Source organism: Pinus tabuliformis, chromosome 4_2 (genome assembly GCF_031772625.1).
Source record: "Pinus tabuliformis cultivar Carrire ecotype Pingquan chromosome 4_2, CPIR1, whole genome shotgun sequence".
NCBI classification, from domain to species: domain Eukaryota; kingdom Viridiplantae; phylum Streptophyta; class Pinopsida; order Pinales; family Pinaceae; genus Pinus; species Pinus tabuliformis.
In genome coordinates, this window is record NC_142304.1 from 950,868,254 (window position 1) to 950,940,342 (window position 72,089).

The following is a 72,089-nucleotide window of genomic DNA, read 5'->3' on the forward strand; positions in this document are numbered from 1 at the left end:
GAAAAAGCCCTGAATGAATGTCATTCAGGCACCTGTGGCGGGCATCAATATGGATATGCTACAGCACAAAGAATCTTACGAGCAGGATACTTCTGTCCAACCATGTTCAAAGATTGCATAATCGCAGTTAGAAGTTGCCATGCATGTCAGATTTTTGATAGCAAAACCAGAAGACCCCCTGCTCCTTTACAGCCAATAATAGCTGTGGGGCCTTTCGCCAAGTGGGGCATCGATTTCATGCAATTTAACCTCACCTTGACCGGGGGGCATGGGTATATTATAGTCGCAGTTGACTATTTTACCAAATGGGCCGAGGCGATGCCTACATTGGATAACACTGGTGAAACAACAGCCCTATTCTTTTTTAATCATGTGGTCGCTAGATTCGGCGTGCCACAGGCCATAGTAACAGATCATGGATCGCATTTTTGCAATCACATGATGATTGAATTAACTGCCAAACTAGGACTGTCTCACGACAGCTCTACTCCGTACTATCCGCAAGCTAACGGACAAGTTGAAGCGATCAACAAAGTCCTGAAGCGCATGCTGCAAAGGATGGTGGGGGTTCACAAAAGAAGATGGAATTTGATCATGTACTCGGCCTTGTGGGCCTACCGAACATCGGTAAGGAATGCCACTGGGTTCACACCGTTTCAACTGGTGTATGGCCTGGAGGCGATCCTACCAATCCAGTGTGAAATTTCGTCCCTTAAACTTGCAATTGATCTCCTCCCCGGAACCTCAGAAGAAGAAGCTCGTTTCTTGGAGTTAATCTAGTTGGATGAAACCCATCGTGATTCCGCCTTGGCCAATGAAGCCCATAAGAAACGAGTCAAAGCGCAGTTCGACAAAAATGTCAAACCCCGCGTCTTCTCGGAAGGTGATTTGGTCTTGCTTTATGACCAAGAATCCGATAAATTGGGAGCTGGGAAATTCAAGTCCTTATGGATGGGCCCTTATATTGTTAAAAGTGTGTTAGCAAAAGGTGCCTACGAGTTGGTAGATTATGATGGAATTCCACTGGCGCAACCCCGCAACGGGTTGTACCTTAAGCGTTACTATGCCTAATAGTAACCTGTATGCTTTTGTTACATTTTTGTTTTCGCTAAAGCGTTTGTTCCGGTTTAAGTAATCTGCTTTTTACACTTATTGCAGATGTCAAATCCATTGGAACCATGGGTTGGATATGCTGACGGAGCGAGTCGTAGTTCGAGGAACCTATCCTCAGCAGCATGGGCCATTTTTAACCCAAGCGGCGAGTTAATGAGTTTCAGGGGGGTATGTATTGGTCAATCAACAAATAATATCGCTGAGTATAGCGCATTGATAGAGCTCCTCTCTGATGCCATCACCCATGGCATACGCCGGCTAGTTGTCAGGCTAGACTCACAGCTCGTGGTACTACAGCTCAAAGGTACCTACTCTGTCCGAAATCCAGCTATTTATCGCAAGTTCCTAAGAGTTAAAATCTTGGAAAGACAGTTTGATTTTATCCAATATCAACACATTTCCAGAAACTTAAACACATTAACCGACTCATTAGCAAACTATGTGTTAGATAGACATTTGCAAATTTGATAAAAAGAGAAGCATCATCGATGTTTCATACATGGATCACATAAAAACTGGAATAAACCCCGAAAATCAAAAATATATATAACTGTTTACGGTTTACATATAATGTTCTGTAACCAAGACAAAATCGGTCATACGACCCCAAAACTCAAAAATGGCTGGGGGGCACCCTAGCCTAGTGATGCTCATGGTAACATGCCACGGCCTGTGCGATCATGCGCAGAAGACGAGACCATCGTCTAGGAACACCAGCAGTATGTCACTGCAATCGCAGAGGCAACTCGTCAATCCGTACATCCGGAATCCCGAAGGTAAGACCCTCGACCTGTTCCTCCACAACAGCAAGAGTCTCGGCCAAGTCAAGGTCACGGAGAATAGCTCTCCCTGGAGCCTCCCCTGCTGGGGAAGCGGCCGGATCTCTCGGACGAACTGCTGGACAGACGGGGCCCACATCTGCATGCACACATGAGTTTGATTAGAGTCTTGATAGAGTAAAGCACAAGGACATTATAAATAAAAAACAGTAAACAGTGATAAGGTCAAAATATTTACCAAGATCACCCCACTGCTCGCCATCCGGTAGTACCAGATCTGGATCACCTCGGAAATCCATGCCAATATATGGATACTCGGAAAAAGCCATATCTTGCCGCTCGAACCACCTAAAGAAGGCATCAGTAAAAGTAATCTTAGATTGACCTGCATGTCTAGCCATGTGGTCAACCCACCTCTGCATGCGTGGCTCAGTGGGAGATGGCAAGTCAAGGACAATGTACTGAGGTTGCATCAGGGGTATCTTCTCCAAAGCGAAGGCAGTCAAAACTGAACCAAAGCCAAAATTCTTCAGTCTCCTGTCCTTTACTTTGGTCAACTGGTTTTTCATCTGAACCAGTACTGCATCACACCAGTTAAAAACTTTAGGCTGAAGACATTCCAGGGCGTGCTGCACATATGACCTGTTGGCAACATGAGGGGATGCACTACCGGCCATCCTACAAATCATGTACAGAATAGACCTGAGAGACCTGTCAGTGACATCACAGATAGAAATCTTGCCGTCTCTGCTCGGCTGAGATCCCTCCCTACAATACTGACGGATATAATCTTTTACGGAATCACTCCCTCGGGCCGAACCGGACAAGGAAATGGGGGCACCACGCCTTGACAACCCAGTCAAGAAGTAAATGTCCACTATGGTCAAAGGGATGGACTTGCCCCTAATCTGGAACACTTGGTTAACAGGATCCCAAGCATCAATCAGATACTGCAGTAAACGTATCTGTGCCCTCATGCTAGATATGCGGAAGAATTTTAGCAAGCCACAGTTCCGCAACGCGCTCACGGTAACAGGATCATGGAGGGCAATCATGTCCTCCTCTTCATGCTCTCGTTCTCGCCACGTAAGAGTCATTCTGCTCCAATAAACTCTGCAAAACAAACAAGAGGAGGAGTAAGATCCCTGACTCAGTAAAGAAAATGGCAAAAATCTCATAAAAAATTGTGCAACCAAGATGTTTTCTTCGCCCAACGCAGGTAGGGAAGGGTCTCACCTGCGTTGGGAGACAAACTTCCTTTGAAAATGACAACCCCAACGCAGGTTTCGATATAGGGCACCTGCGCTGATGGCAGGGCGCCCTAGAGAAACCCCAGGGGCTCATGGGGGTAGGAAAACAAGCATAAAACTGAGAAATAAGACCATGAAAAGATAGAGCTAAGGTTTAGCTCCTACCTGGTGGAAACGGCGCTGAAAATCGTCCACAGAATCTCCTGAAATTAGCTGGTGAAAAATCAAGAGGAAGAGGCACCTCCAAAGCTCCAACGAACCAAATGCACATGAAATGGTAAAATGAGAGGTAAAACATCTTTTAATTGCTTTTTACGTAGTTCAAAGTGAAATATTAGTATTTTTACTTCATGTTATCCATTTCTAACAAGTTTGTTGCAGCAATTGATGAAACAATACTATCTCTGGAAAAGAAAAACTAGTCATGGTAAAATATGAATTTGACCTTATCAAACGAGCAGTTTTGGCAAAGTTCATGCTCGTTAAAAAATAAACGCAAGATCCGAGCAGTTTTAATGCGGAAATTCATGCTCGTTAAAAAATAAACATAAGCTTGTGAGCAGGCTTTCCCCCAGGGTTCAAGCTCATTCAGAAAAAATGAACCGGTAAATAACCATTTGAGACCGTAAATTCATCAGCCATAAAAGCCTTGGTCGTGTTTGTGCACCGTCACCTCCACTTTTCATTTGGCCGATCATTCACATCCACTTGATTGTTTACCTATTTTGAGGAACAGCTGCGAAGAGTGATCCCACCTAGCCATCCTTGTAATACTGCCGTGATTGGAAAATTCCAACCTGTACCTGGAATCTGTTGCTATCCCTGTTTATCACTCGTTCCTCAAAAGACGAGTCTTCTTTGAGCTCTTTTCACTGACTCGTAAAAAATGAAAAGTTTGCCGAGTTTTGGCCTTCCAGCTTGTTAAAAGGACTGGAAGAGCTATCCCTCCTCTTGATTTTAATCTTTTTGGACCTGAGGGATTATTGCACAAAAAGACCGAGCGCTTGTCTAGTTTGGCTCGATAAAGATATCGAACATTCATCCCTTTTGTATTGTTTTATACTTTTTCGGACTTAAGGGATTAGATGACGAAAAAGGACCCCTGGAGTCTACTTTATGTACACTTTTCAGACTCTCTAAAAATGAAAAGGACCGAGTTGTCTTTGTCGCTGGGCTCGTTAAAAATATTAGATAGCGACAAACTTGTCTTTAGACAAGAACGAGTTTCCCTATCGCTAGGCTCGTTAAAACATAGCGATGGGCTTGCCCGAAGGGTAGGTTATAGAACAAGCATATGTTATCCTCCTCAAGCTTGACAAAAATAAAGAGGTACTGGTCAGAAACGAGTGGGGAAAAATTGGGAAGAACCTCAAAGCTTAATGGTAGCAAGTCGCTCTTGAACATGACACTTTTGCCTCCGTAAATATCGGGTTGGGTTATTATCATTCACCGGTCCCTTCACCATGGTCTCGCCATACCATCCATACATGGGGTAATGCTACCGATCCATCACATCAGTGTCGTTATATGTTCAAGAGATGTCATTCAGAAAGTGTCAACCGGGTCCCATCCACTACCGTACATCATCTTTCATCCTTCCATGACCGCCACCCTGAATCATATTTCACAGATCGTTTTCACCATCATCACTAGTTCCGTTCCGTGTCACTGATGTGGGATTCATTAAGGCCCTCCTTTGATGGATCACTTCTTGTCGACATCAACTCATTATCCAAGAAGTTGATCTAGGAACACCCCCCCAGTACTTTGAAGCTTGCATGCCTCAATGGCAAGTTTCTCACTCCCGGCGATAGGTATACATTAATGACCTTCGACCAGGAGACTTTGCGTGGTGTTCGACGTCAGATCCCATATTCACACCACGTGAATTGTGCTGCAGTACCTTGAGGGTCATCATCATTATCGGTGATTCCTCTCGCGCTTGTTAACAGTTTACATTATTGACTGGTAATCAAGCAATGTCTTTCCATGTTCGACTTCAGGAAATTCTCACATGGATCGACTTGTACTAGAGTGAAGATTGGACAAGTTTGAAGACCCCGGATCTAGTTTCATCCATCCGGGCTGCAATATATATTCAGGAGATAAAAACATAGACATGTGCAGCAGATGATCATCCTACTAAAAAGATGATAATTAAAAGCAGAGAATTATCAGTCTATTATCAGACGATCGTCTGTTTATGTACAGCAAATGTATTTATAAAGCTGAGCATGGGAAATGCCCGCATCAGCTAGATCATGAAAAGAAAGTATGAAAAGATAATGTATTGTATTGTATTTTGTTACAGGTCACCTCCCGGCGATTGAATGAACTTCGGATCCTCCTAATAAAGCATTTCACCCGATAAACGACCTCATACTTTAGGGGGCAACTGTTATAGACATTTTTGTGCCTTACAGCATAGCGCATGAAATGTTAATAATCTAAGGGATCCAAAGTCCCTAAACATGTTGTTCTTACCCTTAGAGGAACAAGGTCAGCAAACCACAGCACTGCAGATCAGTTCTCCACTGAAAAACACTCAAAAACAGGTCAGTTTTGGATCAAAGCAGCTACTCCACTAAGCATCTGCGCTGCATAGCAAGTGCAACAAAGGCTACCTGCGTTGCATAGCAGGTACAACAAAGGCTACCTGCACTGGGCGTACTTTGACATGTGGAGGAATCTTTTTCTCAATGTGCCAGTGCCCAGGAAGCTTCCAGAAAGACGCTTGATCATAAGATTTGCCTAATGATGAGTTAAGAGCTTTTAAAACTCCAAGTGGAAGACAGAAACTCCAAGTGAAGAACTGAAGAACAATTGGAGTTGAAGAGGACAACAAGCCACACATCAAGCTGACTTATCTTCACTCCAAAACTCTATATAAGGATCTCATCCCATGGGATCTGGAGGCCGGAATTAGGGCAAAGGATTGCTGTTGGTTTTCAGTTGAGAGCATTGGGTGATTGCTTGAGGGAGGTGAAGAAGAGATTTCTCTCCGTCGGGAAGGTGATGCTGGATTGGACCTCTCATGGTTGTATCACCGCCTGAACCTTACTTCCATATATTAATAAAGCATTTGAGGTTCTTCTATTCGCATGTGTTTCAATGATGTATTGTCTTACTTGCGTTTTTTATTTATGCTAATCCTTGAATCATTTATGAATGCATGCTTCTTGTAGTTTCATTTTCTTGTCTTATTTGCAGGATCTCGTGTAGCTGGGCCCGTGAAAAGACTTGGAGCTGGGAGCAAGCGGCAAACAAAGGAGATTGGATCGACCATTTGCGCAAGACATCGGTAAGTGGATCTCTTCCTTTCATTCCTTGCATGTCATAAAGAAGAAACTTTAGATAGCTTTGCTTTCAGCTGTTGCTAAGGAACTGTCACCCTTAGAGTGGGTTAGGGTCATTCCGAGTTGGATACTTTCCCCCACAACAACCACTTGGTATGCCTATTCTAACTATTTACATCACATTGACTATTTACATCTAAAGGCTACCACTCGATATGCCTATTCTGACTATTTACATCGCATTAAAGATCAAGGCCTTGTTGTGGATTGGGCACCTCAGTTGAAAGTGTTGTCTCATCCCTCTGTGGGGGGGTCTTAAACCAAAGAAAGTCGTGAGAAGGCTAATGCAAGGGCATAAGGGAAATAAAATTGAGTCTGGAAAGTGGGACCCACAAATTTCACAGGAAAAATGCTCTGTGACTTCTGAGTAAATCCATAAATACTTCCATGCCTAGTATGAAAACAACAAAAACCTTCCCATAACTACTAATTACAAACATAAATGTCAACCTTTAGAGCTTGTAAAAACCATTAAAAGAAATATTCATGGGTGTCCTTAGAAGCAAGAGTGGCATATAGATGTAAAATCATAAGGATTCTAAGTGAAACTACAAGTTGAGTGGCATATAGATGTAAAATCATAAGGATTCTAAGTGAAACTACGAGTTGTGTAAATAAGATAAATAAGTACATTTTTACTTGGCCAATAATTATAAGAGATTAGTATTTGATAATTCTGACACAATGATTCCATACTGAATTATAGCTGACACAATGATTCCATACTGAATTCTAGCTACAGGCTTCCTCTCCCATTGCTTCTGCAAGTGATAAGGCAAGGCTTTCTACAGGGTTGGACCAGGCTGGAAAGTGTGTGTGATTTGTGAAGGTTTAATCTTCTTCGAACTACTAGACCCAGACTGTTGTGATTGTGGGGTACGAGCATCAGATCGATTTTGCAGACCACAATATTGCTGGTTTCCTTGGTAGCCTTTCTAAATGCTTCTCAACTCAAGGAAGTTTAGAAATCAAGGCAATTATGCTTGGTGGGTCATGACAAACTAATAATTACACATTTGTTGAGCATGTCAAGAATATTTCCAAGCAAAACAACAGGACTTTTACTGGGTGAATAGGTATAGAATAAAGTTGAATTTTATTTTAATGGGGAGAATAAAAAGGCAAGACTAAAAGACTAAAAAGCATGAAATACCCTACAATTCCCAATTCTAAATTTAGAATGAATGATGTTTGTATGAAGGAGAAATTTCCAGATAGGGTCTATGGAACAAAATGGAGGTTGGTTTCAAGTAGAGAGGCTAAAACAACCACTGGATAAAAAAGGAAAAGGACCGAAGCCCTTGCACCCATGCCTTTGCCCTTGTTTGTGGTGTTTCTTTTCCCATGCCTTTTCCCTCGTTTATGGTGGTCCTGACCTGAAATGTCGATAGGAGATCAAATTTCATACCTCCAAAACAATCTCCCCTTCATTATCCTGTCGACCTTAGGATACACTAGTAGACTCCACTTACAATTGATTATCTTTTAGACATTAGGGTATAACTAGTAGACTCGACTTGCAATCAACACAACAGGACTTTAGCCAGAGAAAAGATGTGAATTCAAATAGTCTCCCCTTGAACCAGATTTCTTCTCCTCACCCTACAAGCATTTGGATTATTTTCCATTCCAGCTAAGATGATTGTGAAATAAAATTAAAAATTAAAATCGACTTCATGGACCATGTGTTCCCTCGCATGAGTGCCACGTGCTTGAACACTTCATTTCCATAATATAACATAACATAAAGCATAGTTACCAAATTCGGTCGATGTATACATTCCAATATATATGTGTGTGTGTGTGTTTAAGACGTATACATTCCAATTTTTTCCGAATTGAAAATTTTCTATTTGAATTTTTATTGTATCAAATTGAATTTGAATTCAAATTTGGTAATTATGGCATAAAGCATATACCATGCTCTTAACATTGCATGATGCTTATAGGGGGCACAAATGTCTACGTCGCACTTAGTAACTATGTCAAATCGGACTGGTAAAAGCCACAACCTAGTGAGCTCAGCCCATACCACTGCGACCATAACCTTCTAGACATCTTGAACCCATGACCTGCGATGGTTGTATTGTGCCAAAAATTACAGGGATTTTTGATAATGCAGATGGTTCATACAACCAAAGCCTATACCTGCAATGAAGTAAATATTACAATAGAATACCCAGTTCCAAGCCCAAGTGCCTATCTAGACCCGGGGCCAAGTGCCAATCCAGACCTAAGCCCAAGTGCATATCCAAGGCCAAGTAGGAGTCCAATAAAGGGACTTTAAGTTGAATTTCTACTACTACACACACGACTTAGAGGCTTATCCCTTCTACCTCTGAGGCCCGAGCTCTAGAGGTGAACTCTCCCACCTTAAGGAGGGGGCTCGAGAGCACTAGCTAGGATTTCAGTAATAAGGTGTATTCTCTATCTACTCTTGATCTAAAGGCTCTAGAGTCAGTGTATAAGGTGCCTTCCTGGATGCCTTACAATGATTTCTCTACATTTCTATGTGTTGGGTCTATAGTTTCATCTTGAATTCTATTTGTTGGGTTTATGGTTTTTTCTTGAATACAAGCCTTTAGGTGTATTTTGTCTTTTGGGTTTATTTTTTCTTCAAACTGTGGCTTCTCTAGGCAACCATACCCCTAAAAAAGGCATAGCAAGCCAGAAGAGCCAGTCAAGGTTAGTCCAAAGCAATCCAAGAGTGCCAATCGAGGTTATCGAGGGTTGTAGTTGTAGTGTTGTTATGACTCATCTCTAGGAAGGTGTCCAGTAATTCATCCTTCTCACTCAAGACGTTAACGGATACCCCTCAAAAGGCTAAAGTGAGTTAGGAGAGCTAGCTGAGATTAGGCCAAAGCAAGCCAGGAGAGACAACCGAGGTTATGGAGGGTTGTAGTTGTAGTCTTGTTATGACTCCTCTCCAGGAAAGTCGTCAATAAGTCATCCCTCTCAGTTAGTAAGTCATCCTTCTCAGTCAGGACCTTAACTGATAGATTCTGGAATAGTTCTCTTTTATTCGAGTCACACCTGCACATAATCCTGAATCTCCCATTACTTAGAGAAATACAATAGCCAATGAGTTAGTGTTGTAGTATCTATCACTACACATGTTGCTGAGGACCTTAACTGATAGATACTGATAGAATTTAGAACATGTCATGCTATCTCTGTGGATGTTGCTAAGGACCTTAACTAATAGATTCTAGAACAGGTCCCTTTTATTCAGGTCACACCTGCACATAATCTTGAATCTCCCATTATATTAAGAAAGACAACAGCCAATGAGTCAGTATTGTAGTAGCTATCACTGTGGATGCAGTAATTATCACCAACAACACTATGGATGTTGCAGGCGAACTATGCAACACCAATATCCCTCCAAGCATCCATTGTGTCCCTCTGCCAAGGAGTTTCATAATAACAAATATAAGTTAAAGATTTACAAGATAGGTATTTGTGGAAGGTCCTCGAGTTACACTATGTAGAACATCCAGGTAAATATGATAGACCTTGATGTCAATGTGGGAAAGCTTATAATAGATATCAGAACAGAAAAAAGTTCACAGTAAACATTAAATTTTTAAGAAGTAATGTCATCATTACTTCAATGGAGAGAAAAATGAGAAAAATGTAATTGAACACATTCTCTTATCCTAATGTTAATGTGCACCTTTGACCTTGGGAAGAGGCCAAATGCTAATGTGCACCATTGACCTCGGGAAGAGGCCAAATAAGATGGTGATCACCTTTGACTTTGGGAAGAGGCCAAATAAGATGGTGATAAAAAACATTGGTTACCAATAAAATATGGTAAATATAAACATTGGTTAAAAATAAAATATTAATATAACTTTTTCAAAAATATTTTAAATATAAACATTAGTAAAAAATATATATTAATATAAATTTTTGAAACTTTAACTTAAAACAAAGTTTTGGTCATCGATTTTTGTGCAGGACTAATAGAAAAAACCAAACTAATTACTATAGTCCCTTCCAGCCCTAAGGGTAGGGACTAATAGTAGTGTATGAGTCTTTTTTGTCCATAAATGAAACAGTCACATTTACTATGTTGAAGCTTAAACATAAACAAGAACATCACCCTGCAAATTTGACGAGACATGTCAAACTTTAATATTTATTTCAATCCATGAGTATTGAACAATATTATTCATCACTATCACCCTTCAATAGCTATCGGCTCCTTAGTAAATTTTTCTCTCAAAAAATTCAAAATTTAAAAATTAGAAACTTGAATATACGACCATAAATATATTTCATACCTTGATCTATATAAATAGAATTCTTCCCAAACGGTTAAGCCCCTCTATCTTTCTCATTTCTCTTGATCCTACTTCCAAGAAAACAAGATAACACTGGGGCCCTACCTTTACAATTAATAATGTGGTGTTTTCTTGGTTCACGTTAGAAATTGGAGTGAATGAAGAGTTATGGAAGCTTCAAATAATCTCATGAACACTCTTATTCTGCACTATCTTGGAAGTCGATCACTAAAGTCATTTCTACTAATCATGATGCCATGTCAATAAAATTAAGTAAACATAGTGATTTGTAAGTAAATGGATGATCTTCGAGGAACTAAAACTAATTTCAAAGATTAATCTATTTATTTCATTTTTATGGAAATAAGAAAGGAGAAACACAAATTAACCCACATAAACAATATGAGTTGCTTCTCTTCTTCTATTTATCACAGAAACTTGATAATTAGAAAGAACCTAATCAAGAGTATTTAACCTTTTCCGACTAGTGACTCACTCAAAATAACTTAACATGCACATAGACACTAAATTTGGACTTCTTCAAATATCAACTGAACTCAACCTAGCTGACACTTAACTCAACTAACTCACACTCTAAATTTGGACTGCACTTAACTCAACTTATCTCTTCATGCATCACTTGACTTGGATCTTGTTAGATCTTCATGCGAGAGTAATTACTATTTCCAACACTCCCCCTTAATTATGATCGTATGACTCAACATAACTCAAAAATGACTCAACTATGTTTGCCAGGCTTACAATAGAAATTGACTCAATGATCATTCAAACACTTCTATTGTTCTATGCTTCATCTAGGCTTACAATGACTCTAAACTTTGACAATTTTTCATTTCCTTTGTTGTTTCTTCCAAATTCTATTCCTTGAAATTTTTTATTTCTTAGTCGCTCTTTCTTGCTGTAGGCTTTCATCACTTGATGTTGCTGCAATTTTTCTTTCATTTGTCTTCAATATGTTCTAAAAAATGATATGATATTGTCTTCTACAACTTCCTCTTCAAATATTCATTCAACCATGGACTGCGGCCACAAGGTTGCATCTTCAAACTATCTTATTTTCTCTACTTCTTGTGCTTCATATTCTTGACTTTCTTTCTGCCATATTTATTGATAGTAGAATCTTATCTCTTCTTGACTCCATTGCTTAAAAATGATTTTAATACATTCTTCAATGTTTTCGGAAACTTCCATATCCTTCTCTTCACTTTCATCATTAGGTACTGCTGTCTTTTTCCTGTAATCTGCACACTCAAGATCATCATTCACCATTTCATTAAATTCTTTTATTCTATCCACTGCTTCAAGACTCTCATTAATTTGTTCAATTGGATTTTGAATCCATTCTTCAATGAGCTTCAAATTTACATCAAACTTATTAGCAACTTTGTTTTCAACTTCTGCTCCCATGCTATTTTGAACACTTGCATATTAAAAAGCAATGTTGAAAACATCTTTGTTATGCTCTTCAGTGAGAGCTTCTTGCTCAAACTCTTTCTTCTCTCCCTTCTTTTCCACTCTTTTATAGACCTATGCTGTTGTAAATAGGTTGTCTTCCACTTGACTTCCATACACAAGTGGGTTTCGCTCACCAAATAACAACGTATCAATATGTTATTTTTGTTGAATCATGTGCAACCACTCATCACTAGTTAATAGTTCATCATCAAATTTAACATCAACATAATTTTCATCCACTCTCTTGTGGGATATCTAAGCATCCATGTGCTCATCAACAATTTCAACTTCACTGATTTCATCAATTGCAACTAGATTCACCAATTCACATCTCACTTTGCAGTCATCATCCACATGTGTTTCGTCAAAGTGAGATTCGCCATCATCTACTTCATCGATGTTACAATGGAGTCCTTACTCATTTATATGTTCTTTCTCTGCTTCATATATGGAGGTTGTAGCTTCTCTCTTGGCAATATTTACTGCAACTTCTTCATCCATATCCATCTATGCATAATGCGTTTCACTTTTATAGTCTTCATGACCATCATCCACTTTTGAGTGGGATTCTCCAAGATTTGTTTTCCTCTTAGAGCCTTTCTAATCTCTTCTCATATTTGTCGCTGACTTCTCTGCTTATGACATAATGTACCACCCTCCTCCACAATTTACCCAAGTTAACTAGTCTATCAGGGTAAAAATGTGATGAGAGGATCCTATGATGCGATCCAACTCCCCATGTACATTTAAGGAAGTGGAACTGACAAAATAAAACCAATATGACCTTCCACACATGCCACAGAACCTTGAGGAGCCAACCAACATTACCAGGTGACTAACCCCTAAGACAACTTGACATTCCACTGAGCTAGACCCAGAACCGCTCCCATGACAAGACATGCATGTGATTGAGGCCTTCAAGTCACTCCTAGAACAATGCATTCCAGTGACTGTAGACTTTTTCAGCTAGTTCTGAGCCAGTGACCCCAGATTCTATGCCACTTTTCCAGGGCTAGGGCTCAGGCCACTGCCTAGAACTTCATGAAACTTTCAAAATGATAGATAAAAATAGAGTAAGGCTACTAATGCATTCATTGGTACACGTACTTGATCTGAACCCTACTAGCCATGACAGGAATTTCATTAAACATGTCACAAATATTAAATCTACAAGTCATTATAACAACATATCTAAGCATAAGGGTCTCATACTTATCTAAGATTCGTAAGGAAGCATTGATGCCTTATCACAATAGTTACATTTTCATCTATTAGGTCATATATTCATTGTTCATTCTTTTGTTAATCAAAACATGATGAGATACATACATCAAGTTTGTCATAAAACATCCTCTTAACCAACATATATTCAATAGAAATAACAAAGATATAAAAACCATAAAAAACCACAAATGAAAATGTATATTTACCCATCAAATACAAGAGGAAAGGATCTCTTATTAACATATGCAAAATTCTCTCAGGTTTGGAACTTCCACGTGCCACCTGATCATAGATTGGCTGAACCAAATATTTCTCTCATCCAATCAAACTCATGCCATATTCCAAGCATGAATGTGGGTTCTCGTGGAACAAAACAAAAAAAACCAAACTAGCGCTTCCAAAGGTCAAGCCACCTGAACCCTCAACCAAAAATTATCCAATTGTTTGACATCCCTAACCATTACCAGATTGGTCTCTACCCAAGTTTTCCATGTATCTAGAGTGTTTGTTCCAACTATATCTTTCAGGACTAGTAACTCAACCCACAATTGTTGCCAAGATTTTAGAACGTTTTTCCAACCAAGGCTTACAAGACTTGTAACTCAACCCACCAAGGGCTTCTAGTGCATTTTTCCAACCAAGGCTTCCAGCACTAGTAACTCAACCCAAGCTATTATAAGGCTTCCAGAGCGTTTGTCCAACCAAGGCTTCCAGGAGCTAATAACTCAACCCACATCCATAAGGAACATGAGAACCAACCAGAAAACAAAAGGAAGAAGACCCATGACCCCATGGTTATCTGAAAAATGAAAAGCTAGGAAAATCCTCTGTCAATCCAGGAAATCCTCCATGCGAATAATAAATCATAACGAAGAAACCACATGAATGTGTCATGCATTCCAAAACTAGCAAGAAAATCATACATGCAACTTGGTACTTGCAAGAAAAACCCGTTGTAGTTGTTTATCCTGATGTCATCTTGCAATTTCCTTCTATTCATTTTCCTTCTTTCTCCAAATCCCAAGTATGCCACACTCCTCTAAGAGTGCTCCAAGAAAACTCTAAGCATCAAAGAGTATGAGAGAGAGAGAGCTCCAAAAATGAATTGAAAAAAAAATACAAATTGATCCTCATAAGGCTTTTTATTAATGAGGCCTCTATTTTCTTCATTTTCCATTATTTACCTTCATTTTCCTCCTCACATGCAACTTGTGACCTTTCACCTCCATTTTCTCTTAATCTCCTTTATTTTCATAAATAAAATGGCAATTAATGCCACTTTTCCTTTCCAAATATTTTGCCATTTCCTTTGTCAATTTCCATAGCCATTAATCAATCACAAGTGATCCCCATCACTATGTTTTTTCTCAACATTTGGCTTGGAATGCATTTCCCATGACCTTGTTTATTATTTTTTCTTTGTTACCTTTATTACATGATTTTTTTTTTACCAGGGTTGTTACAAAACCCTCCCCCTTGGGGGAACACCGTCCTCGATGTTCAATAACACCTACAACCAATAATACAGCTTAAAAGCAAAACATACTGCCCATGGAGCTTTATAACTTAGCTTGTTTTAGTATTTACAATGATCATCCTACTGAGAAGAAAACCAACATGAGAAGCATAAGCACATGAAAACCATAATGACATGAAACCCATACAGCTTATTGGAACTTTATAACACAACTCATGGCAATATTTACATCCATATACATATATACATATACAAAAACATCACACCAAAACATATGCCAAAAACATTTTCTCAAATAGCGAATAGAAAAGGATACATAGCTTGCATCTGAACCGTCATCTCCCATGTAACTTCAATGGGCCCAAAGTGCTTCCATTACACTTTAACCTGCTTGATTGCTTGGTTATGGAGCATGAGAATATTTCTTTGCAAAATTCACTGAGGTTCCGGCTGGAATTATCCTTCTAGTTCCACCTGCAATACAGACCAGTCAATCACATGATCAACATATTTAACATACTTCTTAAGAAATGACACATGGAAAATATCATCGACCTTCACTATTGGAGGCAGTGTGATTCGATAAGCTATTGGTCCAATCCTCTCAAGAATACTGAAAGGTTTGCAAAACCGAGGTGCCAACTTGTCACGTGATCCACTCTTCAAAGACCTCATCTTGGGCTTGATGTGTAAGTACACCTATTCCCCAATCTGAAACTCCTTAAAAAACTTGTTCTGATCTGCATAACTCTTTTGTCTGTCTTGTGTTTCCTTCAAATTCTTCTTGATTCCCTACATTTCCTAGTCCATCTCCCAACATGTCTTGTCCAATCAACGCCTTGTTCATAGGATCACTCCAATTGATGGGAGTATTACAACTCCACTTATAAAATGCCTTAAATCGACTCATTCTCAAAGATTCATGGTACCCATTGTTGTAAGCAAACTCAACTAGTGGAAGATAGTCTTCCCAATTTCACTACTGATGCATCACATACATCCTCAAAATATCATCCAATATCTTGTTGATAAGTTGCGTTGAAGGCCAACTCTATCTTTCCATATGTCTATGGATGATAAGTTGCGTTGAAGGCCAACTCTATACCCAAAACTGCAAGAAAACTCTTTCTAGAATATAGAAGTGAACACGACATCCCTATCTGGCACCATTTTCTTTGGTACACCATGCAACATCACTACACCTCTGATGAAGACCTATGCTACATCATTAGTTGAATATGTAGACTTTACTAGAATGAAGTGCGCTACCTTTCTCAGCTTGTGCACCACAACCATGATGGAATGATGTTGTCTATATGTCCTTGACAAACCTATAATGAAGTCCATGGAAATGACCTCCCATTTCCACTATGGAATCATAATCGGTTGTAGTATACCACCTAGATGCTTACACTCTAGTTTTACCTATTGTTGACAATCCAAGCACCTAGCCACAAACTTTGGCACTTCTTTCTTCAAGTTCAACCAATAGTAGAACTTCTTCACCATTGTCAATGTCTTTTGATATCCTAGGTGACCTGAATATGGCTTAGCATGAAATTCCCTCAAGATAAGCTTCTTGAGCTCACTCTCATTTGCCACATATATCATGTCCCTAAATCTGACCAAGTCATCTATTGTGAGATGATAGTCCACATCCTGATCATTTTTTCCTTCCTGCAAGATCTGATCTTATAAATCTTCCCCATAAGAACTCATAACTGCTATAGATTTACCTGTATCCTCTTGCTAAGAGCATCTACAACCTTGTTTGCTTTCCCCTTGATGTACTTGATCTCAAAGTCGAACTCACTGATCGTGGCCAACCGTCTAGCTTGTCTGGCATTCAAATTCGGTTGGTCAAATAGATACCACAATCCACTATGATCACTCATCAATCTGAATCTCCTTCTAAGAAGATAGTGTCTCCACATCTTCAATACATGGATGATCATTGCCAACTCAATATCATGTGTTAGATAATTCTGCTCATGCTCATTCAATTTCCTTGATTCATAGCCTACTACCTGTCCTTCTTGCATAAGGACTCCACCAATTCCTCTCTTGCAAGCATATGTACATACCAAAAACTCCTTGTATGCATCTACAATCTTTAAAGCTGTAGCATTTGTCAACAAATGCTTCAACAACTCAAACCTGGATGCACATTCCTATGTCCGTTAAAATTTCTTAACTCTCCTTTGTAACAACGTAATAGGATAAGAAATTTATAAGAACTTCTTGATGTACCTCATATAATAACTTTCTAAACCCATGAATGATCTTACCTCATCCATATTTTTAGGAGCTTCACACTCCATGATAGCCCTTATCTTTTGTGGATCCACTTCTATGCCTTCCATGGAAACCAAATGTCCCAAGTAATGTAGTTTTTTCTAAAATAAATTGCATTCACTGAGCTTAGCATACAATTGATGCTCTCTCAGAAATATCAATACTACTACTAAATGTTCGGCATGTTCTTCCTCATTCTTAGAATATAGAAATATATCATCAATGAATACAATAACAAATCTGTCAAGATAAGGGTGCAACACATTATTCATCAAGCTCATAAAAGTAGTTGGAGCATTAGTCAAACCAAATGGAACTACAACAAACTCATAATTCTCATACCTGGTCTAGAAAGCAGTCTTGTAGATGTCCTCTTCCTTAATGTGTGCCTGATGATATCTGGATCTCAAGTCAACCTTCAAGAAAATTGTTTCTCCCTTCAACTCATTAAATAAGTCATCAATCCTCAACAATGGACACATGTTCTTGATGATCACTTTGGCCAACCTTCTATAATTAATGCATAACCTGAGAGTACCAGCCTTCTTCTTCACGAACAACACTGGTGCACCCCAAGGTGATACACTTGGCCTAATTTATCCCTTGTCAATCATCTCTTTCAACTACAACTTCAACTCCACCAACTTTGGTGTACTCGTCCTATAAGGTGCCTTTGATGCTGGTGTTGCCCCTGGTACCAGCTCAATAGAAAAGTCCACTTCCCTATGAGGTAGCAGCTCTGAAATCTCTACCAAAAACACATCCTGAAACTGCTGTAGAACTGGGTATCTTCTTAAGACATCTGCATCCTTAACTTCCTTGCCTTTTTCACTAGAAATATGTACTGAGAATAACACACACCCTTTCCTACAACTGTGCTTCACCTGTGTAGTTGTCACCATTCTAATTGATCTTTCCTTCTTACCCTACAAGATTCTCTATTCACCATTATCATCCAAGCACTCAATGGATTTGTCATAACAATCCATTTTGGTCTTATGGAGATACAACCAGTCCATCCCCAACAACATATTATATGATCCCAATGACAATACATTTAAATGTTTTGATGTAGGCAAACCATTCAACTCAAATGCACAAGCTCTTACCCAGTGATGAACTCTCTTCTTTGTAATTGTAGCCAACTTCACTAACCAAGGTTCTCCATGCACTTATTTATTCAAACCATACTTATCCACCACGTCAAGATCAACATAACCATAAATAGACCAAGGTTCAATCAAAATAGAAACAACTTGATCACAAAGTTTATCTTTCATCTCAATAGTATACGTCTGGTGATCTTCCTACCTATTCCCTAATGCTACATAGATTCTAGGAATACTTTGTCCAACATCTCCCATTGTTTGTGCCTCCTGAGCACTATAGATCTGTGGTCTACAACCCTAATGTTTTGGACAATCTCTCCTTCAATACTCTGCTCCACAAGTCCAATACTGCAAAGGATTCCAACTTGCACCCTCGTTCTGCTCGTCAGATCGAAATCCTTCTCCTCTATTAGATGCATCGAACTTCTTATGTAGTGTCACATTCTCTTTGTTACTTGTATCTTCAGGTTGTTTTCACTTCTTGTCCCATTTTATTTTATTCTTTGCATTACCTTGCCATTCTAATTTAGTATCAGAGCTGCTCTTTGATTGCTCAAAAAAATACTTTATCTTTTGGATGGCCTCCTCCAATGATCTAGGCTCATCAAACTCAATCTTGTCCTCGAACGCGACCAAAATCCCACTGATGAATCATTGGGTCTTGGCCTTCTCCTCCTTGAGGTAAGGCACATAACTTAATAACTCCAAGAATATGCTAGTGTACTCCTCAACAGTCAAAGATAACATCTTCAGCTTATATAACTCTTTGTCCCTCTCGTCATAGTATCTCTCTGATAGATACTTCTTCTTGAATAAACTCTCAAACTCACTCCAAGTCAAATCCTCTTCATGAATACCTCTAACATTCTTTACATCTTCTCACTAAATATCTTCTTTAGCTTTAAGACTAAATGTCGCTATCTTAGCCTTCATGTTCACTGAGTAATCATGCAACCTGAAGAAATTATTTATCCCAAAGCAACCATGTTTAGGCATCCAATGACTTCTTAATTTCCCCATCAAATGTAGATGGATTTTATTTATTTAACTCATTTGAAAAATATCCCTTGTTACTCTTCCTATAATGATGATAACGATGATGACCATGATACCTATCAGAACTAGAACTAGAGTAAAGCCCATGTCCACTGCCTCCTCTATTAGGTGTATCCAAAAAGCTTCCATCTCTGACCGTATCATCTCTATCCAACTTATGCCCACCATGTGACCTACTATCATATGACCCATTAGTCCTATCCTCTTGTCCACGATTGGTCCTAAGTGGTCCTTGTCTCCGCAAGTCTCACAAGCTCTAAAGAATTACTGCATTGGTCTCTACTTGTTTCTCATGTGCCTTAGCAAGTCTCTCTTATGATTGAATGATTTGATCATTACCTTATTCACATCTCCTTATTTCTACCTTCAAACTTATCAGAGTGTCTGCCATGTCAGGAGAATATCCCTCACCATATTTCTCATCTGATCTATAGGGATAATCTCGTGAGTTGTAGTCTACCATCTTGTTAGTAATCTTTGATCTTATCTTCCTACAAGGTACACCATGTCAGCTAAACCAAATCATAATCAACCTGACATACCTCATTTTAGTTCAAGGGGGATATCTCGTCTGCAAGACCAACCAAATTAATGTAATACATATATAAACATAATCATACTAACATTTAAGTATCATTTCAATCATTATCCAATCATCAATGCATGACGATACAAACCACATACCATGACCTCACGCATGAAAACTATCACCATGACAATGTATTTGTAACAACATATAAAAATTGACATGCATGACCAATGCACAACCAACATGCACTCATGACAACCACATACAACAACAACATCATCAACTTTTCACATGGTGATGCCACTAAAACTATGACCAATTCCATGCATATGCAACAAGCACATATACCACAAGCATAAGGAACACATACGCAATTGACATGTATGCATGACCAACACACACCGCCCATCCAGTCCAACATGCCACAAAACCTTTACGATCCAACCAACCCTACCAGGTGACCAACCCTCGAAACAAATTGACATTTCATTGATCTGGACTGCTAGTTTCTCCCATTACAATCCATGCATATGAACGAGGCCTTCGAGTCACTTCCACAACAAGGCATGCCGACGACTATGGACTTTTTTAGTTATTTCTGAGCCAATGACCCCAGATTATGCACCAATTTTCTATGGCCATGGCTCAGGCCATGGACCAAAACTTCATGAAAATTTCAGAAATGATAAATAACAATGGGATAAGGCTACTAATGAAAACATTGGTACATGTACTTGATTTGACCCTTACTAACCATGATAGACATTTCTTCAAACATGTCACAAATATGAAATCTACAGGTCTTAGCAACATATCTGAGCATAGGGCTCTCATACTTATATGAGATTCATAAGGAAGCATTGATGCATTATGATCTATTATGTCATATATTCATTGTTCATTCTTTTTCTAAGAAAAACATGATGAGAGACATACATCATGTCCGTTATAGAACATCCTCTTAACTGACATATATTCAACAGAAATAACAAAGATATAACAACCATAAAAACAACATATGAACAAGTATATTTACCGATAAAATACAAGAGAAAAGTAGCTTTTATTAACATATGAAAAATGTAACCAGGTCTAGGACTTCCACATACCAACTGACCATAGATTGGCAGAACCAAACCTTTCTTTCAACCAATCAACCCTGTGCCATATTCAAAGCATGAATGTGGGATCTCATGGAAGAAATCAAACAAAACCAAATTAGGGCTTCATGAGGCCAAACCACCTCAATCATAAACCAGTGATTCCACCTCACTATCAGACATCACTAACCATCACCAGATTAGTCTCTACCTAAGTTGTCCAGGGTTCCAAAGCATTTGTTCCAACCAGGGCTTTTAGGACTAGTATTTCAACCCACAACTGTCGTTGGGCTTCCAAAGCATTTTTCCAACCAAGGCTTCAATAAATCAACCCGTCAAGGGTTTTGATAGTTTTTTCCCAACCAAGACTTGAATGACTAATAACTCAACCCAAGTTGTTACAGGGCTTCCAAAGTGTTTGTCCATCTAAGCATCCCAGGAACTAGTAACTCAACCCACAGCCATAAGGAACATGAGAACCAACTAGAAAACAAAAGGAGAGGTACCCACAACCCCATGGATATTCAATAAATTCCAAGGCTAGGAAAATCCACTGTCAATCCAGGAAATCCTCCATCTTAATGACATATCCTAACCAAGAAACCACATGCATGTCCCATGCATGCCAAAACTAGCAAGGAAATCATAATGGAAACTTTGTACCTATAAGAAAAACTCATTGTAGTTATTGATCTCAATGTTCTCTTGCGCTTTCCTGCTCCTCCTTTTCCTTCTTGCTTCAAATCCCAAGTGTGCCACACTCATCCAAGAGTGCTCCAAGAAAACTCTATGTCCAAGAGTATGAGAGAGAGTTCCAAAACTTAATTGACAAAAAGCTACAAACTGATCCTAATAAGTATTTTATTAATAAGGCATCTATTTTCTTCATTTTCCATTATTTTCCTTCATTTTCCTCCTCACATGCAACCAGTGACCTTTCATCTCCCCTTTCTCTTAATTTCCATTATTTTCGAAAATAAAATGTCAATTAATTCCACTTTCCCTTTCCAAAGCTTTTACCATTTCCTTTGCCAATTTCCATAGCCAATAATCAATCATAAGTAATCCCCATCACTATTTTTGCCCAACTTTCAGCTTGGAATATGTGTGCCATGACCTTGGTTATTATTTTCCCTTTATTAACTTTATTACATAGATTTTTTTGACCAAGGTTGTTACATATAACATGTTGTTGCATGTCACTCCCCCTTGCACTAAATTCTTCTTCCAAGATCTTCCATTCTTATTTGGAAGTTGTAGCTTTTTCTACCTTGCACAAAATCTTCTCATCTAATGCTTATTTTATAAAATCCAATGTTAAAGGACCGCATACTTCATCATATGGGTTATTAGACAAGTGATAAATTAAGTCTTTAGCTCCAAGAAAAGTTAGCATTTTGATAACCCAATGATCAAAATATTTACCAATAAACATAAGAAGTGGTAGCAGCTCAAATCTACAACAATCAACCTCGATTTCAACTTTATCTACTGCTAGACTTCTTAGTTCCTTTGCTACAACCTAAACTTCTCTAAATATGGCAATGATCTCTGTCTTTTCTTTTCAATTCATTTTCTTGATCTTCTTTTTTGCGACCCATGTTAGTTGACTTTCCTTTATCTTCTAGTTGCTTTCATGATTGCATGAGGATATCTTCTATATTACAGCTGGAAAACAAATGATTTTTAATATGTGTCCGATAAGAAACAATCTTTACCCAAAACACAGTCATGCTTAACAACACACCAAAACCTTTGCAGATAAAAACCCTAATCTCACTTTAAAAAAACACTTTTTTCTTTTAATTCTCCTTTAAAAAAATCTTCATGCCTACCATGCACCTTTGTTTTTGTTAAAAATAAATCCTTTAAAACAACCTTTTTCTTTTACTTCCCTTCCGGTTACAAAATCCTCCTTTATAAAATCTTTGTTTTACCATCCTTGTACTTCAATGCACCTTTGCTTTTTTTAAAAGCCGAAAAAATAAAAAATAAAAATCTATCTCCAAACATACTCACACACTTTAATATCTCTTATCATTTAACCAAAAAAACCTTTGGAAATAAACCTTTTTTGATGTTGCTTTCGAGCTAACAAAAGACGCTTGAAATTCTCTTTTTTCAAAAACCTTTAACATCTATGCTACGTCCTTTAAACTTTCCTGTGTTGACTATACGTGCACGGAAATTTTCAGTTGCTTGTCACCATATGACTCTCTCTGGCCAATCAAATTTGTTCTTCCATGTGTGATTAACGTGGCGGCTTCCTTGTGGATTTGTGAGGCGACTCACAGACTGCAAATCTAGTGGTTGCTCACGACATTGACTACGACACGTAAAAGCTTTAGCCTCTCTTCACACGGCGACTCTGGAGGCTGCGGTTGCAGACTAGTTGGTCCTTTAAATCCTCTAGCTTGACCCCAACTCTCATACAAATTTGTTGGAAAGCAGAGAGGAAAAACAAAATTTTCCACACATAAATAAATATGAGTTATTGTTATTTTTCGATTGATCACACAAATTCAATAATTAAAATGAACTTATTAAGAGGTATTTAAGTTATTTAAGCTTTTCCAACTAGTGACTGACTAACTTAGCGCCTCACACATTAAATTTGGACTTCTCCAAAATATAAATTAACTCAATCTCGAAATCTATCCATAACGGTTACATTACACCTTTACGGATTAAAATATATTTCTTTTATTATCATTTTTCAAATTTATCAAAATAGGTTTTTTTATATGGATGTCTTATATTGTAAACAGTGCAAGGTAACAACTTACTGTTAATGGATGTGGAACAATGTCGATCTCTCATTAATGGATGTGTAACAATAATCTCTCATTAATGGATGTGGAACAATGTCGATTTCTCATTAATGAGTAAAATCAAATTAATCAAAGGTACATAGGTATATAGTGTTTTTATGACTAAGAGATACTATTATTAGTATTCACTCTTGAATTAGATAGAATTAATATTAGATGAAGGCAGGTTTATTCAGTAAAATTGTATACATTATTAAATAAGACCGCATAGTTAGATGTCCTGCCGTTTAGTTTAATTATTGAACTTTGAAATGTATAAACAAAAACACTTATTATATATATCTAACGTTCAATTTATTTAGTTGACTATTAGTTATGTTTGACCAAAAAAAATTTTATTGTTCTTTTATATTTTAACATTAGTAAATAAATTTTATTATTTTTTATTATATATAAATATATTTATTTAAAATCTAATTGGTTCAATTCAACCAACTATATTAGCGAGTATAACAAATCTTTTTTATTAAACTTGAATTTGAGAAAAAAACACAAAAATTCACCATATCTTTTATTCGATTTGAATTTCAGAAAAAAATACACACTGTCATTGCTTGGTAAAAATTGCATTAGACATGGGACAAGTCCCCATGAAAATATGAAGAGATATCAAAGCCCAATTTGTTAGGAAAAGAGAGAGTTTTAAATATGAACACTTATTGTGTAATTTGATTAGGCATAATTTAATCTAATCTCTGTTCAATTAACAATTTCTGATAAAAGTTTACCTTGCCATTAATGAAATAAAAGACGCAGGTGTCAGTTAACGCCACTTATTATTACTTAATTTGGTTAAAGAGACAATGGGAGTTTTTTTAACGAAGAACGGAAAGTACTACTGAAAAGATTTGTTTGGAAAATCTACATTTGTATTACCAAGGTGGATCCACTTTATTTTTTAATTGAATGATATGGCTTCAGTTTATTCACTGTCTTAGAGGTAGTTAGCTATTTGTATTTTATTAAATTAAATAAATTAAAACATCTATGAAATTAAAAAAAATAATAATAAACCAATTTGCTTAATTCATCGCACCTTTTAACATAGAATGAGAAATTGGTACTTGTCATAAATCTCGTGGACAAAAATGGGATATTGTATTCCGTGCAGTTGTAACCACGTGAAGGGATTAACTTACCAGAAAGTTGCAGCACACAAAATTGAAATCCTTAATTTGAATTCCGCTACAATTGCCAATTCGTTCGCAGCCAAAGTCCCAAAAATTGTATTTTTAATCACAGCCCGAGCTACGACGGATATCCACGCTCCGAAATAGAATTAGAAACCAACCAGGAGGTCAGACTCATGCAGGTCGGATTCAAATGCAGGGTCTATTCATTCCTAATATTCAATTAATATTAAAAATATATGCATATTTAATAATCTGCCAAAGATCAAAGATTTGGTGTCCATTGGATTCAATAGTCTTTTTTTTTTTTTTCAAAAGAAAAAAGCAAGATGTAATTATATTAAGATGATATAATTGATCGAAATACAGTTGTCTCCGTGGAGACATGTTACTGATTGTGTGCTGTTCCCTCACCATTGGATTCAATAGTCTGCCAAAGATCAAATTGAAATTTATGTTGCACCGATCTGATTCGCTGTAGAGAATAGTTTTTTACCATAATTAGATCAGTGGGTCTAACGGCTTGATTATTTAGGAATTTACTTTATCTCCACGTGGAAGCCAGCATGAAAAACAATTTATTTTACAAATTTCAAGGCACATCGGGTTTCATTTCAGCTCACCTCCAGAGATCCGGCCTGACAGAAATTCTTGAAGCTGAGACTACAATGATTCAATTTGTTTTACCGTTATTATTGTTTCTGGTGTTTCTAATCGAACTTTAAATTTAGAGTATCTACATCATCTAAAATTCTGCAGTCACTCTTTTACTTTAATTTGATTCCTTTTACATGTACGTTTGTTTGGATTCTACTAATAATTTTAGATAGTTTTCAAACTAAAAACTTTACACCCCATAAATTTTTTCGGGCTTCCCCTTCCCAACGTTTGTTCTTCGGTACATTCGCGTAGTAAAACGAGGTGGAGGATTTGTTAGGAAAGTTATGGAAATTCCGGTCATATTTAGAGAAAATCCGGGAAAGATTTTGTAAATCCAAATTATAGTTGTTAAACTTCAAAATTTTAGGTGTCTTAGACGTTTTTAATGGTGCTGAATGAATTTCCACCATCAAAAACACGATTCAAAGAGTTCCTCTACAAGATTTTTTGAAATTGTTTTGCCCAGATTCCGGCCACAGCCGTTCGGGCAATTCCTCCGCCTCATTAGACAACTCTCGGTACATTTACTTCTCTGGACATCCTCATGAGTATTTGCGCCCTTCCTTTCCTTTTTGGTCGTAGATTCCTTTCATTGTAGACACATTCCTAACTGGCCACTTTTCCATGTTCATAAGCAAATATCCCCCTTTAGTGTCCGGGCAATTCCTCCGCCTCGTTAGACGACTCCCAGTACATTTACTTCTCCGGACACCCTCGCGGGTATTTGCGCCCTTCCTTTCTTCTTTGGTCGTAGATTCCTTTCGTTGTAGACACATTCCTAACTTTTCTGGCCACTTTTCCATATTCATACGCAAATATCCCTTTAGTTGTCGTTCTTGCCTTATGAGCTAATCCTGCATTTCACTGCACAAATGTTGGGAATTTTTTGGTAAATTCCAAAACAAAATCACTGAACAGAGAGTAATACTCTGTTTTTGCCACAGGATCTTTAACACAGGGAAGCTTAAAATAGATTCCCTTTAGTTGTCGTTCTTGCCTTATGAGCTAATCCTACATTTCACTGCACAAATGTTGGGAATTTTCTGGTAAATTCCAAAACAAAATCACTGAACAGAGAGTAATACTCTGTTTTTGCCACAGGATCTTTAACACAGGGAAGCTTAAAATAGATTGCTAGAGAAGCTCAGAGTTTTTGACACATATAAAAACTTTATATTCATTAATAAACTGCCTGATACAAACTTCATCCTCTTAACAGAGGGATTCACCAAGAACTTAAAAAAAAATTACTCTGTCTCTTTTAGAAATTTTACACTACTGTGTGTAAAAATTTCTTTTACATTTACTGCTGTAAATAAAAAAATTACATGGATTTACTGCTGTAAAAGAAATCCCTTACATATGAGTTTCATTTCATATGCCCAACAACAAAAAAAAATTACAATTCATTCGCACTGCTGTGCGTTACACTTCGTTTTTCAACGAACACCCAAACAAGCTTCACGCTGCTGCATATTACATTAAGAAACAATCTGCCTCTGCATACAAAATGTTACATTGTTGTGTAATGGTTTTTACTCACACGCTGCTGTGTGGTTCACTCTCTTTTTTTCAACAAAAAACAACAAACATTACATATGCACAAAACCAAAAAAACATAACAAAATACGTTGACCTATGCCCATACTTCCGTAAAAATAAAAAACATTAAAATTAAAGATCTTACCAACATGTACCGACAATCTACGAATGCAGTAAATTCAATTAATTACTTCACGTGGGCGGTCAAACAAAAACTTCATGCAAGTTCAAATGGTGCAGGGTGTACTTCAACTGTTGATCTGCTCCTCATTGATCGAACGACTGTCATTAATTCCCCGGGAGGCCCTTTTAATCGAACTTTACCGGCCGGGGGATTGGTGGTTTTGAAATTGTACTGTGGACACGCGTCGGCAACTGGATGTGATCGGAGCCCCCTCGGAAAATACCACTCAGTGTGAAATGGTGGTGCGGGGAAATCCATGGTGGTTTTTCCGTCACTGTACAACAGTCGCACAACAGGTGAAATTATATTTCAACACTCCCCTTTAATTTCAATTGCTGGGTTATCAGTCATACCCAGACATTTTCTCAAAAATTTAAAACTTTTCTGGCCCAATGCCTTGGTCAGAATGTCTGCAACCTGCTCCTGAGTTCTGCAATGTTCTAAAACAATTTCTCCATTGGTTACCAACTCTCTGATGTAATGAAACCTTGTGTCAATGTGTTTCGTTCTCTTATGAAACACTGCATTCTTGGATAATGCAATAGCTGAGCTATTGTCACAAAAAATTACCGTTCCTTTTGCCTGCTCTTGGCCTAAGCTCCTTAACATCCTTCTCATCCAAACTGCTTGACATGCTGCTGCTGTAGCTGCCACATATTCAGCCTCTGCTGTAGACAATGCTACAATAGGTTGTTTCTTAGAAGCCCATGAAATGGCTCCTGAACCCATGTGAAAAACATAACCGGATGTGCTTTTCCGATCATCTACACTTCCAACCCAATCACTATCAGTGTATCCAACTAAATCTGAACATTCTGAAGTAGTATATAAAATGCCAAACCTTTTTGTACCTTTAACATACCTTAGAATTCTTTTTGCTGCCTGCCAATGTGCTTCTTTTGGCCTCTCCATGAATCTGGAAATTAAGCTAACAACAAACATTATATCCAGCCTAGTTGCAGTCAAATACATGAGGCTGCCAACTATGCTTTTGTACAAACTAGGATCAAAATCCTTGCTGTTGTCCTCTTTGCTGAGTTTTAATCCCATCACTGTGGGAATGATTGCTGTCTTGCTCTCCTGCATGTTAAATCTTTCCAACACTTCATTTACATATTTCGCCTGTGAGATAAAAATCCCATTTTCATTTTGATCTACTTCTATTCCTAAGAAGTATCTCAGCAAACCCATGTCAGTCATCTCAAATTCTTCTTTCATGACTGATTTGAAATTTTCAATGAGGTAGTCATCATTACCTGTAAAAATAACATCATCAACATACAACACAACAATTAGTAATTTACCATCCTTCTCTTTGATGTAGAGGGTGGGTTCTCCCTCACACTTCTCAAATCCATTTTCCAGTAGATAGGGATCTATCCTACTGTACCATGCTCTTGGCGTTTGCTTCAGCCCATAAAGAGCTTTCTTCAATCTGCATATTTTTTCTCTTGGCCTTTCTTTTCATAGCCTATAGGTTGTTCAATGTAAACCTCTTCCATTAACACTCCATTTAGGAATGTTGACTTCACGTCCATTTGGTAAACTTTCCACTTATTTTGTGCTGCTATGGACAACACTGCTCTCACTGTTTCCATTCTAGCAACCTGTGCAAAAGTTTCCTCATAATCTCTCCCATACTGCTGCTTATATCCTTTGACAACCATTCTTGCTTTATGTCTTTCTATTTTGCCTTCAACATTGCTCTTGGTCTTGTAGACCCATTTAACTCCAATGACTTCCTTTCCTTTTGGTAGTTCAACCAAATCCCATGTCTTGTTTCTTTCTATGGCATTAATCTCCTCATCCATAGCTTCTATCCATTTCCTATCCTTAATTGCATCTTCGAAATGAATAGGGTCATCAACATGACAATATAAAGCAAACAAAGAATTCATACCTTCATCATAAATGTCACTTAAATTTCTGAACTTCTTACCTCTTTCATTTGGTGTACAAGTGCTTGAAGACGCACTTGAATTTCCTCCTTGTGGTGTGCTTGGAGAAGCACTTTCATTTCTCCTCAAGGGTGTCTTTTGCTACCCTTGTGTTGGCGCTGCTGTTTGGGGATGTATTTCAGCGATCTCCTCATCATTTTCATCATGAGACAAATAGTCTTTAACATTCACTGTTTTCTCTATGCTTCCATCCCAAGCTTCCTCCTCAATGAACTGAACATCTCTACTCACAAAAAACTTCTTGGTAGATGGGATATACAACCTGTAAGCTTTGGATTCCTCACTGTATCCAATGAAAATACATTTCTCCCCTTTGCTGTCCAACTTCTTCCTTAGCTGATCTGGAATGTGTGCATAAGCCACACATCCAAAAACTTTCATGTGGGTGACTCCTTGCTTTCTCCCACTCCATGCTTCTTTCGGCACTCTGTTCATGACTGCTTTTGTAGGACACCTATTCAAAATATATACTGCACAGTGTACAGCTTCAGCCCAATAATCATTTGGCAAATTCTTTGCCTTTAACATACTCCTCGCCATGTCCATGATGGTCCTATTCTTTCTTTCAGCTACTCCATTTTGCTGCGGAGTGTACCTTGTGGTAAACTGTTTGTGTATTCCATTTTCTCTACAAAACCGTAGGAATTCCTTGGAGATATACTCACCTCCTCTGTCAGTTCTTAGAACTTTGATATGCAGCCCACTTTGATTTTCTACAAGTGCTTTGAAATTGCGAAATTTTTCAAACACTTCACTTTTGTTCTTTAGAAAGTAAACCCAAGTTTTTCTAGTAAAATCATCAATGAATGTTAGAAAATATTGGCTGCCTGCTAGTGATGGAGTTTGCATTGGTCCACATAAATCTGAGTGGACAATTTCTAAGGGTGCTTTTGCCCTGATGCTTTTCCCTGATGGAAAACTTTCTCTGTGTTGTTTCCCCAAGATACAACCTTCACAAAGGCTGTCTGGTTTCTCTATCAATGGTAATCCTCTTACCATTCCTTTTCTACTCAACAAGTTAAGACCTCCAAAGTTGAGATGTCCAAATCTCAAGTGCCACAACCAATTTTCATCCTTTGGTACGCTTTGGAAAGCCTCTTGTGTCACTGCTGCTATTACTTCTTTATTTTTCAAATCTGCCCTTATTCTGAGAGGGAACATTCTGTTCCTCGTCATCTTCACTTTAGCAATGCATCGTTTGCTGGGTTCTCTATCCATGATGGTGCATACATCATTCACAAAGAAAACATTGTACCCCTTTTGAACAAGCTGTCCAATACTTAAGAGGTTACACTTCATTCCAGGAACATAATAGACATCTGCTATGGTTTTCTTTTCACCTTTCTTTGTAAATATTTTTACTTCTCCTTTTCCCATAACAGAAATTTTACTATCAGTCCCAAGTGTGACTTGTGATTTCACATTTTGATCTAAAGCAGAAAACAGGGCTATGTTTCCTGTCATATGGTTGCTGCAACCGGAGTCTAGAAACCATATATCATCACTGTTTGTTTCAGCCATGTTACAAGCTAAAAGCACATTATCTTGGCTGATATTTTCTCTAGTGATATTTGCACTAGATCTATTATTCATATCATGCTGCTTCTTCCTACATTCATTGGCATAATGCCCATATTTTTTACAATAATAACATTGGACATTGGATTTTTCATACCTTTGTCCTTGAGCATGATGTTGTCCACTTTGTTAACTGCTGCATTGGCCTTGGTTCTGATTTGGACTACTGCCTCTTCCTTGAGCATTTGCTGGACTGTTCCTTCCACCTCTTTATGCATGGCTAGCCCTGTAAAACCCAGAATCTCTAAACACCATGCATATAAACATGCATCTCAGCATTTGCCCAAATCAAAATCTTAACGTCTGGCGAATTCCACACACTACCATTTACATGTGGAAGCCTTTCAACATATGGTTCGAATCATTCACCATTTATTCCACATTTTAATTAAATGCCATTCGTATATGAAATTATCTCAATCCCAATCCACTCACTTTCAGGGCGTTAATTTGAAATGTCACCCTACATAAATCTCAACTTTGAGAAAACCCAATAGCCCAATTCCATGAAGTTACCACGCAATTCATATAACACCCAATCATGCTCTCATAAAGACCCTTTCCCAAGCCTTAATAACAAACTTTCATTAAATCCCATTTTCCATATTCACATATGCCCTTAATATTGTATTTTAAGATCAAAACAATGTGCCCACACTTACCATTCTCCGTGCATTCATTCCAGCGCTGCACCATCTGCGCTCTGCCAGTTTTTATATACGTTGGCCAGTTACAAAGACCATTCCTCATCGACTCCACCTGCACTCAAGTCGAAGTTCATCTGATCCTTTGCTTCGAAACCTCTGCAATTAAACAATTAGACATACATTTGCCTTGAACACGGAACCAAACTGTTTTTAATCAACCAGATTCAATATTCATTTAGACTCTGACAAATGCAGATTTGCCGCATACAATATTCCATTCACAATTCGATTCATGCACAGACTCGTACATGCTTGTTTTAGTGCCAGCGCTCCTGACTTATACAATCTACCATCGTTCCGCCCTTACACTGCACATAGACCTGCAAATTAACACCATTATGTTCCAATCTTCTTCACGCAGAACAATTACACAGAAAAACCTTCAATCGATCGCTACATGGTGCCTTTCCAATATACAAAACCCACATAGCATGTCAGATCAGATGTGTTCTATAGACAATTACTGCCTCCAACGCTCTACAGTTTCAATATTCCCCTTATAATCACGTTATTTCAACGCTGCCACTTAATTTAATACAATCTGTAGGTAATTGAACCTTTTAAAAAAACAAACAGAAGTTCAGGGCTTTTGGGAAAGGCGCAAAACTTAATCACTGCCAGTCGCTCTCTCCACGTCTCGTTGTACTCTGTTTTCACACATGTGACTCTACGTCCTTTCAAACTCTTGCACACAGAACCTTTCACTCAATAATTGTGAACTGATTCAATCAAATCGATACAAAAAGCCTTGCACTACTTTTCCACCGTGCTAGCAATTCAATTCAACGCTGTCCATACCAGCGTGACTCATACATGTAGCAGAATCAAAACACATTCATTTTCTATTAGCGCCCAACATAATTCATAACAGAAATGAGAATCGATCATTCCAAGGATCAATACAGTAAATAACATGCCTTTCAGCTATGTGCACAATCTCAATAAGTTCAATGGTATTGATCCAATCAAGAACAAGACTAATTTATCAATCATACAATATACAATTCACCCAGGAATTTTAAAACCAAAATTCTTCATTAATAAAACCAAATGTAAACAATTTCAAAACCTCTTAGTTCATGGCCAGATTTTCAAGATCTGTGGCCCTTTACAATCGCCGAAGGCTCCCAAGAGGAAACCCTCTCACTACTCACACTCACACTCTCTCTGCGACTCTTCAAGTGTTTTTTTCTCACAAAAACCACTCATATTTATACACAAATAATGCATTTAATTCACTCCAAAAGTCTCTTGACCCAATCCTCAACTAAATCTATATTTTAGGTGTGGACTCAACAAAGTCCCATACATAGTATTCCTAATCCCAAATTTGGCTCCTAATCTATTTCTCTCATATCCTTTTAATTAATAAAAGAATATTTACAAAATCCTCACTTATATAATTTATCTAACAATTTAATTAATAAAATAATAAAAATGTCACACCCCCTTTATTTACATCATTAAAATGAAAATTGGCCTTGATGCTCCTGCATCAGACTCCAAAGGTTGAAATTTAACATGATCGCCTGATCATGTGTTCGGATCTGTGTATGCCTGGATCCCATATCTTGTGCTGCAACTTTCCACTTGTCACTGCTTCTCTCTGTTGTTCTTCTCCAGGTTTCCCCACTTTATGCTGCATCGCCCCACTGACTAGGCTTTCACAATCTTCTGTTGTCTTTCTTTTGCTGCTTCTCCTTTGTTTTACTGCTGCTGGCCTCTTCCGGGATACTTTCATCATCAGTCTTCTGATGCTTTCAATCTCTCGGTCCAATAAATCTCCCGGCTGTTGATTTCTTGCTGTCTGCTGAGCTAAGACGGCTTGCTCAGTTTTTACTCTCTCTATCTGTACTGTCACTTGCTGACTTCTTGCTTCTATGCTTGTTTCTGTTCTGACTGCCACCCGATCATCCACACCCTCTTGTCTTCTGGAACAGAGAACTTCTTCTCCCTTCATTTGACTGCTCAACTGAGTCAAATGTTCTTCAGTACCAATACCTGCATTCACAAAACACTTGTTAAAATAAAAATCATAAGGCCTCAGTGCCTTACTTCCCATTGCCAGTATTTCAGTATGTTGATCCCAATCATTCTTGAGACTATCACTCAGTCTATCCTCAACATCATCTTCTCCGAGAATGCCTCTGTGTTCTGGTTCATAAAAATGAACCTCTTTATTTTCATTCATCTCTGTCTTTATATTCTGAACACTTATCTTCTGTACTTCTAGTCTCTGCTCTAGAACACTTAACTCATGCCATAAACCTGTCATCTCCTTTGAGAAACTTTCTGTGCAATCTTTAATACTTTCACAAGCCAAACTTTCTGTTGTCACAATCTCATCATCTGTTATCATAACATAATTCTGATTCTCAACTCCTGTAATAAACTCAGTTATCTGTCAATCACTTAATAAAAACAATTTGCCATTATCAGCGTTTATAACAAATTGATCATCATCATGTATCATCCCTGCATTCATACACAACTTGTCAGTTTGAAAACTACAAGTTTCAACAGTTTCAACTGTTGGTTCATATACCAGCTCCTCAAGCTGATCCTTTTCTTCATTCACAAGAACTTCCTATGCTGTAACAGTAAAAGCATCACTACTTTCTTCTTCAAAGTACTTATCTCCTCAAAGATTCTTTTCCATGCTTGTGACAACTTCACAAGATTGCGCATCCTCCTCAACACATGTAATCACATCACAATTGTCAGCTATAAAAACATAAGAGTTCACATTATCCAGCTGATCTGGATCTACCCAATAACTCAAGAAATAATCAATGATCTCCTCCTCTGTTTCATCAATGGAAACCTCCTCTTCCAACTCAACTGCTCTGAGTTGCATACATCTCAACTGTACATCCATCATCTGCTCAAGCTTCCTCTGGAAATACTTCACATAATTTTCCATATCTTCACCATCTCCTGACCAATCATCAGCTGGTCCTTCTCTTTCTGCACCAATATTTCGATTAGACTCCTCTGTCTTCATTTCCTCCTGAGATCTTGCTATCTCAGCATCGATCTGAACAGTCTTCAGATTCAAATCTTCTTGAACAAACTCTAAAGCTTGCTCATCTCCCTGTACTATACCTGCAAACATACACAACTCATTAGTTTTAAAACTACAAGACTTTTCAGTCTTGACTGCTCCCTCCAACACTTCCCTTTGAACAAATCTGCATGTGGAATCTTCAAATTCCATCTCTGGCTCAAGAACTCTAAGTCCTTTCTTCAATAAGGCAATCACACTTTGCCTCAACTTCACCTGCAATGGTTGCCAAATCACTCTCTTTCCCTTTAGTGGAAAGATCCATCCTCCTTTCTGATTTTCCTGCTCTTGCAGCCATTCTTCTAGTACCTGCAATTGTACCTTTATTACTGCAATCTCTCTTTCTCTGACTTTATCAGTCATCTCACCTCTGTGGCATTCCTCTGAACCTCTTCTCTGATCCTCCATGATCATCTTCTCCATGAGTTTCTCACTCACCATGAGTTGCACTAGCCTCAGCAACAGCAAGCTCTCCTGTCCTGCCGCCACTTACCTCACCAAGCTCTCCTCACTCAGTCTTTTGGTAAGTACTGGTTCACTGCCTCTGGAACCTCTTGAGCATTCTCCTCTGCTCTCTCTCTAGGCTATCTCTTCAACTCACCTTCTCCTTCAGGACACTGCAATTGTCCTCCCTATCCAGCCTTTAGCTGAATGTCAGGTTCACTGCCATCATCTTGTCTGCAACCATAAACTTCAATCATAATTTCAAATCAGAAAATCATCTCACCTTTAAGATCCTGCATGATCTTGTCCTCCATTTACTTCTGCCATCCTGTTCACTGCAATTATGTAGCTTGCATATCAGATTAAAACACATTCAAATAAAACACTTCAGTTCTCAACAGAACTTTCCTATCCTCATTCAGAAAACAAACATCTTCAACAGAGCATTCCAGCTCTGATACCAAAAATGATGCATGGCTATCCTAAAAAACCCAGAATTTCTAAACACCATGAATATAAACATGCATCTCAGCATTTGCCCAAATCGAAATCTCAATGTCTGGCGAATTCCACACACTACCGCTTACATGCGGAAGCCTTTCAACATATGGTTCGAATCATTCACCATTTATTCCACATTTTAATTAAATGCCATACGTATATGGAATTATCTCAATCCCAATCCGCTCACTTTCAGTGTGTTAATTTGAAATGTCACCCTACATAAATCTCAACTTTGAGAAAACCCAATAGCCCAATTCCATGAAGTTACCACGCAATTCATATAACACCCAATCATGCTCTCATAAAGACCCTTTCCCAAGCCTTAATAACAGACTTTCATTAAATCCCATTTTCCATATTCACATATGCCCTTAATATTGTATTTTAAGATCAAAATAATGTGCCCACACTTACCATTCTCCGTGCATTCATTCCAGCGCTACACCATCTGCGCTCTGCCAGTTTTTATATATGTTGGCCAGTTACAAAGACCATTCCTCATCGACTCCACCTGCACTCAAGTCGAAGTTCATTTGATCCTTTGCTTCGAAACCTCTGCAATTAAACAATTAGACATACATTTGCCTTGAAGATGCAACCAAACTGTTTTTAATCAACTAGATTCAATATTCATTTAGACTCTAACAAATACAGATTTACTGCATACAATATTCCATTCACAATTCGATTCATGCACAGACTCGTACATGCTTGTTTTAGTGCCAGCGCTCCTGACTTATACAATCTACCATCGTTCCGCCCTTACACTACACATAGACCTGCAAATTAACACCATTCTGTTCCAATCTTCTTCACGCAGAACAATTACACAGAAAAACCTTCAATCGATCGCTACATGGTGCCTTTCCAATATACAAAACCCACATAGCATGTCAGATCAGATGTGTTCTATAGACAATTACTGCCTCCAACGCTCTACAGTTTCGATATTCCCCTTATAATCACGTTATTTCAACGCTGCCACTTAATTTAATACAATCCGTAGGTAATTGAACCTTTTAAAAAAACAAACAGAAGTTCCGGGCTTTTGGAAAAGGCGCAAAACTTAATCACTGCCAGTCGCTCTCTCCACGTCTCGTTGTACTCCGTTTGCACACATGTGACTCTACGTCCTTTCAAACTCTTGCACGCAGAACCTGTCACTCAATAACTGTGAACTGATTCAATCAAATCGATACAAAAAGCCTTGCACTGCTTTTCCACCGTGCTAGCAATTCAATTCAACGCTGTCCATACCAGCGTGACTCATACATGTAGCAGAATCAAAACACATTCATTTTCTATTAGCGCCCAACATAATTCATAACAGAAATGAGAATCGATCATTCCAAGGATCAATACAGTAAATAACATGCCTTTCAGCTATGCGCACAATCTCAACAACTTCAATGGTATCGATCCAATCAAGAACAAGACTAATTTATCAATCATACAATATACAATTCACCCAGGAATTTTAAAACCAAAATTCTTCATTAATAAAACCAAATGTAAACAATTTCAAAACCTCTTAGTTCATGGCCAGATTTTCAAGATCTGTGGCCCTTTACAATCGCCGAAGGCTCCCAAGAGGAAACCCTCTCACTACTCACACTCACACTCTCTCTGCAACTCTTCAAGTGTTTTTTCCTCACAAAAACCACTCATATTTATACACAAATAATGCATTTAATTCACTCCAAAAGTCTCTCCACCCAATCCTCAACTAAATCTATATTTTAGGTGTGGACTCAACAAAGTCCCATACATAGTATTCCTAATCCCAAATTTGGCTCCTAATCTATTTCTCTCATATCCTTTTAATTAATAAAATAATATTTACAAAATCCTCACTTATATAATTTATCTAACAATTTAATTAATAAAATAATAAAAATGTCACACCCCCTTTATTTACATCATTAAAATGAAAATTGGCCTTGATGCTCCTGCATCACCTCTGTTTTTGCTTCTGCCTCTTCCTCTCTTGTTTCCTCTACCTTGACCTCTTCCTCTTCCAAATGACATCTGGGTCTTGAAGGCATGTTCTAGAGATGAGTTTTCATTTCTACTCAATCTCTGCTCATGTGTTATCAGTGATGCATGAAGTTCATCAACTGAAAAGTTTGTGAGATCCTTTGTCTTTTCTATGGTGGTGACAATCACATCAAACTTTGAGGGTAGGACCCTCAATAGTTTCTCCACAATCCTCCTTTCTTCAAGAATTTCTCCATGAGATCTTTTTTGTGTGACTAGACCAATTACATGTGTGAAGAATGAGTCAATATTGTCTGACTCCTTCATGCACAGGTTCTCAAAATCTCTCCTCAGCAACTGTAGTTTTGCTGTCTTCACCTTCTCCATGCGTTGATAGGCTTTCTTGAGAGTTTTCCATGCTTCTTTGGATGTCTTGGCTACTTCTATCCTTGGAAACAAACTCTCATGCACTTCTTGATACAAAAATACGAGGTCTTTTGAATTCTTCTTCTTATTGCTCATCAATAGATCTTTCCCTGCCTGAGTTAATCTATTAAACTCATCTTCATCTCCTGGTTCTTCAAACCCATATTCAACAAGTTCCCATAAATCTTGTGAGGCAAATAGGGCTCTCATGGTTATTGCCCAATAGTCATAGTTTTTCCCATTAAACTGTGGGAGATGAGTATTAAAAATACCCATGCTAGTGCTGGTGCTGGAGCCAGCCATTCCTTGCACTCTAAACTACGCTTCAAATATTTGACTATGTATTTAAAATCACTGACTGTCCTCAACAGCTACACAAAAAAAACTTTGAGAAATACCTGGATCCTTTCTTGATTGAGAAGTTGCTGCAGCAAGAAGTCCTTCCTTCAGCTTCTTTAACACCTTCAAAGAACCTGGACAAGCTCTGATACCACTGTTGGGAATTTTCTAGTAAATTCCAAAACAAAATCACTGAACAGAGAGTAATACTCTGTTTTTGCCACAGGATCTTTAACACAGGGAAGCTTAAAATAGATTGCTGTAGAAGCTCAGAGTTTTCCACACACATAAAAAATTTATATTCATTAATAAACTGCCTGATACAAACTTCATCCTCTTAACAAAGGGATTCACCAAGAACTTAAAAAAAAATTACTCTATCTCTTTTAGAAATTTTACACTACTGTGTGTAAAAATTTCTTTTACATTTACTGTTGTAAATAAAAAAATTACATGGATTTACTGCTGTAAAAGAAATCCCTTACATATGCTCTGCTGCGAGTTTCATTTCATATGCCCAACAACAAAAAAAAATTACAATTCATTCGCACTGTTGTGCGTTACACTTCATTTTTCAACGAACACCCAAACAAGCTTCACGCTGCTGCATATTACATTAAGAAACAATCTGCCTCTGCATACAAAATGTTACACTGCTGTGTAATGGTTTTTACTCACATGCTGTTGTGTGGTTCACTCTCTTCTTTTCAACAAAAAACAACAAACATTACATATGCACAAAACCAAAAAAACATAACAAAATACGTTGACCTATGCCCATACTTCCGTAGAAATAAAAAACATTAAAATTAAAGATCTTACCAACATTTACCGACAATCTACGAATGCAGTAAATTCAATTAATTACTTCACGTGGGCAGTCAAACAAAAACTTCATGCAAGTTCAAATGGTGCACGCTGTACTTCAACCGTTGATCTACTCCTCATTGATCTAACGACTGTCATTAATTTCCCGGGAGGCCCTTTTAATTGAACTTTACTGGCCGGGGGATTGGTGGTTTTGAAACCGTACTGTGGACATGCGTCGGCAGCTGGATGTGATCGGAGCCCCCTTGGAAAATACCACTCAACGTGAAATGGTGGTGCGGGGAAATGCATGGTGGTTTTGCCGTCGCTGTACAATAGTCGCACGGCAGTTGAAATTATATTTCAACAACAAATTTGTTTGGTTGTCGCTACGTTATTAAGTTTCTAGGTGTTTGTCATGTGCTTATCAACATAAATGCCTTTACTTTGTGCTTATCCTATATTTACTAGCATAAATGCCTTTACTTGTGCGTATGCATCGTTTTCTTAACAGATTTCTTGGGACCTGCATTTCCAGTTTGATACTGTTGGAGCGATAGTGTGGCAAGGGACATCTCAATGTTTTGTACCAAATCCTGAACATCTGAATTTGTCAACAATTTGAAGCAATTATCATTTTGGAAATAACGTACTTCCTCCAGCACAGGGATCAAAAAATGCAAGCTCCATTGTTTGGGTACTTCCTCCAGCACATCATTACGAATTAAACTTCGATGGAGCCTCTAAAAGCAACCCAACTGAGGCTGGAATAAGAGGCACCATAAGAAATTACAGGCATGTCAATAATGGAAAATATCACATAAACTTCATCCATTTATACCAGTAATGGAAAATATCAATATCCATAACATTAATGGTATAACATAATTACAAGAGATATTGCGCCTTTAGGCTATCAATATACAACACGAACAACTTTGTGTTGCTTGGTTACAAAAAAAAAGGTAACGAAACTACATGACCACTTCAGCATCCAATGCATTGCATGAGAATCGAACTCTTACCGACCGATATCAGAGTTAAGCTTCCTAAGCAGCCGGCGAAAGAGAGAGCAAAGGGTTTGTCCGAGGAATGGTAGCGGCCAGTACAGAGTTGTTGGCCATCTGTTGCAGTTCAGATGAGCTTTCTACATCGGGTATCGACTCGGTGGATTTGAAGTCCAAGAATGGGTCATTATAGATGTCCCACCACTTCTTTACCAACATATTTATATCCTCCCTATCTATGTTCTCCTCTTTGCCTGTGTACCTCCATGGCTTCGATCCCTGCACCACCATCAGCGCATATAATTTAGATATGCCTTAAAGTTTTCAAAAGATTTTGTACATAGTGAATAAAATTTGGGGCAGAATTAAGATACCTAAAACAGTGCAATAATGGACAACTTTTACTTTGTCCAAATCCACATTCTCTAGGTGTCACCACAGCATGGGAAAGACTAGATTATAGACCAAGGGAATAAGTTTGTACACCTTGTTGAAGAACATGTTCAGGAAATCCTGCTCAACAAATGGTGTGGGAGGGGTGACTCTCAGGGTTTCAAGAAGCGTATCATAGGCCAGATTTAAACAGGAATGCAAAAAATTACAGAGATAACCATAAATATAGAGGTGCAGTGGAAATAATACTTCATTTCATTAATGTAAAATACTGAAATATGCTTACAAACATAAATGAAAATAAACTAGCTAGGGCGATGGTAGCTTTATCTCTGAGAAGAGATGTGGCAGCTATATGCCTTTGAACTGTGTTACAATGAGGATCGAAGGCTTATTTATTGTTGAGAAACAATGGGAAAACCTTAACATCCCAAAACCTAACCCTAGAAGATGAAACACCAAATTGTGGGCCCCGTTTTGGGTAAGTTGGTAAATCAACTTCCCGGGGTCGTAACTTTGGCACCCGATCTTCCTTTGACGCATACAGTAGCTTGTTAGAAAGATCTATCCGAGCACTACAACTATGGAAAGAGCAACATTGGTCTATGGCCTCATGTTTCTCCCAGATTTCCAAAAAAAATGTCGTTTAGGGCCTCAAAACGGCTCCGAAAGTTCAAGGCCCGAGAAACTGCTAAAAATAGTAAATTGTGCTACAATTATGGAAACTGAAAAACTGAAAGAGATAGTTGTGGGGGTAAAAGTGGGATACGTGGTTGGCCACCAACATCCACCTAGATCATTCCTTCCCCCTTAGGAAGCAATGGTCCCCATTGCATTGAGTTCCTCCATCTGCTGAACTTGGTCCCTGGTGAGCTATTCTACAATCTCAGATGTGTCCAGTAATGGTGGGAAGCATGGTCAAGGGCGGTACACATTGAACACTTGGTGTAGGCAAAGGAATGGAGGAATGTTGTGCTCCAAAGCATTATTCCCCGCAGCCTTGGTACTGGTGTAAGGACCATGTTGGAATGGTCGAATCTTCTAATGGGTTCTGGTAAGGCATTCTTTCTGCCGATGCAACCAGACTTTGTTGCCCAACTGAAACTTGTGTGGTACCCCTGTGAGTGAGGAGAAATTGTTGTGTGACCGTATCTCTTTGTTGCTACTGCTGCGTGCAGGAACCCTTCGCGGGGGTCATGGATGTGGCGACGATCTTCCCCTTACTTTGGGAATGAACCAAACAGAAAATAAATTTCCTAGTCTTGGAGATTAGCTTGCTGCCTTTCTTTGCAACAATCAAAGAGGTGCCGGTAAGTGGGGCTATCTCCACTGTCCTATATAATGAATTACCCAAAGAAATAATAACAATGCGAGGCCTTGACTCATACACAGCATGTCGCCTCCACAAGTATGGCTAGCCTAATAATACATCACAAACATCTAGAGGTGTAACATCACACGATACCTCATCTGTGAAGGGTTTGATGTTGTAGGGAAGGCGGAACTGCTGGTGGACTCAGAGATCTTGTCCTTGGTGAAGCCACCCGATACTGTACGGCTGCGAATGTGGTGTAGTCGGTAGTCCCAACCGCTTCACGACCTCTGCTGAAATGAGGTTCTTTTGGCTCCCACTATCAACAATGAATTGCAGCGGCGAACCCTTCACCCACATCTGTGAGTGCCCCTTCCTCTGGATCTTCAGGCTCATTCTTCTGGATCTTGGTGGTGGCAACAGTGGCGTTGGGCTCCATATCAATGATATGCTTCCCTTTGCCATTCCGCTTTTCATGTTTTGAGTCAGGGTCGGAATATGCATCTGATTCTGAAGCCTTCAACTCTGCCACCAATGACTACTTGGTTCGACACTCACTTATGTTGTGAGTGGGGCTCTTATGGAACTCACACCACTTTCCTATGTCTTTCTTCGACTTCATGGTGTTTCTCTTTTCTTGTGGCTTTGATGGGTTGTCTTGGGTCACCCTGCCTTGGCTCTGTCCTTTGGTCTTCTGATTCGTAGATCCAAAGTCTTGCTTCTTCTGTTTAAACCTCTACTCGATCTTGACAACGTATCGGTACGCCATGCTGAGCGAGGAGATGTTCAGGAACTCCATCTCTTCCTGGATGTATCTATGTAGGCAGCCACGGTATTTGAGTACCAGATGCAGCTCAGAATCTTTGACACCCAATTGTGTGCGAAGGGTATGAAAAATGTTTGTGAACTCCAGCACATCTTGTTCCCATCCCTGCTGCAACATGGTCCACTTTATGTATTTTTCCTCATAGCTTTTGACAGGGTAGTGCTACAACTTGATGGCATCCCGGAAGGAATTCCAAGTGGGTACGGCTGAGAACAGTGAGTCTGTACTTTCATCCTTCTGCTCAGAGTAGGTTTCCCACCAGTAATTGACGTGGGGGGCTGCTATGAGAAGAGCGAAAACAATATTTTCCCGACTCAAAAATTCATTAACAGAAAATATCCTTCTAGCAGATTTAACCATTTATCTATGGCATCTGCATCTATTTGACCCTCAAAGATGGGGATTTCAAAGTTAACTTGTACCTTAAAGGGTGTGGCATTTCCAGAGTAGTTGTCGGAAGCCGATACATCGCCTCTAGATAGCTGTTGAAGGATCTGTGCAAAGCTCTCCATCATCGTGTTCCTTTGTAACTCGAGGGCCTCTTCAAACAAGATTTTGATAGGATCTCCTGGCCCCTCTTCTTTCTTTTCATTTGACATGGGAGGCCATCGGGGTTTGCGAGGTTGGTCTTGCAAAGGTTTGACCAGTTCAAGCCCTAACTCCTTATATCCCAACCTCGTTGGGGACATGCAAAGAAAAATAGAGAAAAAACAGATCGCTCTGATACCATTGATATGGATTTAAACAGGAACACAACAAATTACAGAAATAACCGTAAATACATAGGTGCATCGGAAATAATACTTCATTTCATTAATGTAAAATACTGAAATATGCTTACAAACAGAAATGGAAATAAACCAGCTAGGGCGGTCGTAGCTTTATCTCAAAAAAGAGATGTGGTGGCTACATGCCTCTTAACTGTGTTACAATGAGGCTCAAAGGCCTATTTATTGTTGAAAAACAATGGAAACCCCTTAACATCCCAAAACCTAACCCTAGTAGATGAAATGCCAAATTGTGGGCCCCGTTTTGGGTAAGTTGGTACATCAACTTCCCGGGGTTGAAACTTTGGCAACCGATCTTCGTTTGACATGTACAATAGCTCATTACAAAGATCTATTTGAGCACTACAGCTTTGGGAAGAACATCAGTCCATCATCCCATGTTGCTCCCGGATTTCCCAAAAAACGTCGTTTAGGGCCTCAAAATGGCTCCGGAAGTTTAGGACCCGAAAACTACTAAAAATAGTAAATTGTGCTACAATTACAGAAACTGAAAGACTGAAAGAGATAGTTGTGGGGGTCCAAGGGGAATAGGTGGGTGGCTACCAACATTCACCTGGATCATTCCTCCCCCCTTAGGAAGCAATGGTCCCCATTGCATTGAGTTCCTCCATCTGCTGAACTTGGTCCTTGGTGAGTTGTTTTGCAATCTCGGATATGTCCAGTAATGGTGGGAAGCATGGTCTAGGGAAGTACACATTGAACACTTGGTGTAGGAAAAGGAATGGAGGAATGTCATGCTCCAAAACATTATTCTTGGCAGCCTTGGTACTGGTGTAAGGACCATGTCGGAGTGGTCTAAGCTTCTGATGGGCTCTTGTCAGGCATTCTTTCTGTAGATGCAACCAGACTTTGCCACCCACCTGAAACTTGTGTGGTACCCCTGTGACTGAGGAGAAGTTGTTCCTGTTTTCTGGTGTAAGGACCTCTCGTATCCCATATAATGAATTACACAAAGAAATAATAACAACGCGAGGCCTTTTCTCATACACAACATGTCGCCTCCACAAATATTTCTGGCCTAATAATACATCACAAACATCTAGAGGTGTAACATCACACAATACCTCGTCTGTGAAGGGTTTGATGTTGTAGGGAAGGCGGCACTGCTGGTGGACTCGGAGATCTCGTCCTTGGTGAAGCCACCTGACATTGTAGGGCTATTGGTGTTGTGTAGTCGGTAGGCCCAACCGCTTCACGACCTCTGCTGAAATGAGGTTCTTTTGGCTACCACTGTCGGCAATGAATTACAGTGGTGAACCCTTCACCCACATCTGTGTGTGGAAAATACATTTTTCCTCCTCTGGATCTTCAATCTCATCTTGGCGATGGCAACAGTGACACTGGGCTCCACATCAATGATCTGCTTCCCTTTACCATTCCCCTTGTCGAGATCTGACTTAGGGTCGGAACATGCATCTGATTCTGAAGCCTTCAACTCGGCCACCAGTGACTGCTTGGTTCGACACTCACTTATGTTATGAGTGGGACTTTTATGGAACTCCCACCACTTTCTTGTGTCCTCCTTCAACTTCGTGGTGTTGTTCTTTTCTTGCAGCTTCGATGGGTTGTCTTGGTTCACCCTGCCTTGGATTTGTCCTTTGGTCTTCAAATTTGTAGATCCAAAGTCTCGCTTCTTCTATTTAAACTTCTGCTCGACTTTGACAGCGTATCAGTATGCCATGCCGAGTGAGGAGATGTTCAGGAACTCCATCCCTTCTTGGATGTATCTGTGTAGTTAGCCGCGGTATTTAAGTACCAAATGTAGCTCAGAGTCCTTGATACCCAACTGTGTGCAAAAGGTATGAAAAATGTTTGTGAACTCCAGCACATCTTGGTCCCTTCCCTGTCGCAGCATGGTCCACTTTATGTATTTGTCCTATAGCTTTTGACAAGGTAGTACTACTCCTTGATGGCATCTCAGAATAAATTCCAAGTGGGTGCGGCTGAAAATAGTGAGCCTGTGATTTCATCCTTCTGCTTGCAGTAGGTTTCCCACTAGTCCTTGACATGGGGGGTTGCTTTGAGAAGAGTGAAAACAATCTTTTCCCGACTCGAAAATTCATGAATAGAAAAATAACCTTCTAGCAGATTTAACCATTTATCTACAACATCTGCGTCTATTTGACCCTCGAAGATGGGGATTTCAAATTAACTTCTACCTTAAAGGGTGTGGCATTTCTAGAGTAGCTGTTGGAAGCCGATGCATTGCCTTTGGGTAGTCACTGAAGGAGCTGGGCAAAGCTCTCCATCATCGCGTTCCTTTTCTCCTCGAGGGCCTCTTCAAGCAATATTTTGATAGGATCTCCTGCCTCGTCGTCTTTCTTTTCATCCACCATGGGAGGCCATCAGGATTTGCGAGGCTGGTCTTGCAAAGGTTCGACCATTTCAAGCCCTAACTCCTTATATCCCGACCTCATTGGGGACATGAAAATAAAAAAAGAGAGAAAGTAGACCCACTCTGATACCACTGATCTAGATTTAAACATGAACGTAACAAATTACAAAGATAACCATAAATACAGAGCTACAACGGAAATAATACTTCATTAATTTAAAATACTGAAATATGCTTGCAAACAGAAATGGAAATAAACCAGTTAGGGCGATGGTAGCTTTATCTCTGAGAAGAGATGTGGCGGCTACATGCCTCTGAACTGTGTTATAATGAGGCTCTAAGCCCTATTTATTGTTGAGAAACAATGGAAAACCCTTAACATCCCAAAACCTAACCCTAGAAAATGAAATGCCAAATTGCGGGCCCCGTTTTGGGTAAGTTGGTACATCAACTTCTCAGGGTCATAACTTTGGCACCCGATCTTTGTTTGACGCATAAGATATCTCGTTAGAAATATCAATCTGATCTCTTCCCTTGCTCCCAGATTTCCCAAAAAACGTCGTTTAGGGCCTCAAAACGGCTTCGGAAGTTCAAGACCCGAAAACCTGCTAAAAATAGTAAATTGTGCTACAATTACAGAAACTGAAAGACTGAAAGAGATAGTTGTGGGGGTCCAAGGGGAATAGGTGGGTGGCTACCAACATTCACCTGGATCATTCCTCCCCCGTTAGGAAGCAATGGTCCCCATTGCATTGAGTTCCTCCATCTGCTGAACTTGGTCCTTGGTGAGTTGTTTTGCAATCTCGGATATGTCCAGTAATGGTGGGAAGCATGGTCGAGGGAAGTACACATTGAACACTTGGTGTAGGAAAAGGAATGGAGGAATGTCATGCTCCAAAACATTATTCTTGGCAGCCTTGGTACTGGTGTAAGGACCATGTCGGAGTGGTCTAAGCTTCTGATGGGCTCTTGTCAGGCATTCTTTCTGTAGATGCAACCAGACTTTGCCACCCACCTGAAACTTGTGTGGTACCCCTGTGACTGAGGAGAAGTTGTTCCTGTTTTCTGGTGTAAGGACCTCTCGTATCCCATATAATGAATTACACAAAGAAATAATAACAACGCGAGGCCTTTTCTCATACACAACATGTCGCCTCCACAAATATTTCTGGCCTAATAATACATCACAAACATCTAGAGGTGTAACATCACACAATACCTCGTCTGTGAAGGGTTTGATGTTGTAGGGAAGGCGACACTGCTGGTGGACTCGGAGATCTCGTCCTTGGTGAAGCCACCTGACATTGTAGGGCTATTGGTGTTGTGTAGTCGGTAGGCCCAACCGCTTCACGACCTCTGCTGAAATGAGGTTCTTTTGGCTACCACTGTCGGCAATGAATTACAGTGGTGAACCCTTCACCCACATCTGTGTGTGGAAAATACATTTTTCCTCCTCTGGATCTTCAATCTCATCTTGGCGATGGCAACAGTGACACTGGGCTCCACATCAATGATCTGCTTCCCTTTACCATTCCCCTTGTCGAGATCTGACGTAGGGTCGGAACATGCATCTGATTCTGAAGCCTTCAACTCGGCCACCAGTGACTGCTTGGTTCGACACTCACTTATGTTATGAGTGGGACTTTTAGGGAACTCCCACCACTTTCTTGTGTCCTCCTTCAACTTCGTGGTGTTGTTCTTTTCTTGCAGCTTCGATGGGTTGTCTTGGTTCACCCTGCCTTGGATTTGTCCTTTGGTCTTCAGATTTGTAGATCCAAAGTCTCGCTTCTTCTATTTAAACTTCTGCTCGACTTTGACAGCGTATCAGTATGCCATGCCGAGTGAGGAGATGTTCAGGAACTCCATCCCTTCTTGGATGTATCTGTGTAGTTAGCCGCGGTATTTAAGTACCAAATGTAGCTCAGAGTCCTTGATACCCAACTGTGTGCAAAAGGTATGAAAAATGTTTGTGAACTCCAGCACATCTTGGTCCCTTCCCTGTCGCAGCATGGTCCACTTTATGTATTTGTCCTATAGCTTTTGACAAGGTAGTACTACTCCTTGATGGCATCTCAGAATAAATTCCAAGTGGGTGCGGCTGAAAATAGTGAGCCTGTGATTTCATCCTTCTGCTCGCAGTAGGTTTCCCACTAGTCCTTGACATGGGGGGTTGCTTTGAGAAGAGTGAAAACAATCTTTTCCCGACTCGAAAATTCATGAATAGAAAAATAACCTTCTAGCAGATTTAACCATTTATCTACAACATCTGCGTCTATTTGACCCTCGAAGATGGGGATTTCAAATTAACTTCTACCTTAAAGGGTGTGGCATTTCTAGAGTAGCTGTTGGAAGCCGATGCATTGCCTTTGGGTAGTCACTGAAGGAGCTAGGCAAAGCTCTCCATCATCGCGTTCCTTTTCTCCTCGAGGGCCTCTTCGAGCAATATTTTGATAGGATCTCCTGCCTCGTCGTCTTTCTTTTCATCCACCATGGGAGGCCATCAGGATTTGCGAGGCTGGTCTTGCAAAGGTTCGACCATTTCAAGCCCTAACTCCTTATATCCCGACCTCATTGGGGACATGAAAATAAAAAAAGAGAGAAAGTAGACCCACTCTGATACCACTGATCTAGATTTAAACAGGAACGTAACAAATTACAAAGATAACCATAAATACAGAGCTACAGCGGAAATAATACTTCATTAATTTAAAATACTGAAATATGCTTGCAAACAGAAATGGAAATAAACCAGTTAGGGTGATGGTAGCTTTATCTCTGAGAAGAGATGTGGCGGCTACATGCCTCTGAACTGTGTTATAATGAGGCTCTAAGGCCTATTTATTGTTGAGAAACAATGGAAAACCCTTAACATCCCAAAACCTAACCCTAGAAAATGAAATGCCAAATTGCGGGCCCCGTTTTGGGTAAGTTGGTACATCAACTTCTCAGGGTCATAACTTTGGCACCCGATCTTTGTTTGACGCATAAGATATCTCGTTAGAAATATCAATCTGATCTCTTCCCTTGCTCCCAGATTTCCCAAAAAACGTCGTTTAGGGCCTCAAAACGGCTTCGGAAGTTCAAGACCCGAAAACCTGCTAAAAATAGTAAATTGTGCTACAATTACAGAAACTAAAAAATTGAAAGAGACAGTTGTGGGGGTCCAAGGCGGATAGGTGGGTGTCCACCAACATCCACCTGGATCATTCCTCCCCCGTTAGGAAGCAATGGTCCCCATTGCGTTGAGTTCCTCCATCTGTTGATCTTGGTCCCTTGTGAATTGTTCTGCAATCTCTGATGTGTCCAGTAATGGTGGGAAGCATGGTTGAGGGCATTCCACATTGAACACTTGGTGCAAGCGAAGGAATGGAGGAATGTTGTGCTCCAAAGCATTGTTTCCCACAACCTTGGTAATGTTGTAAGGACCATGTCGGAGTGGTCTGAGCTTCTGATGGGCTCTTGTTAGGCGTTATTTCTGCAAATGCAGGCAGACTTTGTCACCCACCTGAAACTTGTATGGTACCCCTATGAGTGAGGAGAAGTTGTTCCTGTGTTCTGTCATGACTGTATCCCTTTGCTACTGCTGCTGCGTGGAGGAACCCTTCGCGGGGGTCATGGATGTGGCGACGATATTCCCCTTACTTTGGGAGCGAACCAGACAGAAAATGAATTTCCTAGTCTGGGAGATGAGCTTGCTGCCTTTCTTGGTAGTGATCAAAGAGGTGGTGGTAGGTGGGGCTACCTCCAGTATCCTGTATAATGAATTACACAAAGAAATAATGAAAACACGAGGCCTTGACTCATACACAGCATGTCGCCTCCACAAGTATGGATGGCCTAATAATACATCACAAACATACAAAGGTTTAACATCACACAATACCTCATCGGTGAAGGGTTTGATGCTGTAATGAAGGTGGCACTGCTGGCGAACTCGGAAATCTCGTCCTTGGTGAAGCCACCCGATACTGTACGGCTGTGGGTGTGGTGTATTCGGTAGGCCCAACCGCTTCACGACCTCTACTAAAATAAGGTTCTTTTGGCTCCCACTATCAACAATGAATTGCAACGATGAACCCTTCACCCACATATGTGAGTGGAAAAGACACTACCCCTCCTCTGGATCTTCGGGCTCATTCTTTTGGATCTTGGTGGTGGCAGTAGTGACGCTGGGCTCTGCATCAATGATCTGCTTCCCTTTGCCATTCCCCTTGTAGGGCTCTAACTCAGGGTTGGAACATGCATATGATTCTGAAGCCTTTAACTCAGCCACCAATGACTGCTTGGTCCAACACTCACTTGTGCTATGAGTGGGGCTCTTATGGAACTCACACCACTTTCCTGTGTCCTTCGACTTCGTGGTGTTGTTCTTTTCTTGCAGCTTCGATGGGTTTTCTTGGGTCACCCCGCCTTGGCTTTATCCTTTGGTCTTTGGATTCGCAAATCCAAAGTCTCTCTTCTTCTCTTTAAACTTATGCTCGACCTTAACAACGTATTAGTACGCCGTGCTAAGCGAGGAGATGTTCAGGAACTCCATCTCTTCCTGGATGTATCTATGTAGGCAACTGCGGTATTTGAGTATCAGATGCAGCACAGAATCTTTGATACCCAACTATGTGCGAAGGGTATGAAAAATGTTGGAGAACTCTGGCACATCTTGGTCCCTTCCCTGCCATAGTGTGGTCCACTTTATGTATTTGTCCTCATAGCTTTTGACAGGGTAGTACTGCTCCCTGATAGCATCCCGAAATGAATTCCAAGTGGGTGCGACAGAAAATAGTGAGCCCGTGCTTTCATCCTTCTTTTCGCAGTATGTTTCCCACCAGTCCTTGACGTGGGGGGCTGCTTTGAGAAGAGCGAAAATAATCTTTTCTCGACTGGAAAAGTCATGAATATAAAAATAACCCTCTAGCAGATTTAGCCATTTATCGACGACATCTGCGTCTATCTGACCCTCAAATATGGGGATTTAAAAATTAACTTGTACCTTAAACAATGTGGCATTTCCAGAGTAGCTGTTGGAAGCCGATGCGTCGCCCTTGGGTAGCCGCTGAAGGATCTAGGTAAAGCTATCCATCAGCGTGTTCCTTTGACACTCGAGGACTTCTTCAAGCAAGATTTTGATAGGATCTCCTACCCCCTCTTCTTTCTTTTCATCCGCCATGGGAGGCCGTCGGGATTTGAGAGGCTGGTCTTGCAAAGGTTCGACCAGTTCAAGCCCTAACTCCTTATATCCCGACCTCATTGGGGACATGCAAAGAAAAACAGAGAAAAAAAGCAGTCTGCTCTAATAAAACTGATCCAGATTTAAACAGGAACGCAAAAAATTACAGAGATAACCATAAACACAAAGATGCAGTCGAAATAATACTTCATTTCATTAATGGAAAATACTGGAATATGCTTACAAACGAAAATGGAAATAAACCAGCTAGGGTGATGGTAGATTTATCTCTAAGAAGAGATGTGGTGGCTTCATGCCTCTGAACTGTGTTACAATGAGGCTCGAAGGCTTATTTATTGTTGAGAAACAAAAGAAAACCCTTAACATCCCAAAACCTAACCCTAGAATATGAAACTCCAAATTGTGGGCCCTGTTTTGGGTAAGTTGGTACATCAACTTCCCGAGGTCGTAACTTTGGCACCGATCTTCGTTTGACATGTACAATAGCTCGTTAGAAAGATCTATCCGAGGACTACAACTTTAGGAAGAGCAACATCCGTCCATGGCCCCATGTTGCTCCCAGATTTCCCAAAAAACGTCATTTATGGCCTCAAAACGGCTTCGGAAGTTCAGGACCCAAAAAACTACTAAAAATAGTAAATTGTGCTACAATTATGGAAACTGAAAAACTGAAAGAGACAGTTGTGGGGGTCTAATTGGGATAGGTGGGTGGCCACCAACATCCACCTGGGTCAGGAGATGATTAGACAACTATACTTGCAGTCAACCGTACACCTACAGAGTACAATGTCATCATGACTAAATAAGAGGATCTCTAATAACCAACCAATCACATTTAAAAAAAAAAAAATTAAAATAATTTAATAAATAAAATAATTTTAGATACAAAGTTAACATTACACATCTCATTTTAATATTTTTGTCAAATTAAAACAAATTGGCAGTCAATGCATTTGTGAATGCGTTATTTCCTGTCGCGGTAGGAATAATAAGTATTGATGAATAAGTAAGTATACTAATTGGGTTTCCAGCATAGTTTAGTATATGTGGGTCTCCAAGCAACCTTAAGCAATATTTTAATGATTACTAAAGATTCTTAAAATTAACATTTAGAATTGCATTCAATAAAGGGACACAATCATTACTGTTGTAGCATCTATTGTTATTTAAAATTCATTGTTTAATTTTATAAAAAATGAACAAAAATAAAAATCAGATATTATATTCTAAAAATCAAAAGAGAATTAAAAAGTCTAAAGCAGTGATTTATTGATGACGGCATTCAAATCCGATGTAAGGTGGGCCGTGACCCATATTAAAGTATGAGCAGTATCATAAAATCTAAGTAAGCATGGGATTGGGAGGCGGATAAAGTGCTCTGTGGGGGAGCAACGAGCATGAGTTTTAACTCATGCTCAACCCCCACAGTTGACCATGACATCAAGCTGATTGACCAAGATCTACAGCCTAAGATTACTACGGGGGTTCAAGCCTAATGAATATCCCGTACACTCCCTACCCTGGCAGCAGGCCACCCTCATCGCTTCACTCCATCTCATCTCCTCCACATCATCCGCCACCCTCATTCATTATCAAATGCCTCATACACTGTTCCCCGTCACCTCACCTGTCATTCCATTAATTAATTTCATTAATTACTATTTTTGTTTCCACTCGATTGATTATTTTATATATAAAAGATCAGCAAAACCTCGTTGTTTTCATCTTGTTTTAATATTAAGCAGTCTTGCAGCGAGTTCAGTGAATCCGAGTTAGAAACTGTGCCAGTAATTGTCATCAGTATTTGTCACCTACTATCACCATGGCTCAACAAGTAAGTTCCTAATCAGTTATTCATACCAGTTTAATGGATGTTGAACGATATATTTCTCACACCCTCTGTACAATTAAACATGTTTTGCTATATCAAGAGGTCATTCTGAACCACAAGAAGTCTCCTATATTCATGGCAATGGTTAGGTCAGGTGTTCTAGCCACTTTTGTTCCCAAAACACATTTATTTCCTGAATTTATTCAATGGCTAGCCTCAGCAATGTACCCCAATAAATGTTTTGTAATGAATTAGTCTGGGGAGAATGTTTTTGAAGTAACCTCACAGTTGATACACCAAGCTTTGAATAACCCTATGTCACGAACTTACACGACCTTTATTGAAGAATCCTTGATTTCTTATTATGATAGCATGTCTCCTCAAGAGCTTTCTCATGTCACTTCTTTCTTAGCTCCTAAATCTAGTCAATTCTCCTTAGATGGCAATCTTTTCTCTTTAGAAATGTTTGTAGTTGACATAAGACTTGTGTTGCAAGTAATTGCTAAGATTCTACAGAAAGAAGACTCTAAGCAGGTAGATAAAGTTGTGTTGGAATTTTTCTCCTTAATGATGAAGCCTGAGATAGTACTAGACATCCTAGCATTCTGGGTAGATGCTATCAATAGTAAATTTATGACTTTTCCTCTCACTAGTTCTTTCAAATTTCCTTCAGTCATTACTTATTTATTTTTTTACCAGAATGCTGGACATTTCTCTGGTTTGGGATTCAACATTGTTGATATCAATAAAAAGAAGCAATCAATGGTATTCTCGATAGACCTAATAAGGAATGATCTAGGAGATAGTGGTTTATTTGAGTTTACTTCCTTATTTCTTCCAGTGGCTTATAAAATTATGAATGGAAGCCTACCCTCAACTTTCTTTCCTGAAGCTCAAGAGTGTCTTCAATTGAGTAAGGATTTGAGGAGTGGGGATTGGTTTATCTTTGAAGAGCATGCAGATATTAGGATTTATGGAGCCTCTGTCAAGCATTATAGGTTACCTAAGTTTGTGCCAATAAGGCTTTTTTCCTTGGAATTTATAAGTCAGAGCTTAAATGTTGATCAAGTTCATTTTGTTTCTATGAAGAAAGGCTTCTTCTTCAAGTTGCCTAAAGCAGTGAGACCATTCATTGTAAACACCAGACAGGCTGCCTAGGAAGTTGAAAGATTGTTGAATGATATGTGTCCTTTATAGGAGGTTGAGTGGGCTTATGACCCTCACCAAATTATTTCAAAGAGAAGATTGGAGAATGGCTATTCAGCCTTTATACATGAAAGTAGACCTAAAACAAAAATATTGGCAAATGGAGGCTTGCAAAGCACTCAGGAGAAATATATTGAAACCCCTAGCATTACAGAAAAAGGGGTTAAGACGGTTAGAGAGGAAGTTATTGACCTGAATGAGGAAGAATTTGAAGTAGCAAAAAGGATCAAGCTTCAGGATGCAATGTCTTTGGCACAACCTAGTTTGATTATTCATTTAGGAGAGACAGAAGGTGCCATGCTTTCCCATCCTCCAAAGAACCTATTCATGATCAGGTTCCTTTAATTCAAAGTATGTTTGCTGAAATAGTTGAGAGAAATCAGAAGATAAAGTTAAATATGGAAGTTCAGGCTAAGTCTTAGGTAACTTCTGAACAAACAAGATTGCTTTCTGCCATGGATTTGGAGAGAATCAATGCAAAATTACTTTTTCTCATCCTACAGAAATATCAGTGGGATCTTCTAGGAATTTCAAGACTATGAATTTAACTGTTGACACTCACAAGATTCCAATGTTTGACAAGGTCAATCTGCATATGCAAATTGGGCAGTTGATTGTAAATGATCTATATAAGACAAATGTAGCAGCTTCCAAGGTAGAGAAAATGCTAAATAAAGTGATTCGGCAGCTAAAGTTGGAGAAAACTAACTCCAGAGATTTGAATGCTCAAGTTCACGAGCTAAAGAAGATTATCATTAAAATAGGGGTCAATCTTGATGACCAACCTGCTTCTCAGAAGTTGTTACAATGTGTTAAGTCAGAGATTGGAGCTTTGAAAAAGAAGTTAAATCTACCCACAGGTGAGCATCCCTTAGTTGCAAGGATAACTGAAGTAGAAAATGAAAAAGAAAAGCTCCTACAAGATGTGTTGTAGAAGACTGAAGAAGTTTCTTTACTTAAAGAAACTCTGGACAAGCTACAAAGACAGGTAGACACTCATATTTGTACAGTAGTAATGCCAGCCAACACAGATGATCCAGCAACACAGGTTCTACAATTGGGAACAAAGCTTAAAATGGTTGAGCATGATGTGAAGAAAGCTCAAAGAGAGTTGGAAACAACTTGCAAACTACTAAATTTAAGTGAAGAAGAAACAATAAGGGAGAGAGATAATGCCAAGAAATACAAGGAAGATCTCTTGAGGGCTGAAGATGAAATCAAAAGGCTAAAGGAGAAAATGAAGGGAAACATGTCCTTAATTCAAGCCAGAGAAATCCTATGGGATGAAGTTATTGAGGTTATCAGAGGTATTTGGGAGTTTCTAGTGATTATATCTGAATAAAAAACACTAATTCAGGATATGGAGGAGGTGGTCATTAAAAATAAGAAAAAATATCTAAATAGATCAAAGTTTGCAAAGAGGATGATAGACTTCATTAACACTAAGTCTACTGTAGAGTTGAAGGAGCATGTCATGCCAAATAGAATAACTTGTACAATTGATTTCAATAAAATGATTGTTAGAAACATCTACAAGATTACTGCTGAGAAGAAGATTAAGGAGATAAAGGAAGCAATTTCAAAGTTTAACATCTTGTTTAACAAAAGGGTTAGGGATGGACTTCCTTCTTGCTGGGATCTTTAGGCAAACTTGCTGCCATGGAAAACATATGAGACTTTGTTGGTTGAGGAAAAAATCAAATTTGATAACACTCATGAAAGGACAGTAGTATTAAAAGGATCAACCATTGTGAATTTCCTGAACAAATATTTTAAACTTCTCTGGATGGTGAAGACTCTATTTTTTGAAAAACCTACTTATGGTAGGATTTCATCTTGCAGAATAGCACTCGACAAGTTAGAGGAAGCACCAAAGTCAAATGTACCACTATGGAGAAAGTGCAAGGAATGGATGATAGAGCAGAACAAAGATACATCAGCAGGACCACATACTCAGGCCACAGATCCGAACAGCGATCAGCAATCACCAATCATACTCTAATTTCTGTCACTTCTTATTTTCTTGTTTTCTTAAGAAGAATGAGGTGTCTTTTACCCTCCATGTAATATTTTGTAATGACCCTTTACCTTAGACAGTTAGGAAGATAGTTAAACAGTTTGACAGTTTTGGTGGTTACCAACTATTCCATGATGTATAAAAAGAGGCAAAATTATAGAAAAATGGTCAAATTTTGAAGGACCATGAGAAGATACTATTGTATTTTTGATATACATTGATGGTTAATGAAAGAATTAGGAGTTTTCCACACATTGCTAGGTATGATTTTGTAATTTCTCTGTTATGTGTCATCATGTGTCTTCCTTTCTTAAAATATGGTAATGAAGCTGCAGGTCTTTGTTTACTTATGTGAATGAAGTTAAAATCCCTTAAAAGAGCACTCCTATATTTAAAGTTCCTACTTCTACATTTCCTCTAGGTTACAGATAATAGTTTCTATGAAAAGTAGCATATTGTCTTTAACTTCTCAAAGCATTCTTCACCCAGCATTTATATTCATCAATCAAATGGAATTCTAAGATTTTCATGTCACCTAATTATTGAGGGTTAAAAGTAGGTCTTTTAGGTCCTTCATTTGAGAGTATAACATACAATTAAGTGACCACTAAGTGACATAATCAATAAACATTAATGTCTTAAGCACACTTTCTACACAACCAGGGAATTCATTTCTTAAGGGACAACAATTACCTCACTAGAAAGGTTGTTGGATTGAAACTATTTCTCTCTGTAAAGTTGTGGTCCAAAGTGAAGGGAGAAAGTGCTCAACCCTTCTACTATTATACCTTACATTTAATGGATCCATCGTAGAACTGAAGACTTGGGAAATATCAACCCATTTCAATTGTTATGGTTCCTAAAATATAATTTACAAAGAAAATGTTTGTGCTAGTGTTGTGGTCCCCATGTTGATTTTAAAGATTTTGTTGTGGTCTCCATGTTGGTTTTGTGGGGTTTTAAAGGTAAATAACCATGCCTGCATTCATCCAACTCTACCCCACTATTTAGATTAATCTTGATCTGTTAATGAAAAAGGTATTATAGACTATGTGTGAATTCACTTATGTTACTTAGTGCAACGGATCGAAAAGATTGCAAATAACATAAACACATAAGCAAGTTGAAAACACATTCAAACACATCAACACAACAAAATTTAAAAAGGGAGTTCACCAGACTTCCTGGCTACGTCTCCTGGTCCTTTAGCTTCTAGTGTTGACCTCTTTATTTTGTCTTCAAAATTTTGTTATAGGTATGAGCTCAAAAACAGAGTCTCAAATGAGAAAATGGACCTCACCACTGCGTTCAGCTCAAAATTGCGAGACAAACGAGTATAAACTTGACCATATTTGGCCATAGTGACTTCTAGACCCCTTGGAAAGTCAAAAACCACCTTTGTACCTGCAAAAACCACCTATTTTTGCAAGAAAACCACTCTCTGCAATTAAAAACCGCTTTTGAGATGCGTACTATGGTATGGCGGGTTTGGCACCTGCATGAAATTAAATATAATTTTTGGCGGCTTGAATACCAAGCTCCACCGCTTGGTCTATTAGCTACCGGACTTGTGTTAAGGCGTTGGTACATATATGCTTTGGGAGGTCGGAGGTTCGAAACCTCTGCCCTACCCTTCCACCATTGGTTGACTTATATGTATTGACACATATGTTATATGGCATATATATGTTGATATTCGGTGCTATGGTTTCAGCTACGGTGCCATGTAATGTGAATGGTCCGGCGGTTACAATATATAACAAGAAATGTTAACGGTCTAGTAGTCATGGGCTTGACCCTGACTATCTGGCCCTTTTTGGGCAGTAATCTCTATTCACCATAAATACAATTTCCCTGCCTCCCTAAACAAGCGACAATGTAGCTCAACTGGTGAGCACAATTCGGTGAAGTCTTAGCCTTTCTGAGAGGTCAGGGGTTCAATCCTCCCTTACCCCCAAGTTTTGGGATTTCATGCCAATATTGGGAAAATCCAGGCTGCCACGTGTCAGCACCAGATTGGCTCGTATCAACCAATCAAATCACAACACATCGCCAACCTTGATGACATCACCTTGGACATATGGCGCATTCTCGAGATGACACATGTCCTACTAACATCACCCTGTGTTGACTGTTGACCTTTGACTTTGACTTTTCCTCACTTTTCCCTAGTTTGCCTTGAAAATTTGACTGACTTTAACTTCTTCATCCAGATTTAGATTTATGCGTCATTCACACCATTTAAATTATATCGACGATCACTTCGACTTGATTCAACCTTCAACTGAATTTGAAGACTTTTATTTGGAGGCAAAAATGAATCCATTTTGGATCACTCCTCCCCACTGGAAGCTTTTGGTCCACCAAAAGTTGGTTTAGCTGTCGAGTAAGTGAGGATAAATTTCCCTCACTTTTCCGATCTCTATCCATCGTGCTTTACTTGGATTTGTACCTTTGATTCCAACTCGAAGATACTCAACATTTCCCCATCGCGAAGTCCTTATCCTCCTGTCAAGAACTATGTCCTCCTGTAGATCATTGAGATTCTCAGGAAGAAGATATTTAATGAAAGGTAGCTTACCTTGCTCTTCGATATCTTCAATCAACGAAGGCTCATACAATCACAAGTTTTCAACATTTACGATGGAATAGATCTGCATATACGCTGGTAGATCTAGGTGGAAAGCATTTTCACCAATTTTATCAAGTATTTTGAAAGGACCATATCTAATTGATTTCAACTTTTTACCTTCCCCTTGCAGTCTTTATTTGCTTATGTACAACCAAACTTCATCACCAACTTGAAAACTATGCTCAATTCGATGCTTTTCATGTCGTGCCTTATACTTTGCTTGACTTCTTTCCAGTTGTTCCTGTACTCCCTGGTGAATTTCCTAGATTTTTTCAATGAACTTGGTCACTTTTTCCACAGTGACAACTGTTATTTCTTTACCAAGGACAAAATGCAAGGGAGACTTTGGTATAAAACAAAAACAAGTCTCAAAAGGAGATCTCTGAGTAGAAGAATGTTTTGCATGGTTGTAAGCATGCTGCACATAACACAAATGCTCGTCCCAAAGTTTGGGATTCTTGCTACAATATCCTTGAAGAAACTGTATCACTGTCTTGTTGACCACTTTTGTCTGACCATCTATTTGTGGATGAAATTTCGTGCTCTTCTTTAATTTTGTGTCCATTAACTCCCATAGACTTGACCAAAATTTCCTTACAAATCGAGAATCTTGATCGGATACAATAGAAGTGGGTAACCCAAAATGAACCCATACATTTTGAAAGAACAAATTTGCAGTTTGTTTAGCTATGAGCTGTTTATTATATGGTGTCAAAATACACATCTTACTGAACCTATCCACAACTACATATAAATAAGCATGACCCTTTCTAGACTTTGGCAACCCCCCAACAAAATCCATGGAAACACTTTTCCAAGGATGAGAAGGAAATGACAATGGAGTATACAAGCCTAATTTTCTATTACTTGGCTTACTTGTAGCACACATAGTACATCCTTTAATATATCTAGAAACTGTCTCATTCATTTGTGGCCAATAGCAGAATCTTTGTAATTGTGCAACTATTTTACTTACACCAAAATGACCTGATATGAGAGAAGTATGTGCTTCTTGAATTATATTAACTCTTTCAGTTTGTGGAATGCATAACTTTCCCAAATGATATAAGAGTTTTTCCTTTATGTAATAATCCAATTCTTCTACCTGCTTGCCATGACTTAAAGTTGCATATACATCCTTAAAATCTGTGTCTTGAGCATATTGTTCAATGTAACTTTCATGAATTATTGAATTATGCTTAAGTATTGTGGATGCATTTATGATTGGTTTTGATAACATGTTTGCAACCTTATTATGTATGCCCTTCTTATATCTGACAAGATGAAATTGTTGTAGAAAATCCATCCACCTGTAATGTGGTGGTTGTTGCAATTTAGATTGTGAGTGTAAATATTGAAGTGGTTGTTTATCTTTGCGTATGCTTGTTTCTTTACCCATTATGTAATGTTTCCATTTTTTAACACTCTAAACTAATGCATAAAATTCCTTATCATATGTAGGATAGTTAACTAATGTTGATGTGAATGTCTCAGAATGAAAGCATATAGGCTCTTTGTGCTGCATCAACACTTCCCCCATGGCATATTCACTTGCATCTATCTCGATCTCAAATGGATGTTGAAGATCTGGTAGTGCTAGTACTGGTGCTGTACTGATCCTTTCTTTCAATGTGTCGAAGGATTTCTGCTATTTTCCTCCCCACTGAAACACTTGTTTCACACTTGTCAAAGCATGTAAAGGAGCTGCAATCAAAGAAAAGTTAGCAATAAACTTTCTCCAATATTGTGCTACCCCTAAGAAACTTCTAACTTCTGTAGCAGTATTGGGCTTAGGCCAATTTACAATGAATTCAACCTTAGAGGGATCTATCTTCAATTCACCACCCCCTACAATATAACCCAAATAATTTAAAGATGGTCTGCCAAATTCACATTTTGACAGTTTTACATAGAGATTTTCTCCTTTCAAAACATCTAAAATTTGTTTTACATGCTTAACATGTTCATCCCATGTTCTATTGAAAACAAAAATATCATCTAAATAGACTATTAAAGTAGTCTTCCATACATCCTGTTTTGCAACTATGATCTGATGGTAGCCGGTTCACAAGTCCAATTTAGAGAAGTAAATTGCATCTTTTAACTGATCTAACAAATCATCAATACGAGGAAGAGGATAACGATTCTTTATTGTGATTTTATTTAATGCTCTAAAATCAATTCACATTCTCCACAAACTGTCTTTCTTTCGCACTAACACAATAGGTGATCCGCACGGTGATGTGCTTGGTCGAATAAACCCTTGATCGAGCAACACCTGTACCTGCTTCTTTATTTCTGCATTCTCTAGAGCTGATAACCTATACATTCCGTTAGGTAGTGGAGAATATTATTGCAAATAAATCTCATGTTTTATCTCTCACTTGGGTGGAAGCCCTTTAGGCTCTTGAAACAGGATATCATAATCAGAAACAACTTTAACTAGATTTGTTTTATGTTTAGGATTATAGCCTTGGAAAGCATCGAATTTATCAATATCCTTTGCTTTTACAATCATCAGTAAAAATTTCTTACTTGAATTTACAATTCTTTTCATCTTTCCTGAATTTATGAGAGAGAATATATCTTTGAGTTTATGAGCCCTTACAATATATTCAATTCCATCCTTAGTGAGTTGATACTTATTTTTAGTTCTATAGAAGATAGCATTTCTATCGTACAAGTATGGACTTCCAAACACAGTTCCACACATATACAATGGGACTATGTCTAACTCAACCTCATCTACAAACTTTGACCCAATAGAAAAATGAAGTTTACATTGTTTCGTAACTTGTAGCTTAGTTTTATCACACACCCAACCTAATGGATATGGCTTTTTATGAGGTTTTGCTTCTAGACCCAACTTCTTTACAATTGCTTCAGAAATAAAATTAACTTTTGACCCACTATCAAATAAAGTATCAATTTTAGTATGCTTGGAAATGATTGTTGGCTTGTTGGGGCCTGACCCAGGTTAGGAGTTATTTAGCAAACAAATCCCGGTACCACTGGCCCTTTTGGTAACAGTCCATGGAGCGCGGATTGAGGTCCCACGCGAAGTAGTATGGGAGGGTGCTAGAACCAAGTTTCGCACCATGGATATGTCTAATGAGTTCGATTGGTCCTTTGTTTATTCCTTTACGTAGGTGGCTTCATTCACCTTTCGTTCCTCGTGGCCTGATAACCTACCTTCATGCAGCCCTAACCAGGGGCTATGTCATGCCCTGCACTATTACCTGAGATCTTATTTATCTTCTAGTATTATTTAAGCACCTTTGCCTACTTAAATGTCTTAAGTTATACTTAGACATACAAAACATTCATATAGGTTCGCGCGGTAAATAAACAGTATATTTTCAAACTATATTCAATCATGCATTAAACCAGCAAAACATACATAGAATTATAGCAAAACTTCTCTTTATTGATTCTTCCAATGGTTATAGACTCGACCTGTCCTGTGCACTCAGCTACAGGGATCTGTGCACTCAACTGTAGAGCCTTATCTTACCCTACGACCCACAGACACACTTTATACTTTGACTCAATCACTTAGACTTCTCTTCCTTCCTAGTTATTAGTTATGTTTTACACTTAGAGCCTCTCTCTATTTATACAATCCCATGGTCCGTGGACCATGGGTAGGTCTATCCAGCCAACATTACATTACAAAACTAGGGCAGACAACCTTATCACTATATTATGCTTTCGCGCCCTGCTCCCGCAATTTGCAGAGATTTTACAAAAAGTTTTGGTCAAAACTTGGGCTTTACATCCCAAAACATGCCTTGGGGGGATTCCATGCCCAACAGGCCCCCAACACAAACATCGTGACTCGCCCTCGAGTCACTCTGTCAGTGAAGAGATCTTTGCATGGAGTCCCTCCAACTGTTCTTGAACTGTGGCAAGGTCAACAACACACTGAGTTGTTGCCTGCTAGATCTGCTGCATACGTTGTTTCGAGACCTCTGTGTCAGAACTGCTTCTCTGCATCTGTGTTGATATCACCTACATTTGTTTATAGTCCCGCGCCTTTGTCCGGATCCTTGGAGCATGAAGACTGTGCTTCTGCTAGTTAGTCAGATAGCTGGGCCACCAGTGTATGGCTTTAAGCGACTGCCATTCACATTGCCTGGGAAAGGATCTCCATTTATTTTGACTAGCTATACCATGCCTCCATCTGTGACCTCCTTAACAACATATGGTCCCAGCCAATGCATTATGAACTTTCCCGTGAATTTATCAAACTTACTGTCATACAACAGCACTAAATCATTTACCTTTAAGGTGCGCAACTTAATATGGCAATCGTGCCAGGCCTTCTCATGTTGCTTTTGCACATGTTGATGAAAGCCAGCTAGGAACCATTCCTCCTTAAGTTATTCCAAATGTACAAGTCTTTCTTCTAAGGTTTCACAATCTATCATACCTATGAATTCAGCTATGCTCAAACTAGGGACAATATACTCCATTGGCATGACAGCTTCCATGCCATAAACTAACCAGAAAGGTGTCTATCCTGTCAGTTTCTTTCATATTGTACTATAAGCCCATAGTGCTGCAGATATGCGTAGGTCCCAATCACTCCACTACGCTTTGCATACTTTGGGTAGTGCAGTCTCCATTATTTTGTTGAATGCTTCTCCTATCCCATTGGCTTGTGGGTGATACGGTGTGCTTTTTTGATGATACACCTAGAACTCTTCTATTAGTGTGCTGATGGTTTTGTTCAGGAAATGTATACTGCGATCACCCATTAAGATTTTTGGATAGCCAAATCAAGTCAATATGTGTTCAAACAAAAACTTTGTAGCCATGGCAGCTGTGCAGTCTTTGACCGGTTGCGCTTCTGCCCAACGAGTCAGGTACTCTATCGCGGTGATAATGTATCGCGCAATCATTTTTCCTTGAGGTTTGATAAGTCCTACAAAGTCAATTGCCCATTTTTCGAAGGGCTACAGCGTCATTTGTGGATTCAAAGGCATCTCGTCCCTACGTGATGGTTTACCTGTCCTCTGACATATATCACAGGCCTTACAATGTGCTTTTGAATCCTGGTGAAGGGTTGGCCACCACAACCCTGCATGGAGAATCTTTTGCGTGGTCACTCATCCCACATAGTGTCCTCCTACAGCGGCCCCATGTGCTTCCGCGAGGATCTGACTTCGTTCAAATTCAGCTACATACCTTCGAAGTATCTCATCATTCCTCATTTTGTACAGGTGCCCCACGATGACAGAAAAGTCATCCGCACACACCACCAGTTCCTTCTTTTGCTGGATGGAGTATTCCTTCGGTGCAATCCCTAATGTCAGAAAGTGGATTATATCTTCAAAGTTTCCATCCACTATGCGCACAACAAAGAGTTATGCATCAGGTAATCCTTCCTCCAAACTAGTAGGTTCCTCGCCCATCTCAATACGGGATAAGTGATTTGGTCTTGCGTTCAGGCGTTCAGGATTTACCACGACCTCAAAGTCATATTCTTGGAACAATAAGAGCCACCTGCATATGCGCCCCCCCAACACAGGCTTATTTACCAAGTATTTCAGCATTAAATGGTCTATATACATCTTGAAATGTCCTCCTAGCAAATAGTGCCGATATTTTGGAGCGCGTACACCATAGCCAACCCCTCGCGTTCGGTTGTGGAATAGTTCTTTTCCTCTTTGGACAACCTGCGACTTGCGAATGTGATAGGGTGATCCAAAGCCATCTCGACCATCTTGTGTTAGCACAGCTCCCAGCGCTATACATGATGCATCAACATGGACATGAAACTCCACATCCCATTTTGGGAAGACCAGGATTGGGGCGGAGGCCAATTTCTCTTTTAGTACATCTAGGCTCTTCATGCAGTCATCATTCTAGCAAAATGTGACATCCTTCTTCAATAGTTTCTCCATTGGCGCGGTGATCTGCGCATAGCTTTTTATGAACTTCATGTAGTACCCTGTATGTCCCAAGGTAGCGCGCAACTATTTAACATTGCACGGTGCTTCCAAATTCAGAATTACTACAATCTTCGTGGCGTCTACCACTAATCCCTGTTTGAAAACCACATGTCCCAATAGGTTCCCAAAAGAAACGAGGAACGTACAGTTTTTAAGGTTCCGCATGATTTGGTGTCACTGGCAAGTATCCAACATCAAGCATAAGCTTGCTACCTGATCCTTAACCAATCCAAATACAGTCCAATCATCCAGATAGACCTCTAGGAATTTGTGGATATAGTCTTTTAATGCGACAACAACTATGTGTAAAAAATGGTTGGCGCATTCTTTAACCCAAATGGCATAACCGTGTATTGAAAGCAGCCCCACTCAGTCGCAAAGGTGGTCTTGCTCCTATCTTCCGGCGCGATTTTGATCTGGTGGTATTGATCCGAATTGGATCCATGAAAAATAATCAAAGCACCATCACTGTATCAAATCGAGACAAAACTTTGAATTCAAGAGCACAAAGCGATTAGGAAAACCTCTGAACAGTGGCAGTTGGCAGCCAGCGAGGAACGACGAGGACCTCGGTCAAAGTGCGCTGACCAAGGCCCATGGAGACTACGCAGGAGGCCAAACTGGCACCTAGGAAGCCCGGATCGGGAAAAGGAGGTTGTTTCTGATGCACGATCGCTGGGAAAAACCCCTCGAGAAGGAAAGGCCCCGAAGCGCTCGGTCGCATGGAAGCTAGAAAAACTGTGGGGAAAGAACTAAGGTGAAAGGCAGGACCCACGCTCCAAAACTGGTAGTATATCAGGGGCACCCTTGGGTAGTAAGCGGATTTGGCTGAAACCTAGAGATTCCATTTAGCGCCCGACGCATGGCAGGCAGAGGAGAGAGAAAACCACCACTCATCGCATGCTAACGGTCGAGCAAGTCAATTGCGCGAAATGAGCAAATGATGTTGGATCTAGGGGCTCCAGATCTAATGGCTGAGAATGCACCTGATGAAAGAACAGGATTTGACAGGGGATTAAGCTACGATCTATAAGGATTTGAGGTCCGATTTGACCGCTAAGGTGGCGGATGAGTCATTTCCTGACGTAACCAAAGAATCGAACCGACAAGGAAGAGCTGGCACAGTTCACGAGAGGACAAGTCGCCACTCCCTATGAGCTGATGACCATGACGCAGAGACAAGGAATTCCAAGTGAACAGTAGCAGGTGAGCTAACGAAGGTGGAAGGGGAATCGAACAGTCGTGAGATTGATTGGCTTTAAAGCCATGAACAGAGAACAGAAAAGATGAGAGAGGGCACCGAGAGGAAGAACTAGAGAGAAGAAGATGAAGATAGAGAAAAGAAGAGACAGTGAAGCAAAAAAGTAGAAAGATAGAGGTCCAAGTTGACCACAAGCAGCATCGAGCACCAAAGAGCTTGAGAGGTTCAAGCCTTCCCTGAGGGGATCTGTCGGGAATCGAGCACCATATTGGGCTCCTCCCATTAAAGACTAGAAAGGTTAAGTTCTATTAAGGAAAAGAGTCTGTGTACTCTAGTGGCTTGGGGGATCTAAGAACCACCCTACCAAACATTGTTCTGTTTCAGGAGACTCAATTTGAGCTCCTCATTGTAATTCTCTGCTTTAAAGACACAATAAAAGAAGGCCACCACTGAAATCTGGACCGGAGATGTAGCCCTAGAGGATAGGGTGAACTCCTTATTAATTGTTGTGTTCTTCTATTTGCTTACCGTGTTTCTCTTGCTATTTTCCATTCTCTAGTGTCTGTGTATTTTGCAATCTGATCGATTCATTGCCTAAAATAACATAGACACACACCAACACATGAGTCTGTAATACCTTCATTCAATAATTCTTTAACTAAGATCACTCAAAGAGTGACTTTCATATCAATTGGTATCAGAGCTCGAGGCTGTAAGGTTAGACAAGCTTGTGTTGGTTTAGTTGTTGAATGCTCACTAGATCAAAGCTCAAATTAGGAGAAGGAGAGTTGGTCGAAACTAATCCTGAAATTGGGAGAGTCTATCCTTGGAAGACAATGTTAGAGGAAGGTCCTATGGGTCCAGACCCTCAATTCATAGAAAGTTTCCTAGCCATAAAGTCCATGGTAGAAGAAATGTATAAGGACTTTAGAAAACACAAGGATGAAGATTCATCAAGCTCTAAACAAGACAAAGGAGAAGATGAATCACATTTCCATGACCACTCCAAAGGAAAAGGGAAAGAGGAAAGATTTCTCACACCTCCCGATAGCCCTAAAAAGAAAGCATCTTTGATCAAAATAGATGTTAAATTTGATTTTCCTATATATGATAGAGAGTTAAATGCAGAACAGTTGGAGAATTGGATTAGACAAATTGATGTGTATTGCAGAGTATAGAACATCAACTCAGACAAGAGCAAGATTCAGCTGGCAAGCCTATGCCTTGGAGGCACTGCCTTGGTTTGATGGGAAGGCAGAACCCAAGATGACATGAAAAGACATGGTAAGATAATCTCTGTTTGGAGTGAATTTTTTTCTGCAATCAAAAAGCAGTTCTATCCATTGGCCTACATGCAACAAGCCATGATGACTTGGCAAACTCTTCGACAGTTGAAAGGGCAAAGTGTGCAAGGGTACACTCAAGAATTTAGAAAGAGAGCATTGATTCTAGGAATCTCATTAGACTCACCAGAGACTCTTTTGAAGTACGTTAGTGGTCTACACAACTACATGAGGCATACCATCCTCATGTTTAATCCCACTAGTATAGATGAGGTATCTGTACAAGCTACTTATCTAGAAGCCAGAGGAAAGAGTGGAAATCCAGAAGTTAGGGGACCATCCCAACCCACTAAAAACAAGAGCAAGGAGAAAAGAAAGCAAAAGTGGAAAGCAAGGAAGGCTAACATTGCACAGAAAAGCAGAGCTTCATGCACTCATTGTAAAAAGGATGGGCATGATGATAAGCATTGTTGGATTCTGCATCTAGAGTTGAGACCTAAGAAGTTCGAGGGCAAGAAGAAGAATACTGCTGCAGCTATTCAGAAATATTTGGGGTTAGACTAGGGAGATGAAACAACCATTGCAGCCACAGGTATAAAAGGTAAGAATTCTAAAGCATCTACTAGTAATTCTGCGCAATCTGTTATTGATGAAGAAAATGAGAGAAAAAGTGTTAGGCCCCTATACTACTAGTGTAACCCCTTATTGTTATTAGTACAACCCACTTATTATATTGATTTACCCATGTAGTGCCCATATTGTTACTATTGTGCCCCATAGAATCCCACTATTGTTATTATTCTGCCCTTACATTATTATTGCTATGTCGGCTCTGATTATGTTATGACCCCTTAGACTCCTATATATAGAAAGGAGGTCTTTTCATTTGTATCATCCAAGAATTGTTCATTTATGTAATGTAAAGGAGGTTGCCCCCTCGAAGAGGCTGAATTCTAAGGCGTTGATCTATCTTTTCTATCTTTTCTTGAGCTGGTTTCATAACATTTGGTATCAGAGCTTTGGATTCTAGGGTTTCACTGCTCCAAACAGGTCATCGTGGAATTTTTGCTATAACTTTTTTTCTGCGACGTTTCAGAAGTTTCAAAAAAAACCCATTTGAGGAGAAATCACGGTGAACCTCAGGTCAGAATTTCAGAGCATTTCGCGCTATATTGGTAGAGATATGATCTGAGGAATTTGGGCTTTTTGCAGACTCCTGAATTACATTCCATACAGGTGACCTGGGGAAAATCGTCATAACTTTCTCTCTGAGTATCGGATTGAAATTTAGTAAGAAGGTATAGAAAGAGGACGGACTGTAGCTTCTTGTGTATCTTTTTCAGAGCCAAAGGTTGAAACAGGAACACGTGGTAGGTCGTACAAGTTCGCTCTACTGAACTGGTCTATAATCAGGTCACTGTGGGAGATTATGCATAACTCTTTCTTGGAGAATCCAATTTGGACCAGACTGGTGGCATTGGAAAGAGGACACAGAGGGCTACTACAGATCATAATTTTAGAACTTAAAGATCTGAAGGTACAGAGTTACAGTCGTTTCAAGATCGAGCTCCTAAAATCAATAAAAAGCAAGATGAGGAAGTTTGATGGCAAGGATCTGGTAAATTGGATACTTCAGATGGAGCAATATTTTCATCTACATGGTGTACCACTATTAAAAAAGGTATGTATTGCATCTTCCTATTTAGAATCGGATCAATTTTTATGGTATGAAGGGCTTTGTTCTCGTAAACAACTTGTTACGTGGTCAATTTTCACGGAGGAAATGATAGCACATTATGAGGATACAAAGAGCAACACCTTCTTTAGAGCAACACCACAACAATTGGAAAGAGTAAAAGGGCTTTGTGACATATTGGAAAGAAAAATTATGGAAACCAGGAAGCATACCCCTCACAACTATAAAGATGGAAGTGTTGTTTCTCCTAGCCTTCCACAACCTACAAGGGTTACACCACAACAATTGAAAGAAAAAAGAGAAAAAGGGCTTTGTTACAATTGTGATAGCAAATGCACTAAAGGTCATAAGTGTACCGAGAAGAAATTATTTTACATAGAATATGAAGAGGAGGAAGAAAATGATCAAGAAACATCAAAAGAAGAGGATATACACCAGGACCCCACCCCAGAGAAAGAAGAAATGAATCAGACCATATCTTGTAAAACATTGGCAAGAATTACCACTCCTCAAACTCTCAAGATAGAAGGACATATCAAGAAGAAAAAGGTGCAAGAAGTGAAAGATCACATCGAGAAAGAAGAAATGAATCCAAACATATCATGTAATTCATTGGTCGAAATTACCACTCCTCAAACTATCAAGATAGAAGGACATATCAAGAAGAAAAATGTTCAAGAAGTGAAAGATCACATCGAGCATCAAGAAACAAATCTGACCATATCTTTTAAAGGATTGGAAGAAATTTCCACTCCTCAAACTCTAGAGATAGAAGGACATATCAAGAAGAAAAAGGTTCAAGCAGTGAAAGATCACATTGAGCATCAACAACAAGTTCTCCAACTTTTAAAGGATAACGCCACTTCGGTGCAAAATCAAACGAAACAACAGGTAGATCAACATCGTAGTGAAAAAGGTTTTGATGTAGGTGATTGGGTATTTTTATTTCTACATCTCAAGCAAGCTATTTATGAGAAGGAAATGTTGGCAATACTACATGCACTTAAAAAATGGCGACCTTACAGAACGGGAAGACTCTTCAAGGATGAGGATGTGGAAGCATTGTTTTGTGCTATTTCTATTATCCAACTAGATTGGATAAACGAAGCAAGGGATGAATGGAAGAAAGATGAAGAAGTATGGCCACTTATTCAAAAGTTGTAAAAGATCCAAATTCAAACAATATTGCCAGAAACTAAAAAGGAAGGAAAAATCATATTGGAACCTGGAGTAGTCACAAAAACAAGAACCCGACAGCTACAAAATCGATCAGTTTTAGAGTATCTCATTAAGTGGAAGAACTTACCTGCTGAAGACTCCACATGGGAGGACAAGAATTTTATACAGAAGCATCAAGAACTACTCTAGCATTGAGGACAACACTTTTTTAAGGAGAGGGGCATGTTAGGCCCCTATGCTACTAGTGTAACCCCTTATTGTTATTAGTACAACCCACTTATTATATTGATGTACCCATGTAGTGCCCATATTGTTACTATTGTGCCCCATAGAAGCCCACTATTGTTATTATTGTGCCCTTACATTATTATTGCTATGTCAGCTCTGATTATGTTATGACCCCTTAGACTCCTATATATAGAAAGGAGGTCTTTTCATTTGTATCATCCAAGAATTGTTCATTTATGTAATGTAAAGGAGGTTGCCCCCTCGAAGAGGCTGAATTCTAAGGCGTTGATCTATCTTTTCTTGAGCTGGTTTCATAACAAAAAGACATGAGCTTTTCCATATTTGAGTTATTTCCAAACATCAAAAGATTGATACTTTGTTTGATAGTGGCTCACAAGTAAATTTAATTTCTGAAGCAATTGTAGAGAAATTGGGATTACCAACTACAACTCACAAGAAACCATACCCATTAATATGGTTGAATGATAAAGCACAACTACAAGTGACTAGACAGTGTAAACTCAAGTTTTCTTTGGGGTCAACATTTGTAGATGAGGTTGAGTTAGACATAATTCCTTTGGATAGTTGTGGAATTATTTAAGGAAGTCCTTACTTGTATGATAGAAAAGCTATTTTCTATAGAGCTGAGAACAAGTATCTACTTGTTAAAGATGGAATCGAATACTTTGTAAGAGCTCATAAGCTCAAGAATAATTATACTCTCATAAACTAGGGGCAAGAATGATAAATTCATGCAAACAGTTCTTACTGATGGTTGTAAAGGAAAAGAAACCTGATAAAACTAATGTATTTGAGGGTTGTAATGCTAAACGACAAGCTGATTTAGAAAAGGTTGTTTCAGAGTATGATATCTTGTTTCAAGAACCTAAAGGTCTACCACCCAAAAAGGAAATAGTACATGATATTATTTTGCAGCAAGATGCTCCATTGCCTAACATTGGAATGTACAGGTTGTCTGCTTTAGAGAATGCTGAAATCAAGAAGCAGGTGCAGGAGTTGCTCAAGAAGGGGTTCATCAGGCCTAGCACATCACCATGTGGGTCACCAATTGCTTTGGTGAGAAAGAAAGATGGCTCGTGGAGAATGTGCATTGATTACCAAGCACTCAATAAGATAACAATAAAAAATTGTTATCCCCTTCCTCGCATAGATGATATTTTAGATCAATTGAAAGAAGTTGTTTATTTCACCAAGCTAGACTTGCACAGTGGATACCATCAGGTCAGAGTTGCAAAACAGGATGCATGGAAAACTACTTTCAAAACAAAGCAGGGATTGTATAAGTGGTTGGTTATGCATTTTGGCTTAAGTAATGCTCCTACTACTTTCATGAGATTAATGAATGATGTACTCAGACCTTTTCTTGATGATTTTGTCATTGTGTATTTCGATGACATTCTGATTTTTAGTAAAACGTGGGAAGAACACTTAAAGCATGTTAAGCAGACACTAGATGTTTTTAGAAGACAAAAACTTCATGTTAAACTCTCAAAATGTGAATTTGGCAAAACATCTCTGAATTATTTGGGTCATATAGTAGGGGGTGGTGAATTGAAGATAGATCCCTCTAAGGTGGCAGTCATTGTAAACTGGCCTAAACCCAAGTCTGCTACAGAAGTGAGAAGCTTCTTAGGGGCAGCACAATATTGGAGGAAGTTCATTTCTAACTTTTCCTCAATTGCAGCTCCCTTACATGCTTTAACAGGATTGAACAAGGTGTTTCAGTGGGGAGGCAAACATCAAAAAGCCTTCGACACCTTGAAAGAAAAGATTAGTACAACACCTGTA